Consider the following 72,089-nt stretch of genomic DNA (forward strand, 5'->3'; position numbering starts at 1 on the left):
TGAGAGGGCTGCCAAAGGCAATGGCACTGCTGGCTCTGGAACCAGAGGAGTCACAAGCTCCCTCTCCTGCACCCAGCTGCCAAAAGCACACTTTGCTATTTCACACCACACGTAACATCCTGGCTGGGTGACATAAAGGTTAAAAGTAATTTTGGCTGCAGTAGACCAGCACGTAGATGACAAAGGCATTTTATTCTCAGAGTTCACTATAGAAGGGCTGCTTTGCAGCGGGGATGCGACAGGCAGATTCCAGAGGAAAGCCAACGACACGGAGCGGCGGCTGCCAGCGACTGACACAGCTATTTGCAGAGTACCCTGCTGTCACCAGGTCTGGGGCAGAGCTCCTTCCACATGGGCTGGTGCATGCAAATCACCTTATCACCAATGCTAATTCTCAGTCAAAAGAAGTCATTAAACTTTTCAACAGTCAGTATTTTAAGGAGTTCTCAAATAGCACTCAGAATAAGCAGATAACCATTTTAAATATAGAGGCACTGGAATGGAAGCCCAGGAGTGCTGGGTGCCAGCAGTGATCTGGATTATTTGCTTGTTACTAAATACCCCAGAGCATTACTTCCCAGGTTGTTCAGCTCAAGTCTGACGCAAAGAGTGGCAGAAAAACAAACAAGAACTTGCAGGATTTTGTAAGGACCGAACTGGTTCAAAGAGGCAGTTGCTCAGGATTGCACCTTTGGAAGAACGAGGGTAATCTACTGTTTAACCACGTGTAAAACCTAACTGAAGGCTTGACAAACACTTCCAAATCTCAGCAACAGAAAAGAAACATGAGTATAAAGGGAAGACATGTGAGAGCAAATTTAGCTCAAGGATTCTGTTGCCTTCTATTGATACCCAGAAATAACCTGCACCAGAGTGAGTTGCTGAATTCCTCAGGATGATAACTACAATTCTGGTTTGCAGTGGACAAGCCTGTAGAGTAGGGGATGGAAGTCCACACAAGGAAAAAATTGACAGCTCTGACTATCGCAGACCTTAGAAGGGGACAGAAAAAAATAGCAAACACAGCTCCAGAGCAACGTTAGTTCCATATGGAAGAAAAAATCTCCAGGAGGAAGCCCTCCTTGTAAAAAAAGGCATTAAAAACCTGTCTGTAAACTAACGCCTCCAGGCAACAAGTCACACCAAAGTGAGAACTCAGCCAAGGCTTTTAATGTACCTACCAGGCATGCTTCTAAGAACTCTACAGCACAGACAAAGCAGTAGCAAGGTGACAGGAAAACAAAGTAAATCAAGGCATTGCTGCACATACAGGCTACCCAGCTGCCTCAGTTCCCAATTGGTTTGCAAAACCTTATGTCCAGCCTACAGCCCCCAGCAGACCAGCTGTGCTTAAGGCAAGGACTAGGTAAGACACACTACTTGTAGTGCAATAATCGTAGCACTGCCAGCAGTGTGGGCAAAGTCTTATATAAATAACTGAGATTATATATAACAACTCTTACTTAATTAAAATTCAATATAATTGTGAAAGTAACTGACCATGACTGAGAACTCCTGATCAGAACAAAGTGTTCAGCATTGTGACAGTTTGCAATTATTGGATCTCATGTGATGACAGTACACGTAACACACTCTGTCCTGGTCTGCTCAGTGAGGGTAAACAAACTCTGCTAGCTCAAATTCTTATTAAATATACTTTAAAAGGCTGCCTTTAAGCCAAAGATGACATAGAGAACAAAAAGGTTCTTTTAAAAGGTTAGCATCCTCACTTCTTACTTGCTTTTTTGTTAAACAACAGTGTTCCATTTTATTTGGCAAGCACTGTGGCATGAAGCAGAGGTCCCTTTATCTGGTTTATAGTTTAAGCCTCTCCCACAATTTGTTGTTAAAGACAACTAAGTTGCTAGGTCACAGGCTAGGGGCTAGATGTGTAACTGGCCTGTTTTTTTCTTGCAGGGATGGCTATGGCTGATGAGTGTTGGACAGAAACCATCTTCAACCAGCGGGAAGCAGCCCATGAAACCCAGCACGGGACTCCTCACCCTACACACACCTCACTCAGTATCTTCACAACAGTACCTTTCCCTTCGCATGGTACTTACAAAGCACTTTTACTTTCTTTAATTGTCTCCACATGGGAATTAGTGGCTGGAGTCCATTAGAAGAGCAGGGTTTTCACCAAAGCAGCCAGCAGTGCCCGTACAGCATTGCTCCTCCAGCACAACTAGAAGTCACAGGCAGTGAAGCACTGTACTGGATTTAGGCTCAGCCTTTGACTCTACCCTTTCCTTTTTGAGTGTAAAACTTTCCCTCTCTGCCATTACGGGCTTAAGTACTGCTGAGCTTCACCAGTGCTCTTAAAAAAAAAACACTCCCAAAACACAACGAAAACAAACCCCCCCCCCCCCCAACTTCATTTGCACAGATGTGTTTTTGAGCTCAATTTTGTTTCTGGTTTCTAAACTCTTCCCACCCACTTCTTCCACCCAGTCTCAGAAAAAACCTACCAGACCACTCCACAACTCCTTCTTGCCCAGGAGAGAGGACAACCAGCAATTTCATCCTCCCTACAGCCCCATACATAGGAACTGAGGTGGTTACATAAACATCCACACACCATGCCCAAGCACATACACCCTCTCCTTGCCCCAGGTGCCCATTTTCTGCCACGCTGAAGGGGCAGCTCCTTGTTCTAGGCAAGTTGCAGCTGTGCTACCTGCCAGAGGAGCAGGGAAGGAAACACTTGCAGGAACTAAGACACCATAATGGAAAACGTGGCAGAAGTTTGCCAAAAGATGTAGCTTTATCGTACAGCTAATAAGCTCCCTGAGGAATGGCTCTGATGGCAGGAAGGGAAGAGAAATACATCCTGTTCTTAGGGCTTGCTGCAACAGCGACCTGATCCACGCATTCCGAAACATCCCATGGGAATTACCTGGTCCTGCTCCTGAAGTTTCCTTGTGAAAGTGTTCCAGAAAGGCCCTCAGCCAAGGGACCTGCATGACTACGTTCACTCCGGGTTGCCAGGAACATGAAGGTGCCCACACACACTTGTAGCAGCTGTTCCATTTTAACACAATTCTGTTAAAAAGCTGATAAAACAGTAATGCTCACTTACACTTTGCCAGTCACTTCTATTGTCAACAGCAATGGTTCTTGACACTACCATCCACTGATGCTTTCGCAGCCATACCATTACACCAGACCATCTCACACACAGGCAGCAGGCACTGCACTTCTGGAGTCTCCTTCCAGGGCTGCATCCCCAGCAGCAGCACTTCCAGGGCAGACTGCAAGAGAACTTCTCCTGCTTCCTTGAGTACCCTGGAACACGGAGTGCAGGCAGGCCTGCCTGCCAAATACAGCCAGCTGCAGTACACCAGCACCTCTACCCTTCATCATACAAAACATCAAAAAACAACAGTCATTTTTGCTGGCCATGTTTTTATTTGTTTTTTTTTGTTTGTTTGTTTTTAACAGGGGAGCCAATGATACATCCAGTATTTCAAAAAAATCAGAAGGTAAAACCAATTTTCAGAAGACTGAGATGCTACATGCTATATTTAACCTAATTTTATTCATGCTTGCTTTTGAGGGGGGTTGGGAGTGGGACAGGAATAATTCAGTAAAAACATACAGTAAAAACAAAATGTCTCACCATATAGAACTTTAACCTACAGTTATGTTGTACCTTAATTATTTCCATGCACACAACTAACATTACAAATTTTTTTTTAAAATGAACACAATTAAGACTTCTAGGAGCATTTGATAATAAAGCAATTCCTAATTTCTTCCGTAGAGATCAAGCACCTCCAATTACAAATTCCTATACACAGTGAGTGCTTTACTTGAAATGAAAACTAAAAAATAAAAATAAAAAAATGTATTGGATAGCCTCAGAATAAGCTGATGTTAATATATATCCAGCTATGTAGGCAACAAAACCATAGTGCTAAACAAAACCTTTTATCTGAAAAGTAACTCAAAAATTCAGTTGACTTTCTATAATTACAGAAATATACTTATTTTGCTAAAATAAATAAAAGTGCTGCATATTAACACTTCACTATAAAGAATGCATACCAGAACATTTATAAATATTGAATGATTTTCCATAAGAATAGCTACTACAATAATGCTGGCTAAATAGAAGTGCATAATGAGAAGCACTATGGGTGGTTAATGTTTTGCCACATACTGCTGTTACCTTGAGGTAGATAACACATGCGTACCAAGTTCTGCATTCATTTCAGTTGTTGCTGGTATCATGTGTCTAAGAAATGTGTACAGTATGAAAAACTCTAAAATACGCATGAATGAAAAAACGGTTTGGGAAAAATAGATATTTTCATGCAATTATGTACAGTCTCACTGTGTAAATTTCAAGGCAAGGTTCTTTTTCTGCAAAACATGGACACTGTTTTACTGAGAGAATGTTTGTTTTTTTTCTTTTCCTTGGTTTAGTGCATTTTTTTTGTTACCTCCTGCATTTTGCATTATTTTGCTCTATTCTTTAATTTTGTGTGCAAACGACATGCCAGTTTAAAAACAAAACTAACTCACGTAGAGAAAGTAATTCTGGATTGTAAAAACAATGGTAAACAGAAAATGAATGAAAATCCATACCAAAATTACACCGTCTGATTCAAGTAAAAAAATTACTTACACTAGTAATAAAAAAAGACAAACACATCTCATGAATATAAAAGAAATGTCTGCTGAGTGTTTTAATTTAGATGTTTCAGAATGCTGCTGTATGTTTTGTGGGGAATCTGGGGAGATGATTTCATAGCAGAAGGCGTTAACGTGGCCTGGATGGATTTCAGTGGTGAACCAACAGGGCTGTGAAACTGAGGAATACCTATGGCCTCCAGCTGCTTGTTGAAGAGGAGCTCTCCACTGTTAGTGAGAAAGCTCTCTTCTCTTTCCTTCTCCCCCAGCTTCCCCTCCTCTACTGGCTCAGGTTCTAGCATTTCAGCATCTTCTTTCTTACTAAAAAATTTGTCCAAGTAACTGGTGTAAGTATTTTCTTTTTCACCTTGTTCATCTTTCCTTACTTCACAACAAAACTGGTCTATGAGGAAGCACTCCTCCCCACCACTTACAAACTGACTGTCCCAAGAAGTTTGGTACAGAGCTTCTAACTGTGCCAGATTAGCCATTCCTTTCTCCTGCTTCTCTCTGCTTACTGACTTTGATATTACTCCTTTCAACTCTATTTGAGACACCGAGCTATTCAAGTCATTTAATTTATCAACATCAGTAGACTCATGTTGTAAACTAAGCTGAATGGTTTCCGCTATAAATGAATCAAAGTCAAATCCTTGATTCTTCTCCCTTTCTTTTTCAACAAGCTGCTGTGATGCTTCCTCAAGTGCTATCTGAGCTTTCACCAACCCATTCTTTTCACATTTAGACTTGCCTTTCTTATCAGACTTTTCTTTGCTCTGTTCCTTCCAGTTTGAAAGATCTATAATAAGCTTGGGCTCATAGTAATGGTTGACTTCACTGTCTCGCCAAACTAAATTATCAAGGTATGAAGATGACCTCATTTTGTAATTGCAAGTGTGACTACACTCCAGATCACAATACTTGTTTTCATGGTGATCTGAGTACTGCCAGCAAGGCTCAGTAGAGAAGTGGGTATCAAAGGCAGGATCCTCCAGATACTTTTCACGATCTCCATCCAAATATTTGCGAGGATCTACTTGCACTTCTTCCTCATCAGTAACATCAGAGAGAGCCCTTGGGTCACGCTGAACTTCATCAGCTTCGTAGTTATTATGAATAGGCCAGTCATGGTCTGAAAACTGACTGTCATGGTATCTGTAAAACAATTTCCTATGCGTTAGCAGCCAAGAAAGTTTTCTAGCTCCCAAGACAGAGACAGTTAAGTTTCAAAATTCCCTTACAGAATAATGACAAATCAACACAGATAAATGTTCTCTCTCAATCCAAGCAGGCACCTTTTCCAGGTTTTAAATTTAAGCTGGCATAAAGCAATCCCCATACGCACATCTGAAACTTTAAAGTGCAGAGTCATGTACAGTAGCTCACTCCATTTACAGAACACTTCCTTGGTGTGCGTTTAACTGACTTTAAATGACGACTGCAATTCTTCTTACTGTTATATGTCCTAAGCATTGGACAAGACAATCCATACTTTAAACCTCTCTCCATTTAAAGTTTATTTTTTAGAGAAATAGTTATTGGGGGAAAACATAATGGAGTCATTAACTTTAGAACCTGGAGTCCTGAATGCATCAGCTTATGCAAGTCAGTCTAGTGAATTACAAACCCAGTGACAATGCACTGCCTGTAAGGGAAAACTTCGTGATCTGCTCAATTTAAGAAGAAACAAACAGAAAAGGAAATGAGGCCCAGGAAGCAGCTACACTTCAAGCACACAACCATTCAGTTATGTTACATGCCAAAGAAAGTGATAAATTTACCTTTCCCAATTGTAAATATGGCTGTGACTTTCATCCATCAGCAGAATATCATCAACCTCGTCTTCAATGTGAAAAGGATGACTTGAAATAGGCTCATCCGTTGGAAAGGAATAAATGCTCATGTAAGGATGGGACAAAGCTTCTTCTGCTGTCAATCGATCCATGGGACTAAACGTCAAAATTTGCTCTAGGAAGTCCAGTGCTGCAGACAAAAAGTTATCATTAAATAGGAGAAAAAAATACATTTCAGACATGTAGAATTTAAGACTAAGGTACAGTGCTTTGCTCTCGGGGTGTGCATTCATCTAAAAGTAGCCCCCTGTGAGGTATCAACTACTGCCACTATGCTGACAAATATGCATTCTGCAGCTATAGGAAAGCTCGAAGAGAAGAGGTCAAATCCAAGATCAACAATAATTTAACTTAAAGGCAGCAGAATGCTTCAAGCTGAGCCAGTATCCACCAGCAGCTATCATGAAACATTGCTGTCAGTCTGGTTTGGAGACTTCCTTTTAAAAAACATTTGAAAGACAGTTATTTTAAACTGACTCTTTTCCAATGTGTCCTTATATTTAGAAAGCCAGTGTCTCAAAATAGGGCAAATCAATCGGTCTGCCAGTGCAAACAGGTTGAGCAGAGACACACAGTTCTACTCGAAATATGACTAAGTAACTAACATGTAATCTGCTTGTAATAAAAAACAATTTGAAGACTCATTTTTCAGACAATGCACAGGTTTTCCTAACAGAAACTTCCTTTAACACACACACAGACACAGTAAAGCTATTCACTATTTTATGATTCTGAAATACAGGATGTATTTTTTCTGAACTGCTTACCTTCAGGACTGATGCCTGGAAGCAACTGAGTTAAAGGTTTGTGTGGCTCAGTCATATCGTTTCTAATGTAAACTGGAATCACATTGAGAAGCTCCTGACGGTCCTCCTCATGTACAACAGGAATTGATTCTAGAATCAACTGCATCTGTTCAAGTTCATGTGCACCTAAGCACCAAGAGAAAACACAAGTTGCCATTTCAGCTTCAAATGCTTCCAATCCCTGTGTATGGAAGGCATGTCAACATTTTGTGCTTTGAGCAGCAGAAGACTTATCTCCTACAAGAGAGGAATGGCCAGTGTTCTAAAGTCTAATGATAATAAATCTGAAGAACTTTCAAAAATGCTGCAGCACATGAAGAATTACAGATATGCTACACACAGATAAAGCAAACTAACCTCCAGCTTTTGGAAGGATGATTCCACTATGGATGAGGTACTCTACAGCAACACTATCTTCTTTTTATACTATATACTGCAATCCTTCCCTTCCAACTGATCTACCTAATGAGTTCAATATCTGGCCTCACTTGGAGTTGTATGTCCCTTAATAAATCCAGCAGTAGTTTAGCTCAGCAAGAGATCTTAGATCCAAGAAGCATGCAACACTCTACAGATTCAACTGTAAGATGAAACTATGCAGGATTACTTGGATGTCAGTGTTTCACCAAGCAGCTCTGGGCAATCCTCAGTGATACAGATGCATGTGACATTAAATAAAAAAATAAGTGGGGCCAGAAATAGATTGCACCATCTAAAAATCTATGTGTTATCAGTTCATTTCAGCAGTTTGCATGGCAATCTGCACTGGACATCCTACCACACATCTGGCAGATGACATTCCTCAACTGACTCAGTCCTGCCTTGTGTTAACTTAGTTGTTGGAATGAAAAAGCTGTTTCGTCCTCCTACTTCAGACTATTACAAATTACTTAATAAAACTTATCAGATGTTATAGTGTCTAATTTGCTGGAAAACAGATTCTACTGTACCATTATTTCACATCCTATACATCCTAAAAATTAATCAGCTCTCTTTCCAATATAAATGAAATGAGCATTTAGAAATATTTATTTAGAAGAGAGAATTACAGAAGTTGTTTGGAACAGCTATTAAATTCCTCTGCCTCAACTTCCCTTCCATCCCTCATCCCAGGTATTCTGCAATTTTGGTCTGCATTCTTCCTTCCCATTCCTGTCAGCTTTCCAGATGGCAGATTTCCTACGGGATGCTTCTGAAGTGGACAGGAAGTTGCAAATTAACAAAAACAAGCCCTCCAAACAACTTTGCAGAATAATCTTTTTCGGAGTCTCAGGACAAGCTAACTGTCCTAACTATTCCAACCACACTCCCTTTCCAAATGCATGATGTTTAAAAGTCCACTCTTCAGATCAGAAAACTCTGACAGTGCTATATTATCAGAGGGACACATCCACACAAAACAGTGTTTTTCTAGGTGCCTACACAATGCAGTTAGGGCACATAAATGAGTCCACAATTAGAATTTTGGTCACTGAGTTTAAAAAAAAATAAATCTATATCACTACACAGATATTAGATGAACAAAAACTTTTGGCAAATACAAACACTACTCAAAAAAGGCCAAAATGCTACCACCTGCAATCAATCTATGCCAAAAACACGTCCTTTCTCCCACTAATTCACTGTTTTCCAGGGGATGAACTTGATGCAACAGAAACCTAATCAATCTCTTACCAGCCAAGCATTTAATACACTGGGGCATTACTCCAATAGTTAGTAACCCACTGCAAGTTAAGAAAAGCATCTTTGCACATTAGTCACTGATTTCTATAGAATAATGACTTCAAGGTGACAGTACTCCATTAATAGTACATAATGGGAAGGAGCTCTCAGTTTCAGTACCTCGAGGCACAAAGCCAAGGATTACTGCAGAGGCAAGCTTAGTTCACATGCAGCAAAAGGAATGTGAACATGGAAATGCAAGTTGGTTCTTAGAGGTTTTCTCTGTATTACCCCAGTAATTCAGAGCAACAGGAGCAAATCCAAGAGTGAGCTTGAATGAGACAGCTGCTGCTAAGGCCCCAGGATGCACACAAAATAAGCACTCCAAGGGCTTTCTCTAGCCTAGCTCATCTGCTCCCATGGATTGAATGCCTCTCAGCAGGTGGAGCACACTGGGCCGTCTCCTGCAGTGCAAATGGCAGTTTCATTTTGTCTAAATAGACCCTAGTTTGTGCAATGAGCTGGATCAGCAATGCACTACATGATGGCCATCAAGAGAAAACTTGCTCCTGATCCTCACCAAAGCACTAATGCAGATGCACCCAATGAGAGCAGAGCTTTGCTGCCTATCTTACCAGAAACATTTGGAGGTTACAAAAACCCTTGGCATACCAATCTAAACTGAGTCCTCCCTATATCCACTAAAACAAAAGTCAGGTTGAAACAGTCTCTAGATGACAAAAAAAATGGGAAAAGGGTAAAAAAGGCTGCTCTTTCGCAATTTAAAATACAAAGAATTGAAAAGTGACTAGCGTGACTACATTGAAAAAATTTATGAATATGATACTGAGGGTATTCATAATCCTCAAATATTCCCTGGATACATCAATTCACTAAAATACATGTATTTTAAACACTTCTTGGGCATCAAATAAATTTAGCTTAACCTAATTACACAGATTTATCATATATGTGAATACTAAATTAATTGTGACATTTATCTAAATACACAGTGGTTTAAGTAAAAAAAACCTGTAACATCTTCTGCTCTACAAATATATACATTTATAGTTGGTTATATAACTGCATAATAATTTAGCACATCCTGATAGTCAATGACTATTGGTACTTGCCACGAGAATAAACCTTTCTTTAGGAAGATAATTATGCAGCAGCACTCCTTTTAGGAATATACACACAGCTTTTTCTTCTACCCACCTGCAAAGAGGGTTTTCCCAGTCAGCATTTCAGCAAAGATGCAACCTGCAGCCCACATGTCAATGGCTTTAGTGTAGTTGTTAGGAGAGAGCAAAAGACGGGGCGATCTGTACCATTTAGTAACCAATCCTTCAGAAAGATGGCCCTAAAGAGAAGAAAAAAAGCATACTTCCATTTTTAAGAGGCATTTCTAAAAATTACTTTTTTTTTTTTTTAATGCACTGCTACAAGATTTTTTTGGTCTCAAGAGCCTCAGGATAGTACCATGTGCCCCCTACTAAGCCTTTCCACCTTTAGAAATGGAACAACACCACCTTAATGAGTGAAGAGCAACAATGCAGAAGTATGACACTACTTATTAGTCAGATGAGGTGCTGCAACAAAACTTTCTTATTCCCAGATGACAAATAAATGCAGAGATAACAACAAATTCTCTTGTGAAACATCACTGTCTAAACCAGGAAGACAGTATCTCTAAATCAATCCCAGGAAGCAACCACACTTGCACCATTACCAGCTCCTCCAGGGCTTCTATAGTTACACGTGTAACTGTTGCTCTTCATCTCAGGTTTTGTATTAACTATTAAAGACCTGCATTTCTGAATACATCTAGCAAAAAAAATAAAAGTTTTATTTTATGCTTGCACTGGTCCTATCTGAGACAAAACTTGTCACCCAGAGATCTGTTTTCACTCTACTTGCAAGCATTCCAGTTGTACTGTAGGATCCCTACCATGATATCCCACTGCTAACAAGGCCCTCCACAGAGCGCCCACCTCTGCCACAAGGGAGAAAGGGGCTATTTTAAGAAGGCACAGTTGTCAGCTGAGCACTGAAATATTCCTGCTCCTCACAAACCTTGTGGGAATAATGAGGATCCATGATTCGTGCAAGACCAAAGTCACCAATCTTCAGCACCAAGTCTTCAGTATTAATGAAAAGATTAGCTGGTTTGAGATCTCTATGCAGAACATTTGCAGAGTGAATATACTTGAGCCCACGTAGCAGCTGGTACATGAAAAGTCTGGCGTGATCTTCTAGTAAAGGGCCTTGCTCCAGCAGATTAGCCAGATCTGTCTCCATGTATTCCTGGACAATGTAAACACAGTTCAATTCTGTAAGGGAGCCCACGTCATCTGTTAAGTGGCTTCCACTAGGACCAAGAATTTCAAATACTTTGACAATGTTGTCGTGGTCAAGTCTTCTAATAATTTTGATCTCACGTAGAGCATGTTTAACACTCTGGGGATCTGTAAGGACAATTTTCTTGACAGCCACTCTTTTGTCACAGTCATTATCGACAGCAGAAAAAACTAAGCCATTTCCACCACAGCCCAGTGGTTTTAAGTCCATATACCGAGAGCCCAGATCAAAACCATGAATGTTCATGAGACTTTCAAATTTTTCTGCCATTTTAAAATTCTTTACGTTTCTTTTTCCTCAAACTACTAAGCTTCTGTAAACACGCAGAGACACTTCCACTGGTATCTGAAGGAAAGGTCTTACAGAAAGGGAGAAGAAACACTTGGCTTTGACTGCAAGGTGGTTTCTTGACACTCTCATTTCATTATGAGCCAGCCAGGCCTGTTGTGTCCCCTTGAATTTAGAGCCCGTAAGCTCTAGAACTCAAACTGAGCATAAGATAGAAAGATTGCAGCATTCATAGTTCAAGAAAGGTGCAGCATTTCTGCAGACATTAAAGAAAACACTCACAAGAAACTCAAACGGAATGAAATGACATACTATGCACTCAGCTCTACTGTGCTAAATTGGTTAACATTTAACAAAAATGTGAATAAATATGCACATAATAGGCTTCTATTAACATCCTCCTCCTCACAGTGCAGATACATTCAGTGTTGGACTGGTCCTGAGCAGCGTCATTCTATGGTGCTGGTAAGCACTTTTTTTCCTTCTTCCTCCTTTATCTCTCCTTTGTTTACAGTCTAATTAAACGGGAAACTGGCAGCTCTTGATTTACAAAAGATGCCTCCTGTTAATGATCAGGTGGCTCCAGCTCACCACAATCACAATCAAAGCTACCATCCATTTTACTCCGTGACAACCTGAAAAGGAGAGAAAAATACATCAGTATTCCGTTGCATACAGAGGCCTTCCTCCTCCCCAAACTCCTAAAATTGTCCTAAATATACAACTTATTTAGTGTCCACTTACAAAGTGAGAAACCATCACAAAAGCTAAACTAACTAGAAATTGCATATACTTTTCATACTTGGAGGAAAACTGACAATCGTCACCAACTGCCGTTTCTAAACATTTATTGTGAAAGTTTTAGACATAACCTACTGAGAAGGTAAGTCACACCATGGAAAATCCTACTGAAAATTAATAAAGACAGGAATATCACAGAAAACTTGGTAATTCTCCAATGCAACTGTTGCAAGTCGGAAAGAATATTCTGCACCTTGGTCACTACATTCTGGAAGAATTCTTTCCACTAGGACATAATCAAGGTTTTAACTATTTCACCACACTAAGAGGTGAGTACTGTTCACATGAAAGGGGTAAGGTTTGTGCACTCCCAGGGCTCACTGACTTTCCAGAATACACAGCACACATCCAATGCCACTTACAAAGCTTAAACCCTTAGGATTTTGGATAAAGTTTAGTAACATCTCAAATCATAATGTTACCTCTATAGATTCATTGTTACAAGAATCATAAAGGTAATTCCTACATATTAGACAAACATTACTTCTACACTTACCCAACCTAGATGACAAAGAGAAACTAACACAGCAAGTACATTTTACACAGTAACTGATATATTCTATAACCGTTTCCCCCAACATAAGAGCAATTTCAGACATTTTTTTAGTAGTCTAACAAATGCCACTACTATTTATGAAAATAAAAGTGGTTATTTTCTCAGTAAGCTTCCCTATCTGCAGCAGCAGAATGCAGTCATAAAGACCACATGTTGTGTTTTTGCACAACATCCTCATTTCTTTTAAAAGCTCAAAGTTGCCACTAAGAGTCAAACACATACCTTACACAGTGTGGTAAAGTTTGGGCAATTCCATTACAAGTCACTTGCATGTTCTTCCCCAACAACTACAGGTCACATGAAACCACTAAATGTCTTCTCTTTGATCTCAGATTAACACATTTCATCTCTTCACCCAGCTCTCTAAACAAATGTAAAGTTCTCCAAACGATCTTAACACTTTAGAATTAATTCTATGAGCGTTTTCCCTTAAAACTGTGCTAGCACTTCAGTGGGACAACCCGGACCAACCAAAACAAGTGGCCCCACATCTAACAAGGCAGCAAGAGCAGCTGACAAATTAACATATTCTAAATAATGGCCTCAATTCACTAAAGTAATCAGAATTGCATGCAGAAAAAAAAAAAAGGCAGGCACACTGGTAAACAGAAACAAGACTGTTTCAACATATTTAAATATTACTGCCACTGAGACACAGCCCCTGGCTGCTTCACACCACCTACCCCCAGGTATTCGAACAGCCACGGGACAAACACAGGAACGAAGGGGGAAACACACACTATGCTCCGCTGGGTTTTTCTTTTTAAATAAACATCACCAAATGCAGTACTTCTACACTGCAAGGCGTTGAGCTGCCCTCCATTGGTGCGGTAGAGAACCCTGCCAGACAGGTGATCTTCAGAGATTTCTTTACCTCAGCACATGCACCTATTGCCTTGAGATTCCTTTAGCCCTAATCCTAGACAGTGTTCTACAAGGGTTACTATAGCCTCAGTACAAACATAATGAGGTAACACTGTTACCTTTCCTGAAAGCTACTTAAATTTTTACCAGAAGCAAGACAGAAGTGTCAAGACCCTTCTTAGAATACCCATGAATTTACTTAAAAGGACAAATATAAAATTTATCTTGGAGTTAATTAGGATAGCATTACTGACCATCCAATTCCTTGTTCACAATTATAAAAACCGGAAAATCTAGCCTCTTGATTCTTAACTTTTTTTTTTAAAGCTAAAATGCTTTCTCATTCACATGCACCACCTTCAGGGCTCACTTATTCTGAGTTGCTACCTGTAAAAAAGTTTACCTCACCTCAGACCATTTTGCTTTCATTGCCCACCCCCCAAAAAGGCTGTTATGGAAATTTATTTTTGTGCTTATACTAAAACTTTAAATTTCATCTTAACTCAAAGTCTAAGACCTCTGCTCAAATACCCTGCAATAAGCTGTATTTTATATCTTTGGGACCATCTAAAACCAGTTGTATTCTCCCCCATAATTAGGCTTATTGTTTCACACTGCTGATGTCTTCAATATGCAGCCACACCGAATCGGTCTGCACCAGCTGGTGACACATCTGGAACCTCTCTTGTAGCTAGTTCCATTAAACAGCACAGGAACAGATTCAAAAGTATGCCCTTCAGTAGCAAGGAGTAAGATGTGCCCATCTCTTCACCATAACTCAGATTTTACCCCTACTGCCATGACTACATAAGGGCAAACACAAAAGCAGTAATGACATTACTGCTTCAAGAAGAAAAGGAGCTATGGCCCACCTGCTTACGAAAGCAGGAGTCTTAAAATTTCCATTCTGCATCTCTGAAATGCTGCATTTTTAATTATCAGCTTATAGTCCAATCCTTCCATTGAGCACTAATTAAAACGTTTTCCAAAGCTATGCAATGATTTTCAGAATTAGAGTGACACAGCTAAGAAAACAAATGTTGACAACATATGCAACTCATTGAAGCCTTCAGCATGACCTGATCTTGCTACAAACTTCCTATGTAACAATGAGCAAATGACTTGATCCCAAAGCCACAAAAAGCTGGGCCCACCTATCATTCAAAACAGGATATAGCCCTAGGAAGCTGACCAGGAAGCATCCTATCTCCCCAACAGAAACACTCCTGTGGACTAGGAGATAGGAAGGATGGAAAATAAAAAGTTAACCCCAAACTTTCTTTCACTCTAAGATAATAACTACCTAGAGGGTAATCAGTGAGAAGAAATCAAGACTTTTTTTAAAACCCACACATTTTCTTCTTCACATTTCACAGCAGTTTTTAACTTTGGAAAATAACAAGGTGGGGTTTTTTGAACACTAATACTTAAGAAGATGACACTAACACTCACTGAGTTTGTACATTTTCAGTTTCAATTAAAGTCAGAACTATCAGTCCAACTGGGTTTTTTTTTAATACACACTAAAGAAACAAAACCGACAAATTCCTCTTCAGTTGTGTAACACGTTCCAACCACCTGAAACACAAGGACTACAGTATGAAGACTTGTGCCAAACAGGCTAGTTATGCAGGCACTGATGTTTTCATTTAGGCTGTCACCTCTCCAAGTCTACCCGTTTTTTTTAAGTGGTACTTTGATTCCTTCCTCCCACGAAGTTTAAAGAGGGAAACACAAAAATACTAGTTTCTTAAGTGGTTTACAACTATGCTTTTAAAACAGATCAGCTCTCAGGAGAGGGCAAGAGAAGTGACCCACAGATGGGCTGTCTTCTGCGAAATTATCCCTGGTGCTGGCAGACATCACCACACCAGCAGCTTCACTCATTATGCAAGCAGACCTTTCAGTTCGTGCTCAACTTCAGCATGTGGATTTATCAGTTTTCAGGAAACAGGATGTACACTGAAACAGTCAAGTATGAGATGTTTACTTTTTCAGGAATACAAATAAGACAAATAGATACCAGTCAATTTGATTACGCAGGTCACATAATGATCAAATCATTACTCACAAGAGAAAGACCAAGAATGACTAATGACATATTATACAACCTGCTAAGTACTATCCCTTCGACTATAAAAACATGGGGCACAGAAGGGTTTTTTTTTTTTTTAGATCAGCCACGTTGCAGTCAGTAGCAGTGAGTCATCATCCAACTCACCAAACTGCTGCTTTTCTAAAGCCTCCTACTTGCTCCCTACACTGTTTAGGGAACCCTGCGCTGGCAGTCAGCAAACGTTACTACTAGTTTATACATCGTCTGAAGGATCTGTAAAAGCACAGAAAACCCACCGCGTTTTTCTGTGTGACAAACCAAAATGGTTCGGTCGTCCCTGCAGATAATTCCACGAGGACTCAGCACTGAAGAAGCCCACCCTGAGCTAAGCAGTGTCCTGCTCCTCGGCAGGTCTGCATGTGGTTGCGCTGAGCGGTTCATCAGCCAGTGTGAGCTGCAGGTAACAACCCCACGAGCGAGGGCTGAACCTGAGCAAGAGGCTGAAAGAAAAGCTCCCATTTTAGCTTTACAGCACACGTTTTCCCAACCTCGTTACCAAACTGAAATCTACCTCTACTTTAAGCCATCATTTCTGGAATTTGTAACAGGTTTATAAACTCACAATACTACCGTCATGTTATTTTTATATATGCATACATATGTATTCATATAGATAGACAGATGAGGCTTGCTGGCAACAGCACTTCTATCAAGGCTTGCACCAGCCTCATGACAACACATTCTCTTTTTCCACGCTTCTTTTCCCACGAGACAATTAACTCAGACGTTGTCAGGCTGATCCAAAATGGCACTGAATTAGCCAGAGAAAGAGCTCCTCACCGTGCAGAAGCCAAGTGCGCGCACCCTGCCTGCCCTAGCCAAGGGTACCTGTTCGTCCAAATTCCGAAACGCGAGCAGCCTCCCTTCCAGCTGCTCACGAAGAGTCCGGAGGCACTTCTCCCGCAGAAGGTGCTGGAGGCCAGAGGGAGCCGCGGGCCCTCCGGCCGCAGTCCCCGAGCCTCCGAGCGCCCAGCGCGGCCCCGAACCTAGCGGGGACGCTCCAGGCGATGCGGGAATCCCCCCGCGCCGCCACCAGCCCGCAGCCGTCCCGGCGAAGGACATCCTTCCTTCCTTCATTCCTCCCGCCGCCCCTCCGGGACCCGCCAGCCCCGCTCCCTTCCCGCGCACCCCCCCTCCGGGCACCAGAAGCCGCTCAGCTTGAGGTGACCTACCGCCGCCACGCCTCGGGCCGCGGGGCAGGGAGAAGGGGCAGCGGCCAGCCCAGCCCCAAGCCGCGCCGCACTCCGGCCCCCGGGCCCGGCGCCGCCGCAGCGCGGGGCAGCGCTACCTTCAAACGCCCTTCAGGGCGCGGCCACCGCCCCCGGCCCGCCCTGCGGCGGGCGCCGTGACCCCCCGCGCTCGGGGACCCCGGCCCCGCGAGCCCCGCGAGCCCCGCAGCGGCGGCCGCTGGACGTGCCCCCTCAGCCGCGGGGCCGCCGCTGCCCCGGGGCCGCCGCCGCAGCGCGGAAGGGCCGGGCCGGGCCCCGGCGGAGCGGAGCGGAGCGGGCCGGGGGCGCCGCCGCCGTCCGGCGGGAGGGAACAAAGCGCCTTTGTGCGGCGGGGCCGGGCCCGCGCGGGCGAGCGGCCCCGGACCCCCCTGTCCCTCCCCACCGGCCCCCGCCGCACTCACGGGCCTTCCCAGGCTCATCGGGGTCTGCGCTGCTCACACGGCCGGGCCCCGCGGCCCCGCCACCGGCCCCCGCGCCGCGCCCGCCCGCCTCGCCGCAGTCGCCGCTGCCGCCGCAGCCGCCGCCATGTAACCCGGCGCGGCGGGCAGGGAGGGGCGGGCCCGGCGGCGGCTCCGCCTGCGCGGGGCGGGACGCGGGCCCTGAGGGAAGGGCAGCGGCGGCCGGCGGGGCCTGGCGGGGTCAGGGCGGGAGGCACGGCCGGCCCGGGCCCAGGGGAGCACCGGCCCCCGGGCCGCGGCAGGGCGGCCTCTGGCTGAGCGAGCCCTCACGGCCCGGCCCGTCCTCATGGACGTGGCGACTCCCCGGAGTCCGTGTGTCCTCTTAGCCAGAGGAATTCAGCAGAGGCTCAGAGTCAAGCTGAGTCAAACACTTGGGAGGAACGGGGCAGGCGGGGCCGTGCAGAGGCTGCCATCCCGGCAGCGTGAGCTGCGGGCAGGGCCGGTGGCCTCCAGCGCTGCATCCGTGCTCACAGCTGCGGTCACGGTCTGTGCTGCCCCGGGAACCCGGCAGTGCCTCCCGTGGCAAGGCCCGGGCTGGGTTTCTCCAGCAATTCCCTTGGCCACGACACAGCCCGGCGAAAGAAACCCCAGGCGGGGAAGGGGGATGCAGGGAGGAAGGCCGGGCCGTGCTGCCAGGCGGGGTTACAGGCCCTGGGCCGGCCGGGAGGAAGGGGAGGGGGGGCCAAGGAGGCCCGGCACCGGTCGCCTCTAGGCCAGAACCGGCCCTGGGGGTGTCCTGGGCTGGGGGGAACGGGCTGTGTGGTTGCGGTTCAACTGCCCCGGCTTTAAACGTCCCTCGTGGCAGAGAAAGAAAAACGTGGTTGGAAGGCAGCAAGCGGGAATGATGGAGGCAGGTTTTCCTTCTCCAAAGGGGACGTTTTGGCTCAGACATTCTGCAGTCATGGGGAACTGAACGTTCTCTCCACAAGCATCAAAAGGCACTCGCTGCCTCTGTCACCTCCAGACACCAGAAAGTTTTTTTCTCTTGCTAGTCTATCTCCCTTAACAGGCAGAGGCAGAGGCAGTAAAAGTATGCTTTTCCCTGAAAATCACAACTAAGACAACAAAATAAAGCAAAATAATTACAATGATAATTTTGTTCCCTGTGAAACTTTTACATGGCAATCTTGGTGGGGAAAGAGAGGCCTGGAAGCACCAGGCCTGCAGGCCTCAGAAGACCGTTGTGTTTCACCAACACGGTTTCAGCACAACTGTCAAGACAGGGTGCAGTTTCCCTAGGTTTCAGTGCAGGATGACTCAAAATAAGAGAAAACAATTAATACTAATTTTTACTGCTGAAACAGAGGTTATTTATAGCTAGCATGAGGAGAGAAGTTACTTGCATAGGGTTCTACAGCTTGCTCTGCTGCCATCTGCACAGAAGCATCCAGTTGACCTTTGCATGTGTAAGTCACGTAACTTTATTTTTTTAATAAACAAGTCATACATCAACACCAAGGAGCTCCCTACCCGGCTTCTCTAAAGTTACTTAAATGATTTTTAAAACCCCTTCAGATATGAAGCCAAGCATTAACTGTTTTAATTTACTCAGATGCATTGCTAACTCTGTCATTGCCCCCCTAGCAGGAGAGGTGACTTGGGCATTTGATACTACAGCACTGTGCTAACAGCCAGCATACTGCAGCCACTAACTGAACTGACACTTCACATTACACTCTTTGCTAATTTATGGATGGCTAACCATGCTGCCAACAGTGGAGAAAAGCCAGAAACAAAGTTACAGTTCTCCATCCCACCCAGCAAAACAGAGTTGGAAGATTACAGCACTAGCTGCTCCAGAAGGCCAGTATTTAAATACAGTCTATAACATAAAACTGCAGGAGTGCATATTTGGAAGAGGTGATGTTAGGACAGCAATCAGAGCCAAGCCACAGAGTAGTATTTACTTGCTTTATAAGGAACAGACTTGGGACTCAAAAAAAGGCAGGAGCAGCAGTGGCTGTATGTCTAAATCCAGACCTATTTAGTTAATTAAAGAATCTTTCCACCCATAAAAAGTATTTTCATTATTAGACACAAAAGAGCAAGCTGATCTTAGGGTACTGCAGTAAGAAGAATGACTCTTACAGCCTTGCCTCAGCACCCGGCGAGCCCTTCCTCATAGTGTGTCCATTGGGACTATTTGCCAGTACCCACACTGCAGTTTCAGTCAGGTGCAGAAGTTTCACATCCTTAGAGCTTGCTCTGCAGCAGCCCGGGCTGTTTGGAAAGTAGCTTAGCAAACATGGAGGAGGCTGGCACTAAGTGGCAAGCTTCCTCACCTGGGAAGCACACACTCACTTACAACCTCACACAGTCAAGATGTACCACTGTTTTTCTAGGTTCCTAATTAATACATTTTTTTAATTTTTTTTTTTCCTTCTTCTTTTCACCCCCCCTTCAAATTCTTTTCTGCCTTTCTGAGAGCACAGTCTGTGGTGGGTTCTACTGAATGAGGTGCTTCAATCTAGAGGAAAACCACGCAACAAGGAAGAACATGATGCAGGAATGTTACTTGTCTTCAGCCTCACTATTTGTAGAATGACAACATACATGAGACAGAGTTGCTCAGAATTTAATTATGTGTCATGTGGCTATTTTTAGCTATCTAATCCACCAAACTGCTATTATGTTCTTAGATTTTTAAAATCCTATTGATTAGGCTATAAATTACTGTGTCAAATTGTTTCACCATTCCCTGAAAGAACGTAGGTGATACGCTATATAACAGCAACCTATTCTAAAACAGTTGCAGATACTGTCAGTAAAATGCAGAGTAAGAAAAGAACTGGACTTCAAGGGTCATAAAGCCCAGCAATTAAGAACTAATTAGAACTGAAGCATTCATTTATTATATCCAAGTTCAAAAAGATCAAACAGTAAATTCCAATGTAATACTTCAGTCCTGTGTATGAATTGTTATTGTGGCATAAAAGGGAATGAAGTATTTTTAAGGGTCCACACCCATTATGGTTGGCAAGGGAAGAAAGATTTGGAGATAGCTTGAAAAGGTTGCCCAAGGTGACTTGGCAGCTCCAGGCTTTTGTCTCAGTTTCACTGCCTTGCTGGGCTTTTGTGCAGGAGATCTTTGTTTTCTGGCATTATGCAGCCCACTATAATGATTCCAGGTATTTTCAGGAGAGGCTGAACTTCTGTGTATACCTCATATCAAGCAGCCTCTGCTCCCAGTGAAGATTTAGGTATCTGAGTGATGCCTGGTTCTCACCCTGCCCTGCAGGATCAGTCCCTTGTACAGACAAATTTGGTAAGACACACAGGGGAAAACTGACTGCAGACAGTACCCAGGGCTCTGGCCAGACTACTCCTGCCACACCTTCCTGGAGCAAGAGCATTTTACCCTGGGATACATTTTTAAGGACTAACCGTGCTTCTTACCAAAGTCTTGGATTCATTTTGCATAAGGATAGGGATGAGTTTAGAGAGAAAATCTCACTTATTTAAAGAGGATGAGGAGAGGTTTGAGAAACACTCAGTTCCTGCTTCCTCCTTAGCCTGTTCCTGCTTACCTATGTTCTGTGGGGTGATCTGGGCCCTGAAGTATTATTTGCTTTTCCTGGCACAGCTCCCAAGTGTTTTTAGTAGTTTGGGTCTCCTTTAATTGCTGCCTTTTCCAATTAACCTAGTTCTCTGCAGGTGTTAAGCAAAGCCTTTACAAATCACTTGCTCCCCCAGCTTACAGTTTCACAGTGCTGACATCCAGAAAAACTTCATTGACAACCCAAAAGCTCAGGTAGCTTCACCTTGTGGACACCTCCTTTTCCTGGAAAAGCTCAGACTACACTTTTCCATACTGGACATAGGAGTTTTTAATTTGTTCTTCATAACACAAACACATTTTTCCATTGAATGTTCTCTGGGTTTGCAGACTTTAAAGTTTTCCTGATAAATCTTAAAAGTATACATCACGCCAGCATTATTAGCAGGTAACCACACAGAAGTTGCAATCTTTAAAACTTTTTAACAAATTTTTGAATGAAAATCCTTTTTTAGTTGGAGTCTACTTGGTGGTAGCCAAAGCTACCTGGGCACAGACAGCATACTGTCACCTCATTTGCACTCCCCTGGTGGAACACGAGTTTGCTAGGGGAAGCTTTGTACCATCTACATTCTGATCAAGCCAGAAGCCATGTGAATATTAGGGGACTTAGAAGAAAGGAAAAAGGCAAACCCTAAGATCATCATCCCTGTGTGAAACAATAGAAAGACTGGAAAAGAACGGATCATTAACAGAGACCACTTCAAACCAAAGGCAGCAAAGTACAGAGGGCAAAAGAAGGTGGAAAAAGAAAGTCACAGAAAATGTTCAGCTCTGAGGTTAGAAATAAATGGGTTCTGTGACATACTTTGGAAATACTGTGAATCTGCAGGAAAAGTCATTAAACACTCTAAACAGAACAAGTAATTCTTCCCCCTTGGTAGATCACCAGCAATCTAGGACACCTCGGTACAGCTAGCTGCATGCAGGCTCCCTGCTTAATATCACACATTTTTATTAAGTGAGGGAGTTCCATTGCCTCCTTTTTCTATGTCTTAACCAACACTTAGCACAGGGACAGAGCAGCTGCCGACAGCAGGATTTGGCAAAGCCATGGCAATGCTGGGAGAAGGGGAAAGTTTAGAAAACTTGCCTCATAGCTTGGTCACTGCTGGAATCATCTTCCCTCTGTATGTGCAATTCACTTGTAGGCCTGGAGCTTTCCCCCATTTTTCAGCCTTTCATTCCTCATTAGTTAACCTTGCATAGAGGTAGCTGTCAGTATTTCATGCACAGAATAGCAGGCATGTAGAAAAATTTACCAAGGTAGGCAGTTAAGGCAGTATATGTTAGGTTTAATCACCTCTTAAAGGGTGACTAGTACCAACATTTTCACACTCGGGTGCTCCAAGTGACCTGAGTTGCTTCTAACTTCCCAGCATGGGACACAGGAAGTATGCTGGAGCCAGGCTGTAAATTCAGTCAGTGGATTAATCTACAGCTGAAAAACATGGCACAGGAAGAGGAACAGGGCTTCTGTGACAAAGCAAAGCATAGGATGAAGTGGAAACAAGAAGAAACAAGTACTTTTTTCCCAGTACTTCAGGGAGTACAAGAGAGTTCTGTGTGTGACAGTTCTCCATTCAGACCTGCATGAATGCACCACTCCCATCCCCACCTCCAAAACCTCAAGTGAAGCAGTTAGGAGAACATGTCTGCCCACTGAAGTGGCACCAGAGCAATTGTCTAAGGCATCTCTGTGCTATTTATTGCATTGGCTGCAGTCCTGCTAGAGTTGTACAGCAGCATATTACTGTACAGATGTTATTTAAGTATCAGTAATACCTTGAGTACTCCAATGGGGAGAGATGCCCTGGAAGCAGGGCAGGGTGCTCTCAGCAAAAAAATGCATTGTTTTTGGGTCTCTGTTGGAAAATATGTCAGCTCTTGAGCAGAAGTTATAAAGGCCTGATGATGGATTTATGTAGAACAATTAAAGGTTTCTGTAGACCTATTGCATTTAATTGCAGAATTATACATATTGCTACGTAGAACTGTTCTTGTTCGTTCCTACAGAAGAGTCAGCCTTCCCACACACAGCATTTTGATTGCTATTGCATTACAGAGATAAAGCCTCTGCTGTGCAATTGTACATACAGCTGGTGCTGCAGACCTTGTCATTTACAGAGAAAAAAAACCCCCTGGGCTAACATTCACTAACATTTTCACTAACACCAGAAGCCACTTGAATTACATTTACAGGGGTCAAAGCTCAATCCAAACACATGGGCATCAGCTAATACACTGCTTTAGCAGCCTGAGGCTACAGAGCTTTTACATATCAAATAGCAACAAATAGGTTGCACCATCTATTTCTAAAGATTTCCTCTACAAATATATGGCACTTTTCAGTTCCCCAACCCTATTATATCTTAGCTTTCATTAAGATTTTCTAGGGCTTTCCAGGTTTTCTCGGTAGGTTTGAGACACTTGCTGGGAGGGAATACATTTGCAAGCTATTTGTTTTCTCATGAAAACGGGGGTTTGCCTATGTGCCAGAATCAGCAGACATTTTATAAATAGCTTTGGACAGATGACAGGAAATGACGCAACAACTCAGGCCACTCCACACAGGGCAACTGTCTGAAGTGTTCTGAAAGAAGGACTTGCACCATTGACTACTACACAGGGAAAAAAAATGCACAGAAGCATCATTTACTGCAGAGGGTATCAGGCTTATGAAACACAGGATCTCTATCTTATTACAGCTCAAGCAAAAAGTCTATTTGCTTGCAACTACGCTACAATGAAAAACAGGAAAATTAAGTTTTCCTTTGAAGAGAAAAAACTGACCAGAATTGTCTAATTTGCTGCTTTCTCTTTATTCTCAAGGAGGAGCTTTCCCCTCCTAATATACTATAAATGCCAACACACACATTGGAGGTTCTCCACATTCCCTCTCACTGGTGCCAAACACTGGGATCATCTTCTTATCCTGGCATTTCCCATCAGCTTCAGCAAAGTCTCTTCCAACTCAAACTATTTAAATGGGCTCCAATAATAGCTGCTTAGAGGTTAATCTGTGTCTATTAATCTGATCCCATGAACTATCTGTTCCTCTTTGTCGTAGTGATACAGAGTGGAGACTCAACTCACCGTCTCATTTGCTTTCTAGCAGCTTCGATGAAAATAAAACCTAGTAATTTATCCCCAAATGAATGCTTTATTTGGAATAGGGGCAAACTCTCATCTCTCTTAAGTCCATGGCAAAACTTTCAACAGATTAAACTTCAGCACAGTGATGCCAGCTTCTCCCCCACTGCCAAGCTGCTCCTCTTTGAAACAGCAGCAAGCAGCTCTCAGCCCACTCCTCACGCCCCAGAGGACAGAACAGCACGCTACACACGGAAGAGGACAGGGATTAGTGAGAAACAGGTAGTGCAGATGAGCTTTTTGAGTCGTTCAGCCCAGGGAGAGATGCACTGGGATCCTTTACACTCCTGCATTGCAGTTTAGGATGGTGGGGGCTGGAAGAGTTGGCCTTGAAGCAGCCACGGCCCAGTTTTAAATTTCTGTAAGTCTAAAAGAACAAGTTGTTTGTAGTTTTGTTGTTGTTGTTGCTTGTTGTTGTTTTTTTTTCATTAAAGACATTAATGAAATTAATGAATTCATTTTTTTCATGAAAGACATTAATTCTCAGGCTTGAGAAGAGAAGGCTTCAGGGAGACCTTATTACAGTGTTCCAGTACTTAAAGGGTGGCTGCCAGGAAGATGAAGACTCCCTATTTACAAGGAGTCATTTGGAAAAGACAACGGGTAATGGGCACAAGTTGCTCCTGGGGAGATTCTGATTGGACACAAGAGGTAAATTTTTCACCATGAGGACAGTCAAACATTGGAATAGTCTCCCAAGGGAAGTGGTAGATTCCCCCATGCTGGACAGTGTTAAGTCTCAGCTTGACAGGGCACTGAGCCATCTCACATAAACTATAGTAGCACCTAGAAAGGTTGGACCAGATGACCTTGAGGTCCCTTCTAACCTGGCATTCTATGACTCTATGATTCATTAAACCTGACTGATTCTATGTTATTTTGGAAACATAAGATTTATTACCTCTATTAGAGATGTGACAGTGCTGAAACTGGGCCAACCCAAGCTTTCTCAGGTAAATGCTGCGCAAACAGGAACACAATACACCTGTCCATGTGTAAAAGCAAATCCACTTGTTAGTAGGTGTTCACACACTGTCTGTGTGCAGGTCAGAAGGGTAGAAGAGAAGGTGAACAAGGCTGTCAGCTTGTGCAGAGCTTGATGACAGCTCCAGTGCATGAGAGCCAACTGTCCTTAATGACCACAACCATAAAAATCCCTAAAATTATAAACCCAGACTTCATTCTTTCATGCACTTTGAATGAGATCCTGTATATCATTTTTGCTTCTTTACCCAGGAGGAAATGTGTCTCACATGCCTATTCACTGCACCACTGGACAGCCTCCTCCACAGAGACTGCTTCTCAGAAACACCTCAATAGGATACTCCAGTGCTGAGAAATCACAGAGAAGCAGTCCTAAAACCACAACACTATCTCATATGGGTAAACATTTCACTGTATAGTTATGCTGAGAGGTTCTTTCGTATCTGAATAGCAAGATTTACTTTGCAAGTGAGCTGGAACTAAGAAAGATTAAAGAGGTAGAGAAACCTTCAGCTTTTTAGTGCATCAGCATTCTCATATCTCTAGCATAGGTCTAAACAGTTTTCAATGGCATTCAGTCAAAAGCTGTTAATCCAAACCTTAAGAGATACCACATCCATCTAATGATATATTTCATGACTGAGGAAAAGGTATTCCTCCCTCACTCTTTGTGTTTTATGAAACACTGAAGAACCATTTAATTCTCTGTTAAAATAATTTGCTGATAAACCTATTTTAGTAAACAAAAAAAGTTGCTAATCACTATCTCAGATTTCTTCTTACTGTTTAATCTGGACACTCCCAAAACAAAAGAGGTCAAGATGATTCAAAGAAGAGCAGTTTCAACCTTTGGACCAACTTGACTTGCAATACTTAGTTCTTATGATTGCTGCAATTCAACAGACTCCAACATGATCACAGCATTCACGTGTGCTCTGTGACCTACTCCCACATTGCCCTGGATGACAGCAAGAGCTGCCACATGCTTCCTATCTGGAATATGATGTCTCCAGTGGCTCACAGCACCACAGACCAGCTCAAAGGCCTTTGTCTGTTCCCTTGCATCCAGTATCAAAGAAGTTAGGGGCACAAATCCTTTCACTCGTGTTCAGTAGTGGGAGACTGTTTGTGACAGGTCAGGCTGCATAGTGGGAGATCTTACTCAGCCACCCAAAGGAATGAAGAATCAGGCTTCAGCCACCAGACAACAGTGGGCAAACTCTTCCTGGTAGTCTGTGTCTTCAAATGGTGGCCCAGAAGGGCAAGACTGCAGCTCACAAACCTCTCAGCTTTTCCTTTCTATTAGGTTTTCCAGGACAAACAGCCTTTCCAGCTACAGACTGTCTTGGAAAAGGTATATCCCAGAAATCAAGGACGGACACGAGTCTCAGCCCTTGCTTTCAGAGTTGAACCATCCTGCCAGGGCTGGACTAGCACTCTCATTGCTGCTGCCTAAACCATCCTGCTCCAAGGGCAACTCTCTAAAGGTCTTAATACTCTCAAGCCTGTCTGTCAGAGACACTTCATAAAAACTTCACAAGACAGAACAACATTCATAAAAAACAAGTTAGTTGTTTCCCCTTCAACCCAGCAAAGGTTTTGAGATGTCAGCTGTTTCTTTTTTCTGAGGAGACTACCCAAGCTGGTACTTCCACAGCCACTTGGACTATCTCAGTACTTCCTAGAAGTACAGAGTAAAGTGAGATTGCTACGGTTTGTGATAATATCCCTGCTAAATAATTAAGGCAATTCATTTACTTGTAGTAAAAAATTATTCAAGGACTGCATGTGCAATTTGGGATCAAAGTACTACCCTGTACCCCATGTTTATAATCTGAGGTCCAATGATATTTATTAGAAAGAGTACAAATATAATTGTTGGGGGATGGTAAATGAGTGGCAATGCTTGAACAGGCTGTTGTTAAGAATCCAACCAAGAACCTGTGGTAACTGCCGAAATCAAGTCAAACAGCAGGGTAGTAATGGAAACTTTTGAACTTCTTCACAAGGAGGCACAAGATTTATCTTCCTGATTGCTGTAGTGTTTCAGATAGCAGGAGAACATGGGAATATGGGCCTTAATGTCAGCTAGTAAACTTTACTGACCTTTGGAGGGAGCTCCATGTGACACAACAATCACAGTAATCAGAAGAAGCTCTATCTGCTCTGATACAGCTTTATGGCATGAGCAGATACTCCTTTTTCTCCTCACAGTTGCTCAGTGCTCTGCTTCACTCATTGCACAAGACAGAGAATGCTCACCTGATGACTGGTAATTGGATAGCAAGAAAAAAAGAAAATCAATGTATTGCCCTTTGTCTTATTCATTGCATATTGTCCCAGACTGAGGACAGAACCACCAGGGCTTAAGGGCTCTGCAAATACCCATTAAATTAATTTCTACAATCTGCAAGAATGTCAGAATATTATCATCTCCACTTCCCTGAACTGAGTCACCAAGATCAAGGTCACAGTAGCCCTTAATAGTGGATGCACAATTTAAGATTGGTAAAACTGAATTTTGCAAGGGATTGGTACTTTTTTCCATTGTTCAGCGTTTCAACCCACTTTTCAAAATGATTGGTACTTCTTGCACCAAGTGCAGATCCCCAGAGTTCTGAATTCTCAATTTTTGCAAATTATTTTAGACTTTGTCCAGGCAGTTCTGGTTTCCCCCAGCACCAGAAGCCCCCAGGTAACTGTCCTTGTACACCCCGAGTAGCTACGTTTGCAGACCCTCCACACCAGCCTCTTCACTCCCTCTTAGCTGCTCAACTGGTTTCTCCAAGTCTCCTCTGCTTTCCCAGTTTCTGTTTTTGTTAGTCCTTTCCAATTCACATTTCCTTTTTACAAGCTTTTTCTCCCAGCCTACTCTGTAAATATTTCCTACCTATTTGGTCCTTGTTTCTTCTGCACGTGACATGGGTACCTACCTCCAGCTTCTTACCTGGAGCCAACAGGAGCCACTAAAAGCACTGCATGGGAGGTACAGTCCACTTTACATTCAATTAAGGTCCCCAAACCAAATCAAGCCTGCAGCAGCTTGTGGAAGCAGTCACAGAAAAATTTCTGTTAAGAAGTTGACTGGGATGGAGCACACCCAGGACCAACAGGCAGAGTGGGAATTTATCTGCTACCACATCTATCCAGTCTGCAAAACCTGATGTCTCCAGTTTATAGACATCAGGAGATTTTCCACAAAGATAAAATGTTCATCTTTGATTCTGGATTTCGAGTGCCCTCCTCTTCTGGAACAAGCAAGAGACTTTTAAAAATGTTTTTGTTTGCCCGTTTTTAAGTAGGGCAAAACCAATGCTCTCCTCTGCCCAGGTTCTTGCAAAATGACAAAATATTTCAGCTAAATTTTGCAGCAAAGTTCAGATTTGGAAATATACCTGGCACAAAAATGATTCCATCCAAAGAATTAGCCATCAGCAAAGTCACAGAAGCCAGGGGAGGTCCTGAGACCTAGGTAATCCCAACATGAGAGCTTCCCAGCTGTGCCCGAGCCACTGTCAGGCCAGGCAGAGGTTGGGCAGGAGACCTGGGGTTACAGGGGGGGGACCCCAGGAATTAAGGGAATGCAACAGTGAAGGAGGTGAGGAGGTAAGTGTTTAAATGAACTCCATCATCAGCTTCTCTGTAATCTCAGTTTTTGGCTGGTTGGAGGGATGAACAGAAACCACGTGTGACTGTGTGCAGGAGATGGGGACAACAGCAACACTAGCCTGATGGTTACAAAAGCTGTAGTTTCTTTTTATTTCCACTGTATTCTATGTGAAAAGCATTTCAAGACTTACCCACCTCCCAGATCCTATTATGAAAAGCTGGATTTCCCAAAGCTGTTTTCCAACATGTCAAATTCAGGTTTTGTGGCTCTGTTTGACAGCTTTATGAAGACAGCATTAACTCCTGACTGAACATAAGCAACCAGGTCGCTGAACAGCAGGAGTACATGAGTCAGTGCCCCAGTGCCTTGCCTGTATTAGATGTAATTCTTGGAGCCCCTATCCTCCATCCTCAGCAGAGCCTGTCCTACCCCTCCATCATTCAGTGGCAGGCAAGTCAATTCCCAGGACTTTCACCAAGCTACGGTCACAAGGAGAAGACCTCAAAAGGGGACAGCTCAGTCCCACCATTCCTGCTCACACGGGTTAATACTGCAGTGCATCAGCAAACCCACCTGCTCCCATCACCTGTGAGCCCTCGTCTGGCTGGCCCAGCACTGGTCACTGCAGGGTGGCTGTCTCACCTGCAGCAAGTACGTGACCTGCCTGGGGTCCTTCAGCATGACACTGGCACAGGCAGCAGGCAGGATCTAGGGGACACATCCTCAAATCTGCCCTTGTGTTCTTTGAAACAAACTTTTATTCATGCTGGTGATGGTGGCAAATAATAGCCTGAGTCCCCAGCCTACCTTCAGTTATATTTCCCCATGTGCAGAGCTGAAGCTCAGAGGCTCCTCTCCCTCTGCACAGCAAACACAGCATTTGCAGGAATAAAGCTGTGCTGATACAAGCTTCCCAGAGTGCCAAGTTGAATGTCTGACAGAGGAAAAAATTCTGGTAAAAAACTATTTTTTTGCCTTTTTGAGAGATCTAATCTATCTTCTGTGCATTCCTGACCTTCAGAAAGTATTTTCATCTCACACATTAAGTATAACAATCCTCTTAACATGGGAACATTTTGTTAGAGCTTTAAATTGGGTTACGTAAATTATTTGTAGTTCTGACAGCAGGTTTCTCCTCTGACCACGAGGACAGTTGTTATGAGGTTGCTACAAGGTTCATTCGCAATCACTGCAGATAATGATCTGAAGGCACTGTTTGAAATGAGATTTTATCTGGGGACATGCTACAAGTTTGTCAAGGGTTTTTATAAAAGTAGCATTTTTGCCAAATAATTTCCGATACAGGAAATTACACGAGAATTTAAAAATCTTCACTATGAATGGTAAATAAAAAAGAAGAAAAAAAAATAATTCCAAATCTCACAAACTTCAGGAGAAGCAGAACACAGAGGAGAAAAATCCCAACATAAATGTATATAGGTGGTACAGAGCATCTCTCAGCCCAGGAGTTTGTTGACTACAGTGGGAATTGTGGTCAGGATCGGGCTCTTTGTTTCCAGTAAGTACTTGTTCAGAAAAAAAGCAGAGTGGAAAATTTATTCAGGAAGCAACAGCACTACTTTTAGCATTACATCAGAGCAGTCAATAACTTAGAAACACGTTTTGCAGTTCTCTCCTTTCACTGTTTCTTCTCCCCAACCCCTAATCAAGCAGGGGCTCACACACTGATTTTGAATGGGAAGGGCTCTCAGGCAGGAGAAGCTCCTGCCTTCCTTTCATTACTTGCAAGGCTGATTAGGAAACAAGTTTCTACTGATTTCTTCATGAGTGTGAGAAGGAGGGCATAATTTATAAATTGGGATTCATTTTTTAGGCTCCTCATGATATTTATGAGCTATTTAGAAAACCCCAACAAAGCAATAAAACAATATTTTATTCAAATGGAAAGTGTTTGTTTGACTTTAACTTGACTTACTAAAACAAAATTTTTGAATGAAAAATTTCAAATAAAAAAATGGAAACTGCATTTCAAAATCTTTGTAAGAATATTTCAGGTTATTTTCTCCTTATGTAACAAGAGCTGTGAGTTAAAAGTTTCATCCAATGCTAAACATGAGCAACTGAGCCAATCCAGTAAACTTGATTTCTGCACACTCCTGCTGGCATTAAGTTCTCCACAACACTGGTCCAGAAACCCAACAAACTCAGCTGCCCCTTCTGCAGCATGAAAGTACTCCAAGGAGTGACATTTTTAAGGAGAAAAAAACTGGGGGGATGTAAACCACACACACATGCAGAAACACGAGAGCCATGCGAAAGGTGCTCAGCAGAGGAGGACCTATCCCCACAAAACTTTACATCTGCAAACATTTCCAAATCTGCCTGGGAGTGCTTTACCTTGGTATTTCCCATCGTATTGAGTTAACTCATGGTGTCTTATCTGTCTTTTATATTCCCTCCCCTTCTTTGATGCCAAATATTTATTTTCAGCAGTTTACAGAGAGTTGTCTCATGATTTTATTAGCAATCTCTCTTATAAGACTTTATCTACAGAGAATGCAATGCACTAGTACTTCTAGGTACAATGTTAGTTATTTCTCTGAATTATCTAGAGACACTAGTTAACTAATATAGAATTATTTTATTTCTATAAATGACAATATATTATTATTTTGGTAAGTCTCAGAGAGATATGGTTTTAAGTGTTAGTTAGGAAGGTTGATCTTAATCCTTTACACTTCTTTCTCTCTAAACAAACAGATCTAATAGGAGAATACACACAGACATTTAACTTACCATTACTGAAGCTATCTTTTGACTTCCTCAGTATCATTAATATTTAAGCAGAAAGAACAGAACAAACAATTATCCTAATGATACCACACCAGAACAAAGTAATTTTTAAAAAATCATCCAGTAGAAGTAAGAAGGTCGACCAGAAAATGCAAGTCAGGAGTAGCTGTGCTCTGATAGGGAGGGGAAGGTTATGTCGCTGTGATATGAGTAGTGCACAGCTGTTACTCTAGTAATAATTCATCGTATTAATATTTAAATGAGGGGAGGAGCAGAGCACGAGATTGTGTGACTCAACGGTCCCTCCCTGTCTTTAAGCAGAAAAATAGGCCAATACAGAAAGAGCATTAGGAGCCATAGAGTGGGAAGGTTTGCTTTCATTAGCTCATTAATAAAAGTGGGTAAACTGGTCCCTGAAGAAATCTGGAAATTATCTTGTTTTTACTATTGCAAGTTAAATTCTATTTCTACTCTCAGAAGCAGCCATTGCCTTAATAAAAAAATTGATCTGGCAACCAGAGCTCTAGGTCTGTACATGGTGTTTCTTGGATTTCAGTATATTTCCAGTAAGCTTTCCACACTTCCTGCAAGGAGCTGCCTGTGGGAGCCTTGCCTGGCAGTGGCTCACAGGGAACTGCTGAATTGCTGCTGTACATTATCTACAGACACATTGATAAAAAAAACGTTTCTTTAATCAGAGCTTACTTACCTCCAGGCTTGTTTCACTATCTTGGCCCACTGAGGTCTCTGGCATGGGCACGCTCAGGAGACCTGTGGCACCTGAGGAGAAGGTGTTGTGAGGAGCAGAGCCTCAGTCCCCGGGAGCCTGGAGGAGCTTCAGGAGGCAGACCAGCAGCTCCCAGCAACAGCAGGCTCAGCACAAGGTGGAGAGCTGGAGGAAACAGCTGATGCAGGCATAACCCAGACAGATGTGGGTGGCATCCCTGGCAAAAGAGGCAGCCTGACCACGCTTGGTTGCATATAAGGTTGCACAACTTTATCCAACAATTCAATATAAACACACCTCTCACATGCTAGGTGTTTGGGGGCTGGGTTTTTCTTTTTAATTCTTTATGGCTCCCCCTTGTCAGCAGAAAGAGTGTTGCTGTGACAGTCCTGGCTGAGCATCACCATGTTGGCTATATAACTCTATTAAAGTAATAAGCAACCATTTAACCAGAAATACAGACTCCAGAAATGGCCATGAGGCTAAATAAAAAATCTGTAACAGAACAAATCCACAGAGAAACATTCATCTTGGAGCTCCACATGAAAATACAAAGTACTCAAAGTGCAACCATGAAGAGATGCCAAACTCATGCAGTGATACCAGTTCTCAGCACACTGTGGTACAGTCTGCATCATAGATTATGTTTTTTCCTATTCAAGCAAAGACATCCTCCTCCCCCCTTCATTTCATTAGCCTAATCCATCACGACCAAGTCTGCAAATAGCTTGAGTTAATGTTGATATTCTTTTAAGCTGACTGATACAGAGATTTTATTTGCTGCATCCTATACAACACGATTTGTGTTATTAATTCTGTGCAGAAAACACCACTCATCAGATCTTCTCCACATCCACTGGCAGTGTCCTAGCAGAGTGACCATTTAACACTGGTCTTCATAACTTGCTACAAAGGTTTACACATAAAACAAAATCAGACCCCTGGGCATGTTGAAGGTGTGGGCAACACTGATGTAGACAGCTCAGAAGAGTAGATGACAAGAGTCTGCAGGAAGATACCCTCTTATTTCTATGAGTAGTTATGCTAACCCAGAAGAGATTGGGCTCTTCTTCCTTGGATTTTGCGCATTCTGGAAGAACAGACCTGCCACTCTGGCTTTAATTCCTGGCAGAGCCCTTCCTCCAGCTCCACACTGCAGCTGCCTCATGGGTAGGGCAGCTACACGAGGCTGGAATTAGCCACCTACCCTCTTAGCACTCCCAGCCAGGACTCACATGTTCCCAGTCACATGTAGAGGCAGAAGCTGTCCTCCAGTTCCTTGAACTTCTGTGCCCGCCTCTAGTGGCAGCTGCAGCCCCAGCAAGTCTCTGATTACCATGAGGTTAAATACCCTTTGCACTCCCAAAGCTGCACCCTCACTAGTATCTCAGTGATCAGAGGGCTCAGTCTTCAACCAGCTTGGATGCTGAGTTGTGTCACTGGCCACGGAAGAGTTGAGGAAAAAGGCTGGAAGAAGCAGCAGAGTCCCTAAAGCAGCAAACCTCTCTTTCTACATTAAGGTGTTGGTTCTGGTCCACTAGAACGCAAAATATTTGCTGCTTTCTATACTAGTAGTATCAAACATGATTTAAGATCAAACTCCCTTCCTCCTTGTACATCCTCCTACACACTCTACACACACATACTATTTCAGAAGTAAAATCCTCCCTGTGCAAGAAGTTGTCCATTTCTCAAGGCATTAATGTACAATTGCTAAAATAATCTGCAGAGCAGCCTCCAGTTTTCCCATTGAACTCTAGTAGCCTGAAAAAGTTAGCAATCCACAGAGGTCTCACTGCTATTCCCTCCTTCTTTTTAGTCTGCATTTCAAAGAGGAACTGCATGAAGCACAGTGATCCACATTGACAAGGAGAAAAGGGTAATGTATAATTGTAAATCAGAAGAAAAACTGTGGACAAAGGTTAAAAAGTCTTTGCAACCACTAAATTGTTAATTGAAGGTGAATGTGTGATAGAAGATAAACATTTTCAGGTACAGATTGGGTCAGTTGGCAGATTTAATAGTATCCATAAAATACAACATTGCAACAGCTTTTATACCTGTCTTTATGGGCAACCATCAATTTCCGACTGGGGTTGGTGGCAACCAGATCAATGTACAAGGTTTGAGAAGGCCCAGGAGTCCAGGCTCAGATTTGCTCTTCTTCCAGTGACAGAAGAAGTTACTTGCTTAATCCAAACCCATGGTCTTTATTTAGTAGAGGCTGCAGCCTCTGTTGACAAGTAGTCAAGGGTTTTTCAGGCTTTGTCCAATGTCTGCCCAAATGCCATGCCAGTCCAGCCTACACTTTTAGTGAAAACCAAAACAATCAGGCAAATTCACCCAATTCTTTTTGTTTCTAAAATACAATATTAACAAGGAAATTCAAGCCAAGGAGGCTACCACTAATTTCTCAACTGCTTTTGGGTACACTTTTGTGCTGAAATGCCTCTTCTGTGGATTTTGGGAGTAGCCTCCATTCACCTTGGAGAAGACAGGTCAATTAGAGAAGGATTAAGTACAAAATTCAAAGATTGGTCAGTGGCAGTTAGCTCTTTTGATGGGTCTCAGTTCAAGAGAAGTAACCTAACTTGTCTCTCAGAAGGTATCACACCATTCATTCATGTCTCTTATAGCCAAGCATCAGGCCCCCACCACAGCCACAGAGCAACTCATGGACATGGAGGAGCTCACTGCAAGGCTGGCTGCTGCTCTTGCCCTAGGCACAGAGGGCCCCTGTGAAGAGCTGTGCTAGCACCAAAAATCCCAAACCCTCATCATGGGCAAATTCTAATTTAATGAGCAACACGAGGGTTTAAAGGTATGACCACCAGATGCAGACTGCCACACCCAGCCCCTGGCACAATCAAACACAGTCTGCACCCATGTCCAGCTTAGCCAGATGAGATCCATAGATGAAACTGGGTAGTCATGCTTCCTGAAGGCCACACAAGTGGAAAGACCCCCCTGTGGCTCTGCAAAGGCCACTTGGCCCACGTGAGGAATTAACAAATCTCCTCAGAAGTGCTGTACCTAACTCAGATTTTGAGTAACAGCAGCAAGGCTTACATAGTTGTTTATGAGTCGAAAAAGAGGAGTAGGCTTTTTATAGTCTAAACTTTGTGAAGTGATAAAGATCTATGAATCATCCATCTAACATGCAGTTTATCTACAGACAAATAGGATTAAAAATAGAGCAGGTAGTTTCATCTCCTTTTATTTTTTTAATTGGAATGGAAACATAAAGAAAGCTGGCAGAAGAAGAAGGTTGCTGAGGATGCTGAGCACGAGGCTATGGCTGAGGACTGCACTGAGGGCTTCCTCAGTTATTAGATCTCCTGATGAGAGGCCAGATCTTAGGCACTCTCAGGTGGCCCTTTTCTGTAATGAGGAACTCCATACTTGGCCTATTAATATTTTTTATTTCTCTGCATTTGGTAGAGGAAATCACAAAATTTGGCATTTTGCCACTGGAATCAATGCAAAGACTTCTACCTTTTAAGTGCTCAGCTCTGCCTCAGAGTTTTAAAATCTTTCCTTTCCTAAATGTAACTGATGGGAGTGTGCACCCCTGGGTCAGTTTTCAACTCATGATCCAAATAGCTGCTCTTAACTTGGAAGAAATCCCAACAGTTTCCCAAAGAATTTTCTTTGAGACAGCCTGGAAACCCTCCTTGTCAATAAATAATTTCCACTGAGTGAAACACTGACAGAACTACTCTGCTCAGCTAACTACACTGTGAAACATTAACCTCCTTCCCTGCCCTGTGGTGGCAGAGACCATGTTTTGCTGCTTCATGACCCATGAGTGACCTTACTGTGGCCTCCTGTATTTTCAGCATACCTCATTGAGGCTCAAGATTGAGTTATATGGCACCTACATTTAAAGAAGCCGATGGGAAAAAGCAACTTCCATTTCTTTCTTGTTTCTACTGGGATATATGCAGTGAGAGGGGGCAGATAAAGGCAGGACCACCTGTTCCTCAACCAAGGCTGCTTGGTTCCCCCAGCACACCCAGCCTGCCATCACCTAGGGATCTTGCTGCTCCAGCACACTCAAAAGAGCTGTGGCTCTGCGGGCTGGGGAGGAGGAGGAGAAATATGCTGCCAAGCAGAGTGGGGGCAGGTGCTGCCTACAGAACCAGCTGGCTGTGGGGCCACAGGGGCCAGCCCCCCCATAACACAGTGTGTGCCCCTGCCAGAGCTCCCAGAGGTCTCTGAGGCTGAGTGACATGGGTGGCACATACTTGAATGCCATTGCAGGTTCAAATGTGCCTGCAGCAAGACAGGGCACAAATTTGTACCCATTGCTGCTGAGCCAGAGCCATGACACTGGAGACACCAGGGCTGTCATTCCATGGAGCTCTAGGACCTTGTGACACATTCCTGAGTGTTTCAGAGTGTGAGATGCTCTGGGAGACCCCTCCTCACTCCAACAACCCTTTGCCCAGAAGAAGGTAATGCATAATTCCAGAGTGGCACATGGGCAGGAGCCACCTCACCGGGTATCCTAACTGACACCTATGCCTCTGGCTCTTCCTTAACCACTCCTTCCAACCTCACCTTCCACTGAGTAGTTTCTCTCTACACCCACACTTCTCCACACCCACAATTCTCTCTCCTCCACCTGTCATAATATGCAGCCTGGATGTGCTGACAAGCCTGTGCCACACTGTTCACTCTTGCTAGCAAAGCCCAGAAAAAGAAGCCTTGTTCAGGCCCCTACTCCTGAGGTACAAACCAAGCAGAGCACCAGATCTCAATCCTGCCTTGTCTCCAGAGCAGTTTTACACCTGGTGGCCTTGCCATGCTAAGGTGTCCATCTCAGGAGGGCTGCATGGCTTTGCCAAGCCTGCACCAGCAGCACAGAGTGATTTTGTAATCAGGATGCTTCACTTGAGCAAGGGAAGCTGCTAAAAGAGACAAGTATTGAAGAGTGTTTTGTGGAAGCGGCTGGGAAAGAAAAAAAAAGCCACTTTAACATTCTCACAAAGAGCACTGATCTAGAAAAAAATAGGAGAAGATTTTTCTTTTCATTAAAAAAACAAACCAAAGCAACCCCCACTTCTCCTTCAGGGCAGGCAGACTGCACAGCCTCCTGCAGAGGGGCTGGCAGAGCCCTGCTAGCTGGCCCAGACCTGACAGTGCTGCGCTGGAAGAAAGAAGCAAAACTCTTACTCAAAAGTCAGGCCCCTGCCTGCAACCTGCACACACTAGTCACAGCACAGCCAGGACAGCCAAGGAGAGATTAGGTCAGTGTACAGGAACAAGCTCACACAGCTCAGAGTCCACAGCTCCCTGGAGGGCCCCATGCTTTCACAAGTCCAAGCACAGACAGGTCCCCCTCTCCCCCTTGTACCTTGGCTTCTGTTTGGAGCTTGTGCTTCCAGAGGCCCTAGAGAGCTCCTGAGGGACACAGGGAACAAAGTACATGCCATTTCCAGGTCAGGCACTGCTGGGCACAAGGTAACAAAGGGCCCTAAGCTGCCTTGTGCTTCTGGACGTGAGACAGGTTTTGAGCTGCCCAGTTGCATGCCCAGTTGCTGTACCAATCTGCAAGGCTCAGCAGAAGAAATGCAGAGGAAAAGCCATATGGCCCTTGGCTGTCTTGATGTCCAATTAGCACCCCTGCTTATGAGAGCTGCTACTGCCAGGCCAAGTACCTCAGCCTGGAGCACCCACCACCAAGGCTGATAATGCTGCAGATTTGGCACCTGGGCCTCAACACTGCCATCTGTGAGGCCTGCTCTGCCTGCTGGGTGCTGGTTACTCAGAGAGTCCTCAGCCTTTTGCTGGATCAGCATGAAGGAGTTGTCAGTGGACCTATCTATGGGATACTCTCTTGGCTGGCATCTCCCTCCAGAGCTTGTGGCTGAACTCTCATTATTTTGCCTTCAGCACCAGCAGCTCTTATACTTTCAACAGAGATGCTAAAGCAGGTTGAGATTGCTTGAGAAACCCATCTTTCTGCTCTACCTGCTCTACCTGCTCAGCCTCCCTTACAGCCCTTCCTTGGCCCAGCTGAAGTAATTTCAGCAACTTGGATGATAAAACATTTAGCTTAAGGTCACAGCTGGGATGAAGCTGTAACACGGCAGCATAGACATGACCATCCTTGTACAGTCCTACAAGTTCTCTGAAGACAGCTGGTTGCACATAAGAGATGGTGTTAGTGCCTGCTGTACATGCCCAAGCTTGAGAGGTAAATCCATAAGGAGCAATTCACTCTGCTGCCTTGACCCGAGAGGATTAGATGTTTATATTCAGAGTCTAGAAGCGTAACATCCACAACAGATACACCACCCCAAACGTGGAAATATTCCCGCCACAGCCTCACTGCAGCTGGCTCAGTCTTGGCCCTGGAAATGACCAGTGCCTAACACTGGTGAAAGTAGCAAAACCTCTCTCAGGAGTTGCAGGAGCTCAAACTCTAGAACAAACAACTGTTACAGAGGAAGGGGGCGGATGGGAACAAGAGAAAGAGGAAAAAAGAAAGGGAAAAATTAAACAGAGGTTATATTGTACATGAGGATCAGGCAGCTTGCAGTGCTATCAAATCCTTCATGGAAGTTCTTGCAGTAAAATGAAATAGCAGCCTTTCTCAGGGAAGCCATAGGTACCTTCAGTGAGGGTTACAACAGCCTGAATGATGGGGTATTTTTCCCATTTTGAACCAGAGGCTATCACTAGTGATATGTACCTGTAGATTTACAGAAAATTTTAGATCAGCATCGCAAGTTCAAATGGAAACTGTTTCATATGTTTATACACCCTGGCTGGACAGGGGTTTGTTTAGTAACCATTTCTCATGGTGAGATATGGTTACAGAATGGAATGCAGCCACTAACTGTCAATCAAAGCACACATCAGTGTATTCCTGATTCTCCTTGCCCCTGGGAAAGGATAAACAGTTTAGATATCCCTCAGTTAAATTGCTCCCAGACTACTTGCTCACAAATTTGCTTTTGATATCCTACTTTCAAAACCTTTTGTCCCCATCTACTGAGTTCACTACAGGCAGAGGTGGTGCAGCATTACACTTTTTAATTTCAATCCTTGATTTTGACTGAAGGTTAAACATCTTGAGTCCGACCCCACTTGCTCAGACAGAACCTCACTGATCACAGAGAATGGGGCTCATTTCCTCATTTTGTCCCATGGGACAAGAAACATCCTTAGTAATGCTCCAGGTTACATATGGCTCAGAAACACTGCCCGGGCCTTCCAGCACTGCCTGTTCCGGAGTGGATTTCCTGTATCCCAGACAGCTTCCCATTTAAACAGGCACACGCTTCCTTCCCACTGTGCAGGTGGGTTTGTAAGTACCTATGATCCTGCCTTATTAAGCCTGTATCTTCTGAGCAGGTCACAAGGGCATATTGGAAGCAAAGAGGTAGTGTTTAATCTGCCAAACAGCTATTCTTTCATCAGAACAGCAGCAAAACCAGCGCTGCACAGATCCAAAGAGGAAATGGCAATAATAAGCTCAGATCAGAGTCCAAAGTAGGTGGAAACATGCCAGTTAATGACTTCCAGCTCCAGCACAGGGAGCAGACTCAAGGAGAACAAGTGGAGCAGTGTCTGTTCTCAGCTTGAGAAGTCACAGTGCTCCTTTCTTCTTGATGCTCCATTTGCGTATTTGGAGAGGGGGTGGCTTTAGGGATGGACACACAGAATGACAATTAGACTCATGCCCCACATTTTGATCCCAAATCAGACAGGCTTCCCCAACGTTTTGTAGTGTCATAGTTGGTTCTTCATTTAACCCATTACAGAAGAGAGCTATGACATTAATTCAGATGTCACAGTGAGTCCTAAGACCAGTAGTGTTTTTCTTGGGCTGGAAAAGAAGGGAAGGGAGGGTGGGCAGGGAGCCCACCACCTGCACTTGTGTCTCTCCTTTCCTTACTCACAAATTTCAGCTGAGGCACTTCCAAAAGATACTGAACTTGCCAAAGAAGAATGGGCACAGCCACAACCTCATCCTTCACAGCACATGGAGAAATTCTCCAGCATATAGCCAAGACATTCAACCAGGACTACAGGACAAGGGAAGGGAAAAGAAACTACATCTGCAACCTGCCAGTGGATTAGCATTGAAATTAAGACTGAGCTCAATGATATACAGCCCTCTCAAAATCTGGGTTTGTTAGGAGCCCAGATACTGCCCACACAGCAGGACCGGTAACTGCCTGGGAACCACTAAGAGGCCCACAGCCAAAAAGAAGCAGGTCAAGAGTCTCTAAGGTTCAATCAGTGTATTCAATACACACAACCAAAAAGGGCCAAAAAGTCTGCAGGACCATACAGATAAGCAGCAGGTTGGCTGCAGGCAAATCTACCACTCCATTTTGTCATCGCCACTAAAGAGGGTTGACTGCTCACATGTTTCTCAGATGTTCACCTTTACCATTCACTCCCATACCATACAATCAGCGAGAAGTTTGGGACTGAAATCCCAGTCTCCCATTAAAGCACCCAGCCATGCAATTCCCTTGATCTTCAGCAGGCTGTCAAATTTTAACTCACCCAGTGGGATCACCTCTGCTCTGTCCTGTCTCTCTCTTCCACCACGCTTCCAGAACCTGAGCAGCAGGTTCTGTCACTCCCATCTCCCCAGCAGGGGCCACCCTGTAAGGACGGATGGCCAGTGCATTACCAGGCAGTGTGTGCTGCAGGGTCTCACTGCCATGCAGAGTGGAGGTTTGGGTGCCCTCACTGGTGGAATGATCTAGTCAGAAGCCAGCCAGAGGCCCCTCAGGTAAAACCTCCTGAAGGTAAGGCTAGAGAAGCAGAAGGATGTGCACTACCTCTGCTTTTGCTGAGAGACACCTTTATGCTCCAGAAACCTGGGAACTGAAAAAAGGGTATTCTGGGGCTGAACAAATCTGAAACTTTAACTTTCAGATGTTTGTGCAAATGCTTCTGCCTGTTTATTTTGCAGCATGTGAACCTTGCTTTGAGTGCAGGTTTCCACCCAAAACTCAAAGCAAAACTGCTGAAACCACAGGATTTTACAGAATATCTGTCCAAAATAACAACCTTAATGAAGGTTTGCTCAAAATTCAAATCTCTCTTGTAGGCAGAGCATGGGGTTTCAGGCTGGTGAGGGAAACGGCAGCTGGGGGGCTCCAGGGGGAAGGACTAAGGCAGAGACAGAACAGGCAAGTCAGAAGCCCAGCCCTGCTTGTCTGAGCAGCAGACCATAGTGGGTGCAGCCCAGCAGCTCTGCATAGCTACCTCTTGAACCACCAGACCTGTTCCTGAGGTGTCAGCATTTCTGAACATAAATCTCTCTACATGTCAATGAGGTTCTTTGCCGTAATTTGGGAGAACTTTGTAGAGTAGGGGTGATGGTTGGACTCGGTGATCCCAAGGGTCTTTTCCAACCTGAATAGTTCTGTAATTCTATGAATTACCACATCTGTTTGCAGCTCACAGGGAATAAGGACTGTAAACCTCTCCAATACTTGCACAGACACTTGATGAGCTTTCTGCTCCCCCTGCTCTGTGGCCACCCTGTGGGTTGAGCACCCCATGTTCTGTCCATGCTCCAACCATGACCTTGTGCCTTCCCTCTCTTGTAATCCAGGCTGGGAGCCTACTTCACTTACTCTTTTTAGAAGCCTGTTCTCCTTATCTGTTATAAACTCAGCAATGCTAAAAACGTGGGACACAATAGCACTTGGATGGGACACCCAATGTCAGGAATAGCTCCTCTGGCTCCCTGAGAGAGACTGCAGCTTGACAAACCTTGCTTGTCAAACACCATTGCAAGCCTTGGAATATGTGGGAACAACTATTCCCTCCCATCTGTTGGATCTGCTGCTCTCCTCCCTGGATAAATGGCCATTCTGCAACTTTTGGCTGCCATTCAGGGCTGCCAGAACAGCTAGAAGCTGCTCCCTGCTTCCCCCCCCCCACCATAAACCACAGACAGAAGAAAACCACAGAAAGAAGAAAGGCCTTAAATTAGCATTGGAGCTTTGGCAACTATACTTTAGTTCTCTCTTTTATTTTTTAACTAGGCAGATCTATAGCAGAGATAAGCATATGCTTAAACAGTTCATTGAAACAGAATTAAAGGAGTTCTCAGATTCTCCACTCAGAAGTTGCTTTGATACCTCAGTTATGCTATTCACTGAAGCAGAACATGTAAGTGAAATATATCTTTCTTTTTCCCCCATGCTTTTGATGCTGATATTTCTGTAGGGAAGATGGTGCATCCTGTCTCTAACAGAGTTACTTTTTTGTGGGCAAGACTGATGCTGCTGGTGGTACAATCAGGAGGTCACCTTGTCAGAACTGACACCAACAGTTGACAGGCTTTAGTGGCCAGGAATCAGGCTGCTAAAGGCAGTTTGGCAGCTACCTACTATCCAAAATACTCTTGAATCCCTGGTCTGAAGATACAGTCTAGACTAAAAAAAGCCTTGACATAACATCCCTTTCTCTAACATCAGATTTTCTTGGTGCAACAAAAATGACAAGCTTTCCTAGTAAGTGTACCTTTTTTGGTAGAGCATCTCCCAGTACAACAAGTAGAATAACTTAAACGGGAAAAGATAATTATACACCTACAATGGGTTTGTAATGATACATGATACATACATGGCATAAAAGAAATGCCTTATAATCATTGTCTTATTATCAGAAGCTTCTCATGCAGGCCTGGCCTTGGGACTCATGAGACAAATTTAAGCAATCAGTCACTTTATGCTGGAAAAATCTGTAACCATGATCCTTTGCAGATGCAGAACCCAGCACACCCTCAACACAAAGCAAAAACACTTGCTTTAGGGTTGTCTTTTTTTTAAGAGGTGACTGTTTACTTAATTTCATTTTTTTTTCCTTTACAAGTGAGAACAACCCTATAGAGTTTTGCAGACAGTTTTCCAAATAAACACGCAATGTCATGCTGTTGTGGGGAGGAGGGAAAGAATGAGTTCTGCTCCTTGGAGGCAGGAAATCAGTACTGGGGGAGCAGGGAGCCCTGCAGTGAGGACAGCAGGTCCCCAGGAGCACCCAAGCCAGGGCCAGCTGCTCCCAGCCCTGTGCCCACTGAATCAGTGCAACCTCACATCCCAACAGACCCGCAGCTTCAAAGCCAGGCCTTGTGGTTTGTTTTTTAAAAGCTTTTTCTTAAGAAAAAACCCACAAAACCAAAACCAATACCAAAGAAAGGCTTACATTTGAAGTTACACATAGCTTTATGTTTTAAAAAAACACCTCAGGAACAATAGTACTGTAGGATATGACCCACTTTGTTACACGGATACTTCAGTGGACTGTAATCCAACATTGTGTTATGTATCTAGTTTTTATACATGTATGAGCCAAAACCCTACATTAGTTTCTGCAGTTAATGACCGAGAGGATAGTGAAGGACAGCAAAAGCAGCCTCTATTCAGGTAAAAGCTCTGAATTTCAACAATGGTGAAATAGGAAATTTGCAAAGTGGGCCTAGAAGAGTAATTAGAAGAGGTTGACCTCAGTGTTAAAGCATCCTTCCTTGCATTTTCTCCTCGCAGGGCAGATGATTGCATGCAATCAATTTGGAGCAATTTTTAAAAATTACCATTCCAGTGGCAGAAAAGTAGCACTCTGATCAGTTTAAAGTCCCTGCAGCAGGTGACTGGAGGTGTCCTGCCTGATTATGCACCGGGAACACAAACAACACCAGGTCATGTGTCCTTGCCGAGGGAATCAACACTTCCCTCCCACCACAGCTGGGTCACCCTTGAAGGTCTGGCCATCCTTCCTGCACAGGCTTTTTTTGGGGGCTCTTACAGCATAAGAGATGGAACTTCCAAAACTAGACAGGAGGCTGGCTTCCTGCTTCCCCTCAGCCGTGCTCTGGCAGCATCGATCGACATGCTGTGCTGCACAGAGGTGGGATTTCTGGAGGCTGGGCCAGCTGAAAAGCAAAATTGCCATTCCCTGCTACAATACAGTGCAGCAGTTTGGGTCTGATTCTGGGGAAAGCCTCACGGGGTGCAGGGCAGAGCAGCAGCCCTGGGGTGCATGGAGGGGTTGTCTCTCTCTTACATAGACTACACAGCTGTGTTAAGACCAGCAAGCAGGTCACTCCAGCTAAGTTGCCCCCAGAGTAACCCAATATCATCCTGCCCTGCTCATGTTTGTTTTCCTTCAGCCTTCTGCTTTTCTCCCTTGTTCTGACAAGAAAAGGCCAGGACAAAAAGAGGGAAAACATGTTTTCTGTCTTCTTTTGAACAACAGAGGATTCTGCAATATGCTAATCTCTGAGGCAGCAAATACCAGGAAGGGCCAGAACAGTGTGAAACCCCTTTGGCCTGCTGAAGCTGGCAAGAACTTTACCACTGACCCTATTAGTACTGTATTTATGCAATAGTGCATATTTTTTATGTGAATGAGGGGTTTAATTAATGTTGATCATGCCAGCTGTAGCAAAGACACAGGCTTGTTGTTGTTTGTTTGTTTGTTTTTTCTATTTAATCAACTATAAAACTACCCTTTCCCAAACTGTTACATTCTATCAGAATAAACACCCATTCGGGTGTCTATACTTAGTTTTAGAAACAGTGGGAGGAAGCCATTTCCCTTGACATTTCCTCTACATAACCTTAATACAATGTAATAAACAATTTGGTTATGCTGCCATTATTACTAAATATAGCACCGAGATGCTGCTTTTCTAAAAGGGAAAAATTCAGGCATAAATTTTCCAGTCATATCATCACTCTGCAGCTTTTCTATGACAACACCGAGCCCTTTCCTAGACAGGAAGGCTAATGAGTCCCTGCAGAGAACAGCACTGGTTTTTGCTCATTTCCATAGAAATAGAAAAGTCAGTGGCAAGGCCAAATGGGTAAGAAAGGCTCCACATTACAAAAAGCTGAGTAATCCTGTGAGATGTGAGCTGCTCTGGGTAGGGGCTGAGGGCACGTGGCCCTGGGCAGAAAAGTTTTAGCATCCTGCAGGATCAAGCTGTTACTACTGAATTCCACTCTTTTGCAATCTGTCAGGGAACAGCTGTGCCAAAGTGGAAAAAATCCCGGAAAGTTATTGAAACATTCTTACTATTAAAAACCTCATGTTTCCACTGCAAATGGATAAAACTCCCAGTGAGATTTCTGGTGTCTTCTAAGGTCAGTGTTTGTGGCATTACAAAATCACAGGCATTCTGTGATGCTGCACTCATGGATTTTGGGAACATTTTAAAGTAAGACTAGGAAAAAAAAAACTGCAACTTGCTCATTGTGGTTTACACCACTGCCTGCCCATAAGCACACATAATACTAATTTACTGTCCTTTCTGCCACTTCCCAGTACTGATCTGATGTCCATTTCCTTGTGTACTCCCCTTCTGACTTTGCTCTAGTTTGGTCTAGTGACTGGGGCTACTTTAAAACAGTCTCCCATTGCCTGCATTTGAAATCCCTAATGAGAGAGACTGCAATGACTGGGCATGGGACTGCACAGCACTCTGCTGCCTTTGGCTGGAAAGATAAATGTTCTGTTGCTGTTTTTCAGACTAAATCCTTTATTTTGGGATTGCCAAAGAGAGGCATCACAGTAACTACTGCCATCTGCCTTCATCTACATCAGTATCCTCACCAAGGAGGGTGGAGAGATTGCAGACAGAAGATTCAGCCGTGCTGTCTCTTAACTGCACTGCTTCATTTTTTCCATAATCACTGATATACCTCTCTTGGGAAACAAGCCCTTTTACTAAAAGAATGGAGGATCACTTCAAAACTGTGAGGGCTTTTCCCCTTTTTCATCACTCAAGAAATTCGCTCTGGATCGACAGATTTTAAATATCTCTCTTAGACAAGGAGAGATCTGACAATAAATGGCATTCCATGCAAGTGAGGACTCATTACTGTGAAGCTGTTGTTTCTTGCCCAGCCAGTTAATTGAAGCCTATAATATTTCCATTGTTCAAACCTGAAGAATCTCACAGGGTATGCCTGGACAAGGCAAATCTCAAACCCTCATCCACTGGACTGATATATGGGCTCCCAAACATACACAGAATGGAAAAGTATCTCAAGACTCTGCCATTTGAGCAAGTTCTGCCTGGGGGATCTCTGTGGAGGTTTCAATCCCATCTGTGGAAGTGAAGACACTGAGAGATGAAGTCACTTGCCTTGAGGCTTGCAACAATTTAGTTGCAGAGCTGGAAATAAAACTAAGGATTATGAACATGCTGGACCATGCTATAATCAGCAGATGCTGTTGCTTCCAAGTTCTAATTAAAGCGCTGTCATTACAAAAAAAGCATTTGTAGTTTGCAGTAAAACTTATAAAGCTCGGTAGTCTGGAGTACTGGAGGGGAGGCATATGTCTTTTATCTCCCAAAGATTATAACATATTCTTTTTTTCAGTCTGCCTCAGCCTCTGTAGCTAGCTGATCCCACTATGAGGTCTCTCACTGCTCTAACAAACCCAGGATCCTGCCAGTCCAAATTAAGTAATGCTTAATATTTATAGTCTACAGAACAGTTTCCTACCTGAGACTGTTTATGTGAAAGTAATGGCACTGTACCACTCACAAAATAGACAGAAAAACCAGTGGGAAAAATAACAAGTCTGGGAGAGAACAGAAGTGTCTGATGCATTGCAGCCATTATTAACACAGCTGGCAATGCTTAAATGCATGAAAATAGGTGGCAATCCAACTATAAACGAACCAATTTGGTGTCTTGGGCATGCAAGTGCACACACAGACACACATGAATACACACATTTCTCTGCAAAGAGAGCTCCCACTTCCAGCTAATGCTGTGCCCAGCACTGCTCCAGCAGATGCTTGGCATTGGATCCAGCCTCAGTGTAAGGTCTGATTGCCTTTGTGCTGGAGCAGCTGCTGGATTTACATCCCCAGGCCTGTATGCCAGGCAGGGGCTCAACACCCCTGGGGTGCTGGGGGCTCCTTGCAGGGGCTGTGGGGCTGGTGGCACAGGGGGCTGGTGTCAGGGCTGTGCTGCAGCTGGGCACATTGTTTTGGGGCTGGCAGGGAAGGTGTGCCCAGGGTTGCTCAACACCAATGCCTCTGGTGGAGGAGCAACAGAAACTGTCTCACTAGAGTCCTGTCCAGCCCTGCTCCCTCAGACAGACAGCAGCTAATACAGGCCGTTGTGAAAGATGAAAAGACAGGGCAAGTGTACTTCTCCATGTTTCCCCCCAAAATTGAATACCTCAAAGATTTTCTTATAATCCAATGATCACTTGGATTTCTTACCTGATGGGTGCGCATTGCTGTGAATGCCAGGGATTCCATCAGTGCTGGAGGCACAGAGAAGCTTCACTTGCAGCCAAAGGCCAGGTGGGTTTGTGTAAACTGCATCAAGCCACAAGTGACTGAGAGCTGGTGTGTCCCATACGTTCCAGGATCAGTTTTGCTAAAAATAAATAAATAAATAAATAAATAAATAAATATCAAAATGAGGCTTTGAACTGAACTTGTGTTCAGGTATTTTTTACCCCCATGTACCCAGGATCCCAGGTATTACCTCCCAATGACCAAAGATTGCCAAAGGCACCTGAGCACAGTGCACCCACACCGCGACCCAAGGTGAGGACTGCTCCTGCAAGGCTGCTTCGTGTGCTGTTGTTGTGCACCCAGAGGAAGGACTACGGAGGCTGATCCTTTATTTCTATCACTCTCGTCCTATGAATGTTCATGTTCCACCTGTGCAACCACGCCTGGAGGGCAGATGCAGAGACCCTTCAATTCTTGAAGCAGCAGCAGCAGCAGCAGCAGCGGGGTGACAGACCCTGCTGCCTCAGGTGGCGGAAAGTGCCTGATGGGGCTCCGAGACAGAACACTTTTGTACCTCAGAAGGCAGGCAGGCCACGCAGCCAGCTGATAAGCAGACAAGCTGGCATGCAAGTGTGGAGTGCTGGGTAAAATACAAACCTGACAGCACCAGAACCTGGCTGGGGACAAGGCCGGGTGCTCTGAGAAGGGGAGGGGGCTCGGGGGAAGCTTGCTAGGCCACGGCAAGTGCCCAAACCCATGGCTGGGCAGCGGGAGAGCGGGAGCTGGAGCCTGGGGCCAGGCTGGGGGGCTGCACCAGGACAAGGGCAGAGCCTGCAAAGCAGCCCAGTCCCTGCCCCAGGCCTGAAGCTGCTGGAGGGGCTCTGCTGCACCCCACCACCCCTCCGGGACAGCAGGCAAGGGGGCAACAGGAGCAGCTCCTGCTGGACAGGGGGGAAATGCTCTGTGTGGGAACCCGCTGCTTCTCAAGGAAGTTTTCCACCAGGGACAACGAGGCCCAACATAACTTGCAACTTGTACATCACTTCCCTTGGCAAAGAGGGATGGCGACCAAGATCCATTCTCCTCACGTCCTCAGCCTGAGAGAGCGGGGCCCTCAAGCCATGCTGCTCCATGGGGTTGCAACAAACCTGGAGCATCTCCCAGGAGCTCCCTGCCATGCCCAGCCCTGCCTGGCCCTGCCCGGCTGGGAACGATCCCGGTTTGCCTGCCGGGAGTGGGAATGGGGCGTGTTTTCTGTCCAGCAAAGGGGAGTTGGAGGCAAGAGACCCAACCTCACTGTTCCAACTGCTGAACAGGCCATACTGCAGAGAAGCTAAAGACCATTTTGCTTATAATTCACTTTCTTGCTTTCTGCTTCATGGCCAACGTCTCACCTACCCCAGAAGCCTGACTCCGACAGCCAGCACTGCACTCTCTTCCCAGGAGGAGGCACAAAAAGCCCCAAGTTTCCCTGGCTGAGCTCCTGGGGATCTCTGCCCAGCTTCTGGCAGGAGCTGGATAGGGGTAAACAGGCCAGGCCCTTGCAGAGTGGAGAGGAGAGCTGGGGATCCTCCGGCCACCTTGTCACACTGAGTCACCTCCACAGGGCCCTTGCGTATTTTAACAGGGTAACAATGAAAAGCAGAAAATGCAAACCAGCAGTGCCACATTCTGTGGCACTGGCAAACAAGGCTGCCAAATGTTCCTTCTGACAGTGGTGAGAAAACGTCTGCAGCTGCAGTCTAGGACAATGTCTCATCTGCAGAGAAGACAGCCTTTGTCCTCTACCTCTGTTTTTCATTATTTGATCAAGGCTGACAAAGGCTGTGCCAGAAGCAGGTTTTAGTGGTGACTCAAGCAAATGTCAGCTCTACAGAGGTGCAGCACAGGCATGTAGGCACTGAGGCAGCACTCAGGTCAAAACCAGCAAGCCCTGCATCACTGCAAAGGACAGTTACTCACAGCTGAGTTCCTTCTACCTCCACCTTTCTTGGAATTTTGTTATAGGCACTTCTGGCACACAAGAAAAGACATCTTAGAAGGATTTCTCCAAAAGCAAACACATACTGGGCTAGAGGTTCAGCAAGTGTTTCAGTGGAGCTCTAGCAACATTTACCACAAAAAGAGAGAGAAAGAGGAAATGCCTTGAAACAACACAACCAGAATTATCTGAAAGGTGCTTTGTGATCAAGGTGGTGTCCTAAGAACAAGGGGCCAGGTGCATCAAAGTTTTTAGGAGATAAAAGGGAAAAAAAAACCCAACCAAAAAAAAAGTTCAGGTGCAGTTGAGGTCTTCAGCAAAAAATAGCAGATGAGAAACCAGCTTGTGTAACTGGTCTTTAGGCAGCAAATCAAGGCAGGTTTCAGCAACTGTGAAGGAAAAGCCAATTCTGCTCCAGTGCCTGAGAGGCGAGGCATGGGGTCTTTGTCCTCTGGGACAGTTGGCTCCTGTGACTTTGCTCTGTTCACAGAAGCCAGAGGTGGCCAGTTGGCAGGTCAGAGTACTCTCTGGAAAGCAGCAAGGTCCTTGCCACAGCGCCTTGCAGTGCTCATGCCATTAGTGCGTCATTCTGTGCAACGGAGCTTAGAGTTACATGCGTTTCTCTTCCCGATCAGATCTAGCAGAGAGGCTATCTGATCTATATGTGGTCAGAAATCATCTCTGAACTGCTACTTTCAGGGCTTTTTCTGATTCAAGATTGACCATAAACATATATATGATGGGGTTGCAGCTGCTGCATTTCTCATAGACTGTTGTGGACGTCTCAGCTGTGTCACTGCCTGCTGCAGCCACCAGGAAGGTGGCACAAACCCTTGTACTTTCATTACACAGAAAAGAACACTCTACAGGTACAGGCATACCTGTGGACAAATAGAAACTGCCTGTAACAAAGTTCCTGCTTGGCAAAGAGGATTACGAATTTGATTCTAGTGGCACTAAACAAACTTTGCCTAATCAGATAAGAGGGTCACACAAGTTTCCAAAGGATCAAAAAAGAAAAATTCCTGGCCTATACCAGAATTCCTCAGGGTGTATTGTTGGGCTGTGATTCAATCCTGAGTGAATGAAAACCTGGTGCTGTGTTCAGGGTGGCAGTGCCTGGGTTGCACAGGCAGACCCAGTCCTCCTGCTCCTGCCTTCCCAAGCACAGCTCACCAGGACTGTAGGAACTCTAACACCTTGCACACCTTCTGTGCGACAAAAAGCAAAACATCTACATGTTTTTGGAGTCTGAGCTCCAAAAAAAGACACTCAAAAAAGAAACGACTTCTTCCTCTTCTCACTCGGAAATGAAGATATCAAGTGAGAAATCCTGACTCAAGTAAAATGAGCAGGACTTTGCCACTGATTTCAACAGGCCTAGCTTTTCACCCTGAGTCTGTAGGGAGATAAGCTGCCAGCAGCAACAGTCTAGCCTCAGAAATCTGGAGGGGTTTGTTAACTGATTGCAGAAGCAGGAAATGCACAGCTCACCCACAGTGCAGATCTAACTTGCATGCCCACCACTTTCAGAAAAGCTGAGGACTCCATGTTGTTTATTGTGCTATAGGAAGACACTAAAAATCATGCCTGACAATGTTGAAGCATAGAGATAAAATCCTTTATTATCATGGATTATCACTTTGTCAAAGGGGATGCTGGCAGACAGAAGCTTTACTGGGATGAGGTTTGCATTTCAATGAGCAAGCTGCACTGAGAGCTTTCAGCTCCCAAGTGTCAGATTCAGGCAGAAGCAGATCTGTGCTGGAGCATCCTTCCAAGATGCCCTTCAGTGCTCAGAGAAGTCTGGCTCCAGCCAGGTCAGGGTCAAGGCTGTCAAGGCTAGAAATTACAGATGGCTTTAACCATAGAAGATGCTGCACTGCAGGGTGAGTAGCTTGGGTTTTAGAAAAGCACAATGAAAAAGACGATAATTCCTGCTTTTTATAAAACACCGCAAAAACACAAACTGGAGGCACTGGCATAATGCTTAAACCTCAGCACTCCCTCAGCCCCGAGGTGCTCAGATCCTCTCATGAAGATAAAAATTAAAGCACTCAATCCAGCCACCATGAAAGGACTTTAGGGGCTTTGCTGGAAGCTGGACCCAACCTCAAGCACCGGTGTGAAGAAAAGGGAGCAAATGCCTAGGTAAGCAGTGTCTCACCACATGGGGACTGCACTGAGCCCCACAGACAAACCTTTCTGGAAGCATGCTGCTGGGTGTCTAAAGCAGCAGTGATTACAAGGGAATTCAGAGTGGCTGTTCTGTCCCTCCTGACCTCTCCCCAGCACCATCCTTCTCCTGTCACACTTCTCTACCCCACAGCCAGCCTACGGGGCAGGTAAAACACCTTCCTCAGCTTGCCAGACAAGCCAAAGGAAGGGCTCTGATTTTAGCAGTCATTTCCTTGCAGCTCATTAGCCTTGCATGATGCCTGGGAGCGAAATACTCTGAATTAGATGCTTTTCAAGAGGCAGTACAAAACTTTGCATGGATCTAAACTTAAAACCATTGTTCAGCATGAACTACCCCTTCTCATTTTCAAGACTCTTTCTGCAAGCACAGGAGCTAGAAATGTCCCTCCTTAATCTCTCTTTAAAAAATAGTTAGGTTTCCCTGAAATATTGTTTCAATATTGAAATATTGAAATATCAACCAGCTATCTCTTTGCCAAACTACCAAGGATCTTGAGACTCACAATGGATTCTCAAGAGCTGATAAAGCTGCCTGAGCATGTGGTTGAGGAGGCTCTGGGAGATGAAAGGCAAGCCACATCCCTGCTTTGTGCCTTATTTCTACCATCCACAAGACTCACACAAAAGACAATATTGGCTGCATAAATTCTCATTGCCCCAAGGAGCTCAGTGCAGGAGCATGTTGACACCAAAATAAAATTCTTCCTGTATACAGCACCAACCCTCTGCCACGCTTTAAAACAGACCCAAAGATGCCAGCAGCCAGGCTGATACAGTCACAAGACAAAACACCAGCTGCTCTCCATTTGCTCCCCAGGATTCAGCCACCAGGCTTGTGTGGCTGTACATGCAGGGAGCATCTGCTGTGTGTGCAGAGAGTGCCATCAGCTTGGGCACACAGACACACTCCTCTTGTGTGCACATGCTCACCAGCTACAGCCTTACACCGTAAACACAAGCTGCTGTTCAAATGCAATGCTTGGCTGAGCTCCCTTCCACCTCTATGGCACTCAAGTAGTTCAGAAACAAGCAGATTGCTGGAATTAAAGCAACCAGCCGTTGTTTCTTCTGCTGAGACCTGCTTCTGCAAGTTCCATGCCTGACATTTGTGTAGTGCTCCTTCCCATAGAGCCCCGTGCATGATAAAGACTCGCATGCAAGGCAGGAAGGAAGCACCGTTATGCCCATTCTCAGGGAAAGGAACTCAACACTTTGCACATCCTGTGAAGATCACATTCCCTGCAGCAGAAACGCAGGAGTCCAGCCCCGGGCTCCTCCTGCCTCATGCCAACCCTTCTAATTGCAGATTTGTCCCATTTCTTCATGTGTGATCTGCCAGGGACCTGGGGAGAAGGTCTTTTTGTACAGCCCTACTTTTCACTTGAAGCTTGTTCTCTCTCTCTTTGTAGCTGCTAAGCAAGACAAGCCTTGTTTAAGTTGTTCCATACAGAATATAGGGTGGGGAACTAGTGCTGCTATGATTTTTGCTGCTCTTCTCTAGTGTGATCCACCTCTTTCTTCAACTGTGTATAACTTGACTGTGTAAAACCCAGACCCAGAATTTCAGCTGCATCCACACCTCTGCTGAACATGGCCAGAGAATCACTTACCTGGGTTTTACCAGCTGCACTGCTGTTTATCTGAGCTAGTGTGACAACCCCATTGCACAGTCCCCCACTATTCAGTGTGAATGTAGTTTCACTGTAGGCAAGGACAAGGCAGTTGGGTACTCAGGGAGGCAAGTGTGTAAGGGGGCTTTCTGTATTCCCATTTTTCTCCGTGTTGTTTCCACACAGCAGAGGAAAAGGAGGTTTGAAAATAATTTCCCTTTGCAAGCCACGGGGTCCTGAAAGCCCCCCAGCAAGCACAGCCCCAGCACAGCCGCCTGCACCAAACAAAGGGCAGCAATGGCTGCAGCTGCAAACAATGTTTGGAGGCAGCAGAGCCCACTTGAATTTAACAGACAAAACCTTAATAGACTGAGCACGCGGCATGGGTTGACACAGCTGCCTCTTGCTGTCTCTCTTCACTCCACAAAAATGCAGAGTTTGTGCTTTTCTGCCCGGGGCAGAGGAGATGCAGTGCTGGCTGGCTCATTTGCCTTCCCTTGCCTCAGATGAGCCACCCCAGAGCAAAGGGTCGAGGTGTAACCTGCCCCTGCCCACCTCCCCTCACTGCCCAGGGGCAGGGCTTGCCCTCCCCAGTTAACACCAACCATCAGCACTGGTTTGCCAGGGCTGGTGCACAGCCAGCCTTCACAGATGGCCACGGAGCCGAGTATTCAATAGAAGAAACAGTTGAAACAACAAAAACCCTGCCTAGGCTGATTCAGCTCGTGAGCCTGCATCCCATTAAGCAGTCATTTTTTCCAGTTGTTTGGCACAGGAACCGCATGGCTGGGTTCAACTTCCCAGGCAGCAGCTGGCCACCCTGAATCACTTCTCCCAGCCAGGCTGCTGGCAGCCAACTTACTCCAAACTGGACCGAAGTTGCTCCTTCTGCACTAGTAAACAAGACCTTGTGAAAATAAGACCTTGTGAAAACAAGTCCTTGTGACAAGGACTTCCAGCCAATTTTATACTGAAGCCACACTGGCAATCCAGCAGCCTTCTCAAGAGCAAGCTACTGCATTTTTGTGAGAGTGATTCTGGCTGATGGAGACCTGCCTGATGCAAAAAGGAGGGAGGTTCTTAGCATCCCCAGCTGGCACCTCCCAACAGCTCACAGGCACCGTGCATGGTCCGGAAAACCTCAAGCGGCTGTGAAACTTTGTGGGGTACAAAGGGCAGGAGAGGTCCTGAGGGGCTGAAAGGAGGCAGGCGCTGCTGCAGCTCTTACTCACAGACCGTTACAACCCAGAGCCAGGGCAGACAGATTGAAAACACCTTTCCCCCCCTTTGCATCAACTCCCAGGCTTACTCACACTGAATTGCAGACAATGTCACACAGATCCCATCCCATCCCATCTAACTCAGAGCACCAAAATATCCACAAAATCTAGTAAAACCTTCAGCTGGTGGAACAGCTTTACAACTGTTTTTTCTCCTTGACCACTGCCAGCTTTTTTGCTTTTTGTGAAGTGATGCAGTCTCAAGACAGGATGTGGTTTGTGCCATTCTGTGTCATCCATAGAAGATGCTAGACTGAAACAGTCATCGGCTGGGAGATTTCAAACAGGACTTGAAATACATTTTTTTGATAGTGGGTAGATATCCCCAGGGAGTCGCAAAGGTCCCATAGTAAATTAGGAAGGAAATTCCCATTCAAAATGATAGGTGATAAGTACTGAATGTAAGTGCATCTTTAAGTGATTGGCTGCCTTTGAAAACATGTCCTTCAGTCATGTAGCTCAAGCCACAGTTGCTTTTAATTTAGCTTGGGAGGCTCTAACTCAAGGAACAGCTCATAATTACTACTGACATATATACTGTGCTCTGAAGTAAGACACGCTGAATTGTGCTTTTTAGTAACAATAGGATAAATATTAACTGGCTATTTTGCAATTGTTAAGCAAAGTCTGGAGATAAGGAGTTTGCCTAACAAAACAGTTCAGAGGAGTTTGCTGTAGTCCTGGACATACTTCCAAGTAAAAGTCATAACCAGGTTGTGCTGGAATCACATGAAGAAGATGACGCTAGAATTACCAAACTGTTTGAGGATTTGACCTCTGGAGCAGACTGATGAATGGTTTTGGATTGAAAATGAAGGCTCTTACCCCCTGTGCAAACTCCTACTTGTTGGAAACATGAGGAGTCATGTAACTGATTATGCCATACATGATGGAGATCACGGAGCTGATCCAGAGACGCAAACATATGCAGGATCCTTTCTGTGCTCTGACATAGTGTCAAATGTTGACCATGAAGCTTGGGATGACCCTTGGGTGTTTCACCAACTACTAACCTTTGGAGAAGCCCAAAATGTCCTGCTTTCTCAGGGCTCAGCCTCTACACCTAGAGATTTCTGCTGCTTTTTTTCTATCATCTCTTACATCTAGTAGTTAGCAAAAGAAGATACTTATTTAACAGTATGAAGCAATGAACCCCAATATAATTAATTTTACAGGCACTTCTGTCTTGCTTACAGGCAGAGTTTCCCTGAAAGCACCATCAAGAGCCTGGTGCTGCACTCATAGACACACGTTCACTTATCGTGGCCTTCCCTGGCAATGGTGCAGTATCCATGCCAGGTAAAAATTGGCCTTAACTCCTCGTTAAACACTGTGTTCGGCTGCATTTTGTTTTTGCCAGATTACAATGTTTTGAATTTGGATGAATGAGAATCACATTACAGGACAGCGTCTGATCTAGATAATGTGCAGCCAAAGCAGGGCTAATCTTGCACCAAATCCATGTCAACATGCTTACTCATGTCTCCTGGGTTAGGGAATGCAGCACTTTCCCTTCAGCCTGAGGTTGGACCAAAAATACCAAAGAGGCATTGGCAGAAACTATAATTATAAACGAAGACATCATGAAACCAGCTCTGCATAAAACTGAGATCACGCTCCAGCCTCGGGCTGGCTGCTGCATTAGAATTACTGAGTAAAACAAGTACCAAATGTATCAGTATCATTAGGAGACATTACATCTTTGCTTCATACCCCTACCACGAACCATTACAAGGAAGCTATAAAGTGTTGCAGTAAAACGTAACTTGGCCAGTCATACACACCCAGGATTTTTTACTTAGAGAAATGTAAAACTTTTTTTACCAGTTTCCTGGTACAGGATAGGATGTTTTTAACTCACATAAAACTGCACATTTTTATTAGCTACCAACTACATTATGTTTAAACACTGACATAAAAGCTGAATCACCTCACATATTTTTCTTCCTTTGGGCTAAGTATTTATTTTGGAGACAGTCCATTGGCTGTCCAGTAAACAGTGTACTTCACAAAATGACCTATTTCCTCCCCATGCAGCCAAACCATTTAAAGGACATCTTCATTTGCTTCCTGTAAGTAATGCTTGTGGAAGAATTTTCCACTGTGAAGCAGGTCAGGAGCCAGGAAACAGCCCTGGAGCTCTGTGAAAAACCCACATGGCTGGGCAGGGCAGGGAAAGCCCACTCCAAAGCAGTGGGGATGGGAAAGGTGGGATGGCAGCACTGCCCAGCTAGGCCTGGATATGTTTTGCTCTATGGGAGGCAGCAGCAGAAGTGTAACAAAAAGGTATTAAGAGAATCACTTTTTTTCCTAAAGGCACCAGACTATGTAATTGCAGAGTACCTCCTATAGCAGCAGACATTCAAACCTGAACCCCTAAAATACAGTGTCTGGTGCCCCGTGCTGTTATGCCAGGCAAACTCCTGCTTCCTCCTCCCAGCAGTCTGGCAGGTCCTGCTCACTCTGTGGGGCCATTTGCACCCGTTAGTTTCTGCAGGGTCAGGTTCACATTAAAGAAAAAAAATAATCTCAAAACCTTCCAGCTTTCAAGTGCTTACAATAGTAATGAGTGAGGATCTCCAGCACAAGAGCAAAGGCTATGATCTTAACAGCACTCTTGCAGATGAGAACCATCATAGCAGGTCACACTGGATCAGACCAACAGTCAATCTAGCCAAACCCTCTTCCTGACACCAGCCAATGCAGGACATCAAGGAAAGAGCAGGTCGAAGAGCTGCATCCAGCTCTGGAGCCCCCAACACAAGGATGTGGACCTGTTGGAGCATGTCCAGAGGAGGGCAATGCAAATGACCAGAGGGCTGGAGCACCTCTCTTATGAGGACAGACTGAGAGAGTTGGGGCTGTTCAGCCTGAACAAGGGAAGACTCTGGGGGGGTACCTTATAGTGACCTTCCAGTACCTGAAAGGAGCCCATAGGAAGGCTGGGGAAGACCTGCTCATTAGGGCATGTAACAATAGGACAAGAGGTAATGCCTTCAAGCTAGAGAAGGGTAAGTTGAGGTTGGACATTAGGAAAAAGTTCTTTACTATGCGGGTGGTGGGTCACCGGAACGGGTTGCCCAGAGAGGTGGCGGAGGCTCCATCCCCAGAGACATTCAAGGTCAGGCTTGATGGGGCTCTGAGCAATCTGTTCTAGCTGGAGATGTCCCTGCTTATTGTAGGGGGGTTGGACTAGATGACCTTTAGAGGTCCCTTCCAACCCAAGACATTCTATGATCCTGTGATTTCTGTGAAATCAGGAGTGACTTAGTGGCAGGTTTCACCATTCCCTTGGAGATGATGGAGAAGACCACAGATGAAGGCACATGATGTGAGAGCTCTACCTGTGGTGCTAGTAAAATACTCCATTTTCACCTTGCCTGTGTCCAGTGCTTTTTGACACAGACAGCAAGGCACCTGCAGCCCACTTTTCTTGTCGCTTTGTGGCATAACTTGTCTCAAAGCACTGGTGTGTTTGGGAGGTATCAACCTACTAAGAAATGCACTTGTACAGATTGCAAGAGTTCAAAATGCCTCATATGCCAAATGGATCAGATTTAATACCTATAGCCTGTCTCTGCCAGAGAAGTATGAGAGGTCCAAACCAGCCAGAAAACACTGAAACCCAGGCGAGCACTTGCTTATCCTGGATTTCCAGACATCCATGAATCCCAATAAATGTGCAAAATGTCCAGTTTCCCCTTGGATGAAACTTGTAGGAGGAAGAAAGGACACATCTAGAGGGAAGCCTCCTGCTTAGAGCAGGGGTGAAATCTCATTTCTCAGTCATTAGACCTGACTGAAAAATGCCCAGCAGCCATTGAACAATATGACATCATAGCTCTCCTCCCACTTGTGGGAGCATTTTGACACAATGTGTGAGATGAGTCAAGACTTGAAGCCAATCTGAGGTATTGGGAAGAGTGACAAGTGGGAGCCATTGTGAGAAAGCTTAGCAGCACTTCAAAATCCAGCAGTACTCTTAAATTGCAGATGGAATTGGACAATTAGAGCTTTGTTCTTTCAACCAAGGACACCACACCTTGTCTTAAGACTCTTCAGAATGCTTTCTTCTGTCCCCAAGAATGTTCTTTGCCATGGCAGCTGATCTCATGCAACTGTAGCCTCCTGGGGAGCTGTGATGTGGTCAAGCAGAAGAAAGAACAGCAACAGTGATCGCTCCTTGTGATCTTACTGGCAAGATCTCCAACCAGTGGCTCATGGGGATGCTAAAGAGCAACACAGTATCTAGAGTCAATGATGGGAGAAAGAGCTGGTACTTTTACAACCTTTTGAGGAGATGAATGCAGACTATTAAAGTCAAACTTTTCTGAAGAAACATAATGTAAGTAAAGATAATCAGTCATATAATAAAAGCCAAGAAACAGTCTTAAAAACTGCTTGTATTCAGCTGTAGTCACTGTTGAATGCCAAAGCTCTTTTGGAGCTTTGTCGTCTCAAACCCATGGAGGAAAACAGTAAGTTGTGCTATAGCTGTTTGTTCTTTAGGACAAACATGGGATGTTATATTTCCATTGAAAGATACAATCTTGAATGCTTACGAGGTGTCACTTACAAGGAGAAAGCATGCAAAGTAAAGAGAGCCATATGTTACAAATAATAAATACAGGGAATATAGCTGAACTGTTAGCAAAGACTTGCACTACTACAAGAAAAAAACACTTCAATCTTGAAGTAATTTCTGGAAGACTTTTAGCAGCATGCATGCAGATAAATGCATCTGCTCATTCAACAGTCCTATTCTCAGGCTGTTCCATTAGATTGGCTCCCAGCTCCCTCTTCACTGCCTTTTTCCAAGTGTAATTTTTTCTGTGTAAAATATTTTCTGAGTTGCATTGTTCTAGATTTCTTTAAAAATAAACTTCAAGTAACTACTCAAAGACTCTGAAAGATGGATGCTTTTGGAGAGAATCCAGCTTTTTTGGAGCAGTTACAGTCAGAAGAAAATAAAAACAGATCCTATCAATGTCTGATTTAGGTAAGAATTAATCACTGCACAGATGAGTTTTAGACCATTGTTGTCCAGCTTATGCACACATATTGCCTTCTGAAAGAGGACTTATCTGGAATATTTTTCAAAAAATGTAGTGTTTACACAGGACTTCTTGCTATGGTCTTTGAACCCACAGAATCCAGCTGGATCTCTGGTGTCTGCAACGTTTGCCATACGTAGTTCTAGAGACTAACATCAATAAAAGCAACCTGCAGTTCTCAGCATCTCACATGGCCCCAGCTGAGTTGAAGGGCTCTGTCAGCTGGCATAGCTTCAAAGCACTGTTAGAACAACTTTATACCAAAACAAGCTAATTACCACAGTCTGCATCCAAGATCTGCTCTCATATATTATTATATTGTCAAGGAAAAAAACTGTGGCATCCCTAAAGATCTGAAGAAATTCCCAAACTAATCACTGCTGTATATACCCAGTTACAGAGCAGAACATTAAAACACTATGATATTTAAAAGCCAAAAATAGAAAAAAACAGTAAAAAAAGAAAACCACGAAATATCTAACATTACAAAAATCCATTATAAGGGATCAAAAGCAACTTTAATGTTTACACCACTTCATTGTCCTCCCACACACCCACCAAGCATGAGCAGCCCCTTCACTGCCAGCCACTGCCCCAGACCCCACCCACCAACCTTTTTATACGCCCATCTGGAAATAGACTTGGCTTGCATCAGATGGAAAAGCTAGACTTCCAACCACACAGAAGTCACAGTCCTCTCTATTTTGGTCTACATACCTGCAGAAGAAGCAGCAGCAAGAGCTGGAGAGCCTTGTCTGACTGCAGCACTTGGCACTCCCTTGTCTTCCAGCCCCGTTACTCTTCACCAGGTAATGCTGATGGAGCACACTGCAAGAGACATGTTTCCCAAAAGTACATAAGCTCCATAGCAGAGATAGTTACAAATATGTATTACACATCCACTTAAGGGAAGTGTAGTCATAGTTCAGATTATTTGTGAAAAATTGCAGACTTTCGGATCAGAGCTTTCTATTTTTTCCTAAATGTCAATCCAGAACTGCCTCTTTCTCGCATTTCTCTTTGTAATTTCAGTAATTTAATTTAAGACTGCCTCACCCTGCTAGCCACTTCTTGAAGCTGAAGCCAATGTTGCTCCCACAGAGTACAGAAGGGTGAGACTGGAGAGACTCTGTGACCATTCACCTTGATTTCCCCAGGCCACAGGGCTTCCTTCACAGTCTCAGATTGAAGGTTTGAACTTGCATGCACATATACTTTTTAATCAGCTATTTGACCATCCAGGGTTTTTAATTTCAATGGAGAGAAAAGACTTGGGATATTTTCAAGTGTCTCAGTGTGCTTCTGTAAGAAGCTGGACACCCTGCTTGCTCTGTAGTTCTGTTTCCCTTTGTTTGCCTCAGGTTACACAGATTAGCACCTCCAGTAGATTGTTTGCAGTGCTGACTGAAGATGACTGTAGGGACACTGAGAGAAAAGGGATCCTCTGCAGCTGTCAACAGCCACAACATAACCACTCTAGAGTTCTTAGAACTCTCAGCATAAGCAGAACACAGCAGGAGCCCTGTTTGTTCTAACAGACCTTGTCCGTGGGTAATTAGTTATGAAACACGTGGCAGCTCAAGCGAGAGGCTGAAGATTTGTTGACTCTTGTTGAAAATTATCTTGCCAATCCCTAAGTCTTCTGCATTTGAGCAGAGACAAACATTACTACAAAGGGCTTCTTCCAATTAACTTTTTACTGCAACTATCTTCTTTTATGGTCACTAGCTTTCATAAAATTAATACATATACCATTTTAATCCATGGAATCCAAGCTTGTAAATCCAATGGGATCTACTCATTAAGGGCAACGAAAAAGTTCAAAATTTACATTAATAAGCAGATGATGAAGCAGCAGCACTCCAGGCCCCAGCCATGATCTCTGGGAAGAAATATGGAAATCCACCATTCTCTTTGTTGCTCTGCCTCTGTCTCTGTCTTCCTCTGCTCAGTAACCTTCCCATCCATGTTTACTCCCAAGTGGAATGGTTTAAGTACACCTCCTATTAAAATGAAGCAGGAGTGAAACTGACACAGATGTCACACTTCTTTTTTTTTGTGGTTGTTGTTTTTTTGTGTTGTTTTTTGTTTTTTTTTGTACTTTCAGGTTACCTATCAAAGCAACAAAGTAACTCTGTGAAAATTTAATTTTACTTTAAACCATAAAATAATGTAATGGCCTTATTTCCAAGGAACATGCAAAGTCCTGTTTCCCTGTGTGCTAGAGACACCTGGTAGCAGAAGCCAGGTTCTCTGCACTAGTTTTCTTCCTACGAGTTAACCCCAGAGGTTCTTGCTCTTTCTTTGAGAAAGTTAATTCAAATCAAGGAATAGTACAATTTTGAAGTAAATACCTATTTTGGATTAATGTTATAGAGACTGCTGCTCTCTATATGCCTTTGGAAATGCCTTTGGAAAAGCATTAAACTAATCCACAATAAAAAAATACTCAACGTGGAATATGTTTATAAGACAAGTTCATTAGAAATAGTTTTAGTGGGATGGCCATTTGAGAATAATCCTTTGAACTCCTGGTACAGCTGTAATTACTTTTCTGCTCCCTCTCTCCTGTTTCTGCTGCCCAGACATATGCAACACACACACAAACAGCACCCAGCAAAACCTTCCCACCAACATGCCCTGATTTTCATGTGGTGAAGTGTCTTAGGTAGAGGGACCAACTACTACTTCATGCAGGAACTTCACTGTTTCTGACAGCCTCCTCCATGGGCAGGGCCATCCAGCCCAGCAGGGTTTCTCTGGAGGCCCAGCAGGTTTTCTCTGGAGGCCCAGCAGCAGCAGCGTCCCAGCTTTAACCAGAAGGACACAGAGATATGAGAAACCCAGCGTAGGCAAAGTGACACAACTAATTGACGTCAAACAGGACTAGCACCTTCCTATCTTGGTTCCTTGGCAAATACTTTAAATCAACAAGTTACTTGCCTCAATTCCCATCCCTCTGAAAGTACAAATTCCTTTTTGCTCTCAAATCAACTTCCATGTGAGATATAGAAGCACTTGGAAATAATTCAGGATGAGATGAATGTAACACAGTGTAAACCCTGAATAGTAGCATATATTCATACCAGAACACAGAAAGAGGACCCTAACATGAATATACTAATCTTTGAAACCATAAGCAGCACCAAACCCTAGCTCAGCACATCTTAAATTCAGACATATCCAGCCAGGCAGACAGCACACAGTTGTCTGAGGACTTCCATACAACCAGCCTTAGAAGAGTTAAGAGCTGAAGCCCTGGAGCCTGGTCATCTTGAAGAGGTTGGAGAGAAAATGGTTGCCCAGACCTGATGACCCAGAACTGTCTGGGGGAAGGTGGGTAGTGCTACAGACACACAAACTTCTGCTTGCTTTTTCAGTTTCACTGACAAAGTTAAGGATGCTTGTTACCCATATATACTATGAGAATACTGTCCAATCACTCCCTACCCAAGTGGTGAAACATCATTCTCTGCATCCAAATTCAACCTTATTAGGAAGAAGCTGGAACAAGTTTATCACATTAGGAACTTCCATCGCTACTGTCATTTCACAGAAAATGGGGCAAATTTGTTTCTGCTTTTAAAAACAAACAGGAAAAAAACCCCAAACAACTCAAAGAACAAATAAAACAAAAAAACAGAGCAAATCAAACCACAACCCCAGCCTAAACCCAAAGCAGTATCAAATGAAAAATTTGCTGTGAGTCACCTAAAGCACAGAAGGGAATTCCCAGAATTTCTTTGATTAGAGTGTAATCATGGATTTGCATGACACACAAAAGGGACCCAAGCTAGAAAGAAACACTCCCTATTTCACTTGAACAAATACCAACTGTTGATGCATGTCATATGAGCTGTGAGATGCAAATGGCTCTCAAAAGACTCTGGGCCCATCTGCAAGTTATTTACCCTGTGGAGGGAGTGACTTGCAGCAGCATTTGTTCTTCTGCTGGGGAGAGGAACAACTCACAGTACAACCATGTAATAACCCTGTGGTATAATCCTGCAAAACAAAACAAAACAACCCAGCAAACTAGGACTTGCAATGAAAACGTTTTAATTTCACCTGTGCACACCAGAGCAGGCTGGGACACAGGCAGGACACCGAGTTACAGCAGGGAGTCATGGCGGGGTGAGATTTGCTGCTGGGAGGAACTCTGAATGCTCCAGCTGCTTTCACATTGCAAAGCACAGGGAAAGTGCTGGACAATGGGATAATAATTTACATCCTCACATGTTGCAGCCGAGCAAGGGACTAGGAGGGCAGTGAAAGCAACCGGAGGGAAGAGTTGCTTAAGGATGAGTTGGAGATGTTAAGACTTGAAAGTCCAGATGGAGCTTTGCTACTGAGTGTCTGTCTGCATGGGGAACCAGAGGAGAAGCCAAGAAAGCCTGGGAATTAACAGGTTGAAGGAGTAAGGCAGAAAACTGACACAAGCTGCCTACCGCAGAACTTGGTCAGCCCAGTTAAAGCTCAGATGAAGCTGAGTCTTAGCTTTAGACTACACTGTACACTGCTTTTTGTCCCGTGTTTCTGAGTCTACAGAAAGCTTCCCCCATTGCACTCTGTTATTTCCTTATAAAGTGATTAATGCAGCTTGGCTCATCTGACAGCAGGGAAGACGACCAACTTAGTTCATTCAAAGAGCAGTGAAGGCTCCTGCAAGACCACATCACGTCAGCATTTCTCTGTCCAACGCCGCCATAAAATATGGGAAAGCAGCGCTGACCTTAACAGCCACGTACATTTATCTCCTAGCTGCATCAGGTTGCTACATGCCAGAGTACAAGTGAGGTAGAAGGCAACATGATGCATGGTATCACATTGTGCTGCGGTTCAAAGGAAGTCGGCTTCTGCACAGGAGAAAGCAATTAGCTGGGAACAATGGGCATGGCAGCCCGGGGGGCAGCGCTGGGCTGGATCCAGCCATGGCTGGGAGTGCTGAGTAGGCTAAGGGCTGCCTAGCTAGGACAGGATAAATGAACTGCCTTATTTCATACTTTTACCTCTTACAGTGTCTAAATGTGTCTACTTGTTTAAATTTTCTGAAAACACAGTGAACAAATCAGAGTTGCTAGAGAATATTCTCAGGCACCAATTTAACTGGATGCAAAGGCAACTGCAAGAGCAGTAATCTCAAAATAGCATTTATGTGTATAAACATAGAAACAGTAGCTCCAAAACCAACTCAATTTCACTGGAGGAGGCTGGGTACCTCCAGCACCAGATCTGAAGAAACTGCTGTGAAGGCAAGAGCTGGAAGAAGAGGTTCATCCATGAGCCATATCCAAGCTTCTCCCAGTCCCAGCCAAACAGAAGCACACCAGGTCTCAACAGATGAATGTCCAGACAGGATTGGTGCTGTATTGGTTTAAAACCACTTTTTAACTACACTGGTGCAAAGCTGCTTGCAGATCAAGCCTCAGAAATAAAAACAACAACCAACATTTCAGTTTCACCCGAAGAACAAGGAAACTGGAATTTACAGCTCAGTGCTCCTCTCACTTGGAAGATGGTACTCCTCACCCCTGAAGCTCTGCTGCCTTATTCCTCTTATCAGGGCTTCTAAAGAGCCCTTGGGGTACAGTCTGCAACTGCACCTCCACACCAGCTTCCCCATCTAGGACTTTTCAAACTCCTTTAGACCACAACTTCTGTTCCCAGCAGGCACAGCTGTGACAGGAGCACACCTCCTCAAAGCACCCATGAGGAGCAGACTGCCCAGCTCCTGGTGGCCAGTTGTTCCTCATCTAAATCTCCATGGGGCTTATATTGCTACAGAAAGGGGTTGATCTTCACCAGCAGTTTGAAAGGAGGTTTGCCAGCCAACAGCCAGTTTTCTGAGGGTGTCTCTCCCAACCCTGGCACAGAGGTCATGCTGGGCATGGAAAGACACGTGTAGAACTGAAGCCTGTTCACATCAGCTGAGGTTTGGACTGTGGAAGTGTGCTCAGGTGGTAAAACATCATCAGCTTCAAGTGTCTGCCTGACACCATCCAGCTGCTCCCCCCAGCCAGTTCCCTGGAGAGAAGGGAATTCATTCAACTGCATCTGCAAAGGCTCCACTCCCAGGATTCCTTCTGATCTCAAATGTCTGAATAACTGTGTCGAACACTTCTGTGCAAGACCATCAGCAACACAAGCACTTCCTTCTGATTTCAAGGTCATCTGAAGCCACACAAGGTATGTCTGCTCGCTAGAAAGCTGGCTGGTTATGTTTGCATGGGGAAAAAATAAGCAGGAACAAGGTTGCCTTCTGGGAAGGATTACTGAACTGGCAAAGAAGTAGGTGCAGTTTAGAGCTAAAAATAATGGTAGCACAATATAAATAAAAAATAATGGCAACACAAGGAGATTCTTGGAGAGATTTTTCCAGTTATGCCGATGGGCACTGGAAAGGAATCAAAGAGGCAAATTCCTACAGGAGCAGAGCTTGCTGACTGCTGAAGACTTTGCATAAATTGGTCCTATGGGCACAAACACAGCAACTAAATGCCACACGTTTGCAAAAATGCAGGCTAGAGCTCTCCAAGGCCCACAAGCTGACTACAACCAGCCCAAGACCTGCTCAGGGTGCCACTAGCACACTGGGTTAACAAACTGGATTTGTGCTGGTGGTCTCAGCAGAGAGGTGACAGGCTAAGGACACCTGCACTGTCTGATGTGCTTCAGGAGAATGTTTCCCTGCAGCACTGGAGTATTTACAGCTACTGTTCACATTTCTGTGGGCTTCCTCTGAGGGTGGAGGAGTAATTACTGGAACTTCAGTGGGAACTTCAGTATTGGAAACACAAGTGGGACTTTCTGCCTTTCTGCCTTCTTAGTCCAAAAGCAAACATAAACCCGGACAGGAATCTCCTCTTGGACCACTGGCTATCACCTGCAGCTCTCTGTGCTGTTCTTTTTTTCCCACTCCCAATTCATGGGCTGAATTCACACCCTTACTGGGTCATTTTTTGTCCTTCACACAACACAGCTCTGAGTCTGGTGGCTCCTCACCCTAAGGGAGAAGGCCTTTCCTTTTGGCAGCCTCTGTACAACCCTTTCCAGGGTTCCAATAGCCCAGTGTTTTTCCTAAGCTCTAAACAGAACTGAAGACACAGACAAACTTCCATTTGACCAGTTATGCAAAACAAAACCTCCTTCAGCAAAGTATGATTTGTGGATTAAAGGTTTTTTTCCCTTGAACTCAATACAACCTAAAAATCTCTTCCGGCAGCTTATCACAATTTAGCTAAACCCAATCCTTAAAAGACCTCTCTATCTAAGCACACCAAGGAAGGTCTTTGTCAGGGACTTTCCAAAAGCCCTGGGCAAACCGGCTGCACACAGGGCACAGTGCAGGCTTCTGAACTGCACACAACATCTGAGAAGCCAGAGCAAGAACTGGGGGGTTGGTTGTCAGGAACAGAACAAGCCTGGGCATTATTTCACTTTGAAACCTTTTGCCAGTCAGCAGGAAACTCATCACGTTGTTCCAGGAGCATGGAAAACAGAGGGCTTCAGTCGGAGCACACTGCTCCTCACATCCAGGTTTTATGTGACCCTGGAGAAGCTGCAGTGGCTCCCCTGGGTAGACTGGAACACACCAGTGAGATAAAAATGACAGAAAACAACTCATAAAATCTCTCCTGATTTCCAGCTGCTTCTTCACGGACTACACTTCTTCCACCCTCTGAGACATGCACGAACATGAGACTAAGACATGTGCAGTCCCAGGGATTAATCAAGGGATGCCATGACATTGTTGGGAAAAAGCAGACTACGTGCTTGCAGTAACGAAGGACAAAAAGACATCCCTATGAAACACTGTCACAGGCTTCTCTGGCAATTTTTGTCAATTCACAATAGCTCTGTCTCGTAGCCCTCTTAAAATCCAGAGAATATTATCATGGTGTAATCTTAGCAGTTTCACAAAGAAGACCACTCTTATAAAAATAGCTGAAAGTCTGGGTGGGCAAACAGAACATTTTTTTAATCTAAAGAGTAAAAAAACCCTCTACAACCAGCAGAAAATGTATTCACAGCAACTTAATTTCGGTGGAGCTACACCTTGCTAAACAGCTCAACGTTAGCTGCAGCCTGGGCTGGAGCTCTATGAAAGTGTATCTATGCCTCCTTGAAAAAGCAGAACATCACATACAAGTACTTACTGGCACACACAGAGTTAAGCTCTGTGCACTGCCCACTTAAGCAGAACTGGTTTTGAGATGTATTTGTTTAAACAAGCTAACAGAAATGTCAGAGGCCATTTCACCCACTGCACATGACGACAACTTTCTTCCTCCTCTATCAGCAGAGAACAATTACACACTGGGAAAGGAGGGCTTACTAATGTTGAGTCAGAGCAGGAAAATCTGCCCAGAAAATACATGCAAATGAAAGAAAGAAAGAAAGGACAGATTTTATATCATGTCTTCCCCCTCTTCCTACTCTCCTCCCTCAATTAACATGAGCTAAGCAGAGACTGCCTCTCCTACTTGGGCTTGAAGAGCCCATGGAAGAATTTGGCACATCAACAGCCTCATCCTGCATGGGAATTGGTAGTAAATCAGATGCTTGGATAAATCCTGGCTAAGGGTAATAACATCTGGTTATCTCAGGGCAGGAAACTGTTTTCCAGGAGTATCAGGAAACAGCACATCCTTCCAAGGATGGTCTTGTGCATAAAGCACAAGAGCTCTTGGATCTACTCCAAGATGAGAAGCTCTGGACTTTCTGTGACCACACAGAAACCCCTGCTGGTGTATCCCTCCAGCTGCAAACCTGATGCAGGGGGTGTGGGAGGCTGCCTGTCTTCACCTTGGTAAAGGACCCGGGACCAAAGGGCTTGTTAAGTGTTGAGCACCATAAGGGCCTGCAGAGAATTCAATCTTATTTGGCTGTGAGTGACACCTCTTCAAGGTTTAACTCTAAATACTAACTAATAATCATGCACACACAGCAAGTTCCCAACACCAAAACCAATGGACAAGGTCAATTGTGAAACACCAAGTCCTTTCCCACATACACCCCTCTTTGCTGCCTCTCCTCTTCCCCACACCAGGGGTGACTTTTGCAAAACTTCCCTCCTGTCAAGAGGTTCCCATTATTTCCCTGCCAGAGTGTTCCGTTTCCACACCTTCACCTTTTGGAGAAATCTCTCCACCAATTTTCCCTGCCTGTGAGCAGCAGAGCAACCACAGTGCTGGCACCAGCTGGGCCACATGGTGCTGAACCCAGAAAGTTTAGATGCTCTGGCCCAGCACCTTGTCAAATTGAGTCTTAAAAGTGTCCAGTGCTGGGGAATCCATCACTTCCCTGGGGAGATTATTCCAATGTTGATGCTCCTATCTTGAATGTGGACAATGAAAGCAAGTCGTGCCTGAGCCAGGCCCAGCTGTAGGCTCTCCCAGCCAAAGCCCTGCAGGAGCCTTCAGCACTGCTTGTGGCAGAGCCCTGGTCCCACAGCCTGGGCACTGACTTGGTACAAGCAGAAACTGTAAGGAAATAGAGGGTTATGCCCTGCTTCACTGTGGAGCTGATTTCCACTCACGAAACTTATTTGACTTTCACTTGTGTCCAAGCTTCTATCCCAATGCCTCTTCTTTGCCATCCTTTCCCAGAAGGATCCACTGCCTCCTGGAGAGGCTCTGCAGCACCTCTCCACGTTTCAAATGGACAAGCCCTTCTGAAAACACCCGCCTCCTAACCCTCTCTACACCTACTCAAAACAAACCAACAAAAGAAGCACCACTTCTGAAATTACTGATTACATGTTTAACTTTTTATTTTCAGGAGAGGTTAAAGACCAGGTGAGATGCAGGGAGTTATTCTGGTCAGAGTACTTGTTTCATTTCTTTCAAAAGCCTCAACTATAAATACCTGAATACTCCTACCTCTTCCAGGAACACCAGTCCTGCTCTGCCTTCCACTCCCTCCAGCAAAGATGTCACGCACAGGTCAATCCTAAAGTCAGGAGACTTCAGCTATTTCTCATTAAGGAAAGCAGAGGGTTCTACTGAGCCAGAAAAGCTACAGAATTCAGTGGAAGTCACAGCCTTGTTTTGCACACAGACCTGCTTGGGTTGTGGCTTTTCTAGTGGTGCACGATCAAACATAGCTCTGCTGTGCACAAACAGCCCTGGAGTAACAGCCCATGGAGGCAGCCCTGTGTGGTCCTTCGTGGTTTGGTGCTCACAATGTAGCTGGGCCTCCTGGAATGATTGTGCCCTCCTGGTTGTCCCCTCCCTACCCATGCAACATGCCAGGAAAGCATTTGTCCAGCTCCTACACCTCACCCTGGGTTCTTCCAACGTGCTAAAATGGCCGTGCAAGAAAACCTTACTCATCTTACCCACTTAATGCTCCCCCAAGAACCCACTCTGCTTTCAACATCCTCTCCCTAGTCTCACCTCCCCCACCAGCCTGTTGTACCAATTAATTAATTAATGTTTGCAAGGTGCTTTGAAGATGAAGGATGCCAAGTACTCAGCATTAAGCATTGTTATAAAAATACTGCAGGCTCACTTGAAGCCAGTGAGTATGACACTAAAGTCACTTTATCCTTTTTCCTCTGAGCTGCCATCACCCACAGCATGTTTCAGTCCCCCAGAAGCATGTGGCACATCTTTTCTTGCAGCTTCATTATAAAACAACTTCTAGTCAATCTCATGCTGTGTGGCAGAGCAGAAAGGCCAGTTGTCATGCACGTTGCACTGAACCCACCACTGTGACAGCCCAAACAGCACACTCTGCTTCCTGCCAGAGCAAACGATTTCCATGATGTCCCCAAATGCAGTGATGGTTTGGTTAGGTGAGGGGACCCCCTGTGGCAAACAGCCAGGCTGCAGCAGGATCGTGGCAGATGATAAAGAGAACAAAAATAGGCAGGAGAAACAAGTTACAAGAAAATTCAAGAACAGAAAGTGCAGCAGCAGGAGCCAGAAGTGGGGGAGAGCAGCCTGACTCCAGGCTCCAGCTGATGAGCTCCAGCAGAGACATCTGCAGCCCTGCAAAGACATGTTACCCTCCTTAGCCATCTCCAAGGTCCTTCCTGGGAAATGCCACTCCTGGGGCAGCTCAGTTCCCAGTTCAGAAGTCAACTGCCACCAAAGACAGGTTTGCACTGAGATGCTGGACCAGGAACTGAAGTCCCCAAGATGTGGACACGTCCCCTGCTGTCTCAAGAAGCCCGAAGGATGGCTTGAGGTGACATTGTGCAGTTGCAGCCTCTTGCTGCATCAGACAGAGTCGGAGCCTGAGGCCCTGGGAAGCAGTGCTGAGCAGCAGGAGACACGTGCTGGTCATGGCCACCACAGGCCAGGCTGCAGGAGCAGTCAGCACTCTTCCTGAAAGGACTCTTCTGAGGGCATGAGACCTGCCTGAGGCTGCAGAACACCAATAGCCCTCTGCCTTCCAGATCCATGCCTTTGCATTCTTGAGATATATAAAACAGCAAAATACACAGTTTGGGATTTCCTTGTTAATCAGGGAAACCCATTGAAACATTTTTTGTTCTCCCTGCCAGTGCAAGACTCTTGCCTGTTAGTGTTTTGGACAGTCAGTCTTTCATGTTTTCTTTAAACTTAGTCTCCTAAAAATATTACAGTTGCTATTCTCCTCATACAGCATATATTCCAGAAGAAACCAAGCTGCTATAATCAAGCTATTAAATAGGTACAACTGTTACACCAGCTATACTGCAATGAACTAGGAAGCTTTTTTCAGAACCATGACACTACCAAGGCCCCTGAAGCCTTGAGCTGCTCCTCCCCAGCTCAGGCACCAGCCACCTTGCAGCAGAGGCTCTCACTGAAAGCCCACTGAATTAGTGACAGGACAAGCAAGGGGAAATTTATTAACAAATGAATTTCTGCTATTACAAACCACTTCCACTGCACTACCAGGGCTTTTAAAAGTTCACAGCAGGATAAGTCATCTCCTTTCACTCCCAAGAGTGCAATTGAAGGCTTGATTTCTATGATTGCTGAGCTCTTACTGCAGCTCCCATTAGCTGTGGCAAGAGCTGTGAGTATTTAGCTCTTCTGAAACACAAGTTTGATGTGTGGAGGGGGCTGAGCACCCTCCCTCTGACTGAAGGCTCGAGATGCACCCAGTAAGTTTCCACTCCTGATGTGAGAGGCAAGTACAAGTATATGCTTAGGAAAGCCTGCTACACACTGTGTCCATGGACCTTGAGCACAGGGCTGCCCTGAGCAGGGATGGGAATAGTCTGCACCCACCAAGAAAGGTTTGAATCCAGCTCTTGCCCTGGCAACTGCAGTTAAAGGCTGCCAGGAATGCTGGGGAGAGTGTGC

The 72,089-nt window shown here is 44.6% G+C and overlaps 1 protein-coding gene across 4 annotated transcripts; it reads right to left on the bottom strand.

The window, feature by feature from the left end:
* Nucleotides 1-3,388: 3,388 nt before the first annotated feature.
* Nucleotides 3,389-32,595, bottom strand: MAPK6 (mitogen-activated protein kinase 6). 4 transcript variants are annotated; one of them, XM_051628175.1, is made up of 6 exons: nt 32,396-32,595; nt 11,033-12,240; nt 10,175-10,319; nt 7,256-7,420; nt 6,417-6,618; nt 3,389-5,790 (listed from the first exon to the last, which is right to left on the bottom strand). In XM_051628175.1, the coding sequence occupies exons 2-6, from the start codon at nt 11,585-11,587 to the stop codon at nt 4,692-4,694; spliced, it is 2,166 nt and encodes a 721-aa protein (XP_051484135.1). In that variant the 5' UTR covers nt 11,588-12,240; nt 32,396-32,595; the 3' UTR covers nt 3,389-4,691. The 4 variants fall into 4 exon arrangements, with proteins under 4 accessions (XP_051484135.1, XP_051484134.1, XP_051484133.1 ...); XM_051628174.1 differs by lacking the exon at nt 32,396-32,595 and adding an exon at nt 31,690-31,889; XM_051628173.1 differs by lacking the exon at nt 32,396-32,595 and adding an exon at nt 17,573-17,699.
* Between the last annotated feature and the right edge of the window lie 39,494 nt (nt 32,596-72,089).

This window comes from Apus apus, chromosome 10 (assembly GCF_020740795.1).
Source record: "Apus apus isolate bApuApu2 chromosome 10, bApuApu2.pri.cur, whole genome shotgun sequence".
Classification (NCBI taxonomy): domain Eukaryota; kingdom Metazoa; phylum Chordata; class Aves; order Apodiformes; family Apodidae; genus Apus; species Apus apus.

Coding starts and splice junctions, on each gene's coding strand:
- MAPK6 (XM_051628175.1), bottom strand. CDS start 11,587: ATGGCAGAAAAATTTGAAAGTCTCATGAACATTCATGGTTTTGATCTG. Junction 7,421..10,174: donor TGGGAAAACCCTCTTTGCAG/GTGGGTAGAAGA, acceptor CTTGGTGCTTAG/GTGCACATGAACTTGAACAG. Junction 5,791..6,416: donor CATATTTACAATTGGGAAAG/GTAAATTTATCA, acceptor ATTGTTTTACAG/ATACCATGACAGTCAGTTTT.